At 40.4% G+C, this 60948-nt stretch overlaps 1 protein-coding gene and 1 long non-coding RNA gene across 2 annotated transcripts in view; both read left to right on the top strand.

Annotated features, from left to right (window-relative positions):
* The first annotated feature begins 1546 nt into the window (after positions 1-1546).
* On the top strand, positions 1547-37864 carry LOC119891153. Its single transcript, XR_005442405.1, has 4 exons — positions 1547-1888; positions 16004-16099; positions 34227-34325; positions 37513-37864. It is a non-coding gene; the product is annotated as an uncharacterized LOC119891153 (long non-coding RNA).
* A 14469-nt stretch (positions 37865-52333) lies between these two features.
* tmem161b (transmembrane protein 161B) overlaps positions 52334-60948 on the top strand; it is a 22248-nt gene continuing 13633 nt past the window's right edge. The window contains exons 1-2 of the mRNA XM_038703666.1: positions 52334-52583; positions 59756-59859. Of these exons, the coding sequence (XP_038559594.1) occupies positions 52581-52583; positions 59756-59859 (107 nt within the window). The 5' untranslated portion in view covers positions 52334-52580. The remainder of the gene's footprint in view (positions 52584-59755; positions 59860-60948) is intronic.

Below are 60948 nucleotides of genomic sequence, written 5' to 3'. Positions count from 1 at the left end.
TTACACCTATCTAAACGATAAAGCATGTATAATAAACAATGAGCGATACGTATGTAATGCAAATACATCCACTGAATATGCATCAATATTAAAAATAATACGCACACCAGAGCCAACGGCGTCGGAGAATTGAGAATGGCGGAGCGGGTCGTCTCATTACGCATGGGCGGTTTTCCACGCAGGAGCCACGGTTCTCCTTTTCTTCATGTCTCCCTTCTGTCCCGTTCACATTAACGAAGCCTCTTGGAAAAACAAACAAGGCTATGTTGGCTTTCAAAACGGCAATCAAACACCCAAGACCTGGCTGGGGGGGAATTACTCCGACTGCAGCCGGGCGGACTATGTAGTAAGCGGGATTTGCATATTTTGATGCGCTAATTGCCTTGATGTATTTAAATATGGCTGCACGTAGCTGATATGCTTGTCTACGTCATTGAACGTGCCCTCGCTGTTAAACTAAAACGTGAATCCGGTTGAATCTAATGGATACGCCTGCAATTAGGCAAGGGGGAGGGAAGGGGGGCTGCTTTGCGTTCCCTGTTTGCTGTCTTTTCAGTCACATGATGATTTTCTGACATTTGCTATTCTTTTCTGGGACATTCAGATAAATTACATAAAAAATGTATATCTTGAAAAAAAATGTGACTGGTGAATAGATCTGGGAGTTTGACGCTTTTGCACCAAAGACAGAAAGTGGTATTCATGCAGAATAAAGCGCCCCAAGTCGTTTTGCAGAAACAGTCGAGCATTATAATCTATGCACAAAAACAAAAAAAAAGTATGTCATCACCAAGAGAATTAGCTGAAGACACAGGCTACCGGTAGGCCACTGACAAGTAGGTCACCTCATTCTAACTTTTTTGAGTGAAAGACTTTTCTTATCTTTCTTTCCCCTTCTCTCACTTGGCTGCGTGTTCGTGTGCGTGTGTGTGTGTGTGTGTGTGTGTGTGTGTCCACTTTAGAAGGGGGCACGGCGCGCTGGTGGGTGAGTCTTATAAGACTACCTCTTATCAGGCTACTGGGAGCAAGGTGAATTCATACGTCCAGTATAGGCCTATATTGTAGGCTACACACAGATCCAATCAAAACATTTTGAGTGAAGTTTAAAGTGCCGTGTGTTTTCCCTTTTCTTTTTATTATAGCCCTCATTCTAGACTTCGTTTGGGAATTGCATGTAGCAAATCATTTCCCCTCTGTCTGAAAACCGGTAAATGCGTTCCGTTTGTCAAAGCGTGTTAGCGAAGCGCCTGCAGCAAATTCATTACCACCCAACTGCGAAGCTCACTTCGTAACCTGGTCAGGGAAAAGGAGGGAGAGGTCCACGCCAAAACGCGAACAATGCTGCCTCAGTTCGTGCGTGCAACAAAAGAACCGAGGGAACTTGTTTGAATTTCAGAGCACGTCCTCTCCTCACACAGAAGGATGGACTTTATACCCCCCCCCCCCCCCCCCAACCCCACCCCTCCTCATCATCATCATCATCATCACCCCCTCCCTCCTCATCCCACCACCAACAGGGGGGAGAAAAAACTTGCACACTCTGAGAGCTTAACTGTGCATGCACTTTTCTATTTGGTGCTTGCAGACGTTATGGGAAAGTTGTCTCTCTCCCTCTCCCCATCCCTCCCTCCTTCTCCTTCTCTTCGTCTATCATGTGCTTGGTATATGCTCATGCTTTGCACAGAGCAGCTGAAGCACGCCTAATGCAGGCTACTGAGTGTTAGCGGCAATTTTAAAGTGATGCCCCCCCACCAAATAATACGGCTGGGATATTTGCGGGGAACATATACCACATCACGGTGCACACGGACGCAACTGAACACCGCTGTTCTTCTCCTGCTTGGGACGCTTCCTGATCGACTTCAGTGATTTGACTCAGCTTTAGGAAGTAAGTGCAACTTTTGTGCCTGCTTTAAAAGGCTGCGTAAAGGCAATCGTGTGCGTAAAGGTTTCCCATTTGCGCAAAAGTTAAATGGAAGGCTATGGATAAGAAATACAAAGTATGTGTAGTTATTTTGTTAAGTGTTCATAAGGACCGGCGATTCGCGGTGAGATTCCACATATTTTAAAGGAAATGTGAAGTTTGTGACTGTCAGTGTTTCCTCACACACTTCAGAATTAGGGCGCACAGATAAGACTTTTTTGGCACATTTTAGAAGCAAGTGTAAACTCCATCTGACCGTAACTCAGTAACGTCTTTCTCAGGATATACTTCCTCCTGTAAATAAGTTCACTTTAGAGTTTATTTGGCAGTATTCCTAAAGCTGATAGATGCGTTTCTTGTTATCTGCTTTTGTAAAACGAACATCTTGTAAATATCATTATGAGGCCTATATAAGGCACATTTCAATTCCAGTGAAGACACTGTGTCGCTTGAGTTAGCGTGGACTCGATACAGTGTGAGAAATGTGGTTTCAGGAGCGATGTGCTTGAGCTTTTGTCAGAGAAATTTTAAAAATGGACTGACACGTTTACGTACAAAAAAACGCATCAGCAAATAACATGAAAATTGGGAAATCTTTATTTTCTCCAGAAAATGAGCTGAAATGTACTGAAACAAGAGTAAAACAGTTCGGTTTACATTGAATAAACAACGTCACCAAATCGTCACACAGTGTCTTGAAAACAAAGCGTTCATTGTATTGTTTATCCATGTGTCATTATGCACGAAAGCCTCGTTTGTTCAAACAATAAAGCTAATAATTTGGATAGAATTGCGCCTATCGGATTTTTTTTGACTTCTCAGCACTATTATTAACCTTCACGGAAATACAGTTTATTGTAATTTCAAGAGGATCAGCAGGTTGTAAGTTTAGGTGTGCTGTGATTAAAGCATGGCCTCTGTGTGGGAGGCCTAATCTGAAGCCTCCTTTACCCTAATGAGCTGTGCTTTATAATGTTGATCTTAATTATATCAAGTTGGCCTTACAGTTTACCATTCATTGGATCTACATCAGGGACAGGGCAGAATGACTGTGGATGTGTGAATATTGGCGATGCATTACAAGAAATAAAGACATGAACAATGGATGGGTAAAGTAGTGAATTTTAAATATTATCCACAGTACAAATGACATTTGGACAAATTCAGGCTGCTAGCCCGTGTCCTATGTTGCAGGTGGAATATGCTATTTGTAAAGGGACGCCTGCATAAAAAAAGCTGTGACTGCACATTTAAGGGACAACTTGCTGTATGTAATCCCTTATTGAAATGCACAGGCCTTGTGACTCATATTTGCTAATTAAAACACCTCTGCTTCGCCCCTCCCACCGACGAAACGAGAGCCAGATCTAAAACTGTAGCGAGTGAATAGGACACCCCGGAAGAAGAAAAAAAAAGCTGATGATGCCAATGACTAATAATATGTGTTAATTTGTCACCACCTGATAGCTCACTTCTCCTGTCATGCAAACAAGCACACACACACACACACACACACACACACACACACACCTAAGCTCTCACTCACACACATGACTTGAGTGGATTACTGTCACAGGCGAACTTTTTTTCCTGAATTGGGAGTCTTTTCTGGTCCGACCAGAATCAAAGTTGCGCACAAGGTACCATAAACTGACTCGGTAACCTGCAGCTGCATGCTCCTGCGCATGATCCATCACATGTCCCACTGCCTGTTATTGTTGACTCAGTTATCGAGATCCTATATAATGGCACTTTTGTGGTGAGCTATCGTTTAACTACTTATATTTCTGTGGGAAAGTGAGCGGGTTAACACGCGTACACTGGGAAGCGCTTGGGCTTCATTCTGCCTGAGGCGACTTCGCCAGCCTACCTGAATACCATTGTAGTCTAGCCTTCGGATGCGACGGTGACAAAAAAACACGAGGCTAGTAAGGATTTCGACGCAAAATCGAGCACGTGAGAGCAATTTCACTCCTGCAGTGGTACCTCATATGAGAAGGAGAGCAACGAGCGAGCGAGAAGCGTGTTATTGCGATTTGAAAATACAGCGTACATTGGATAGACAGAAGACGCTGGCGCTAAGGCAGCCCCAGGATGCTCTCTTCAATGAGTTGTTTCAATTGTATTGTATAGGCACTAACTCTGGTCGCATCTTCCATTACAAGCAGTTGAATCGCTCTTAGTCTGTGTAAAAAAACAGAAAACATGTGGTTTCCCTGCCATCCATGTTCATCCCTGTGTGAGTCAGAGAAGGCGTGCAGACTGCTCGGTGCAAGGAGGATTTATTCCAACGCGCTCTGAGTAATGGATGGAGATGCATTGATAGGAGGGTGTATTTGCGATTTTTTCATGACATCACCGCATTTACATTGTCGTGGTCCGAGGCCTTTGACCTCACCAGGGTTGGTCTAAATTTTGGCCACCCCCAGCTCCCCTATCGTTTGGGGATGGCCCTTATTCCCCCACTCTTTTCAGACCGACCGTTTCTGCAGAACGGACCCTTTGGCTCAGAGTCATCGGCTTTATTTCTCCTTAAGTGCATGCTGGATGTGAACGGACAACTTGATACTCTTTGGTCCAAAAACAAGCTCCTGTCTTCATAATCCGAAACATTTGCGTCGTAATTCCCTGTGCCGTTATTGCACTTTCCACAGGAAACCGGATTTCCCCCCCCCCTTCTCTATCGTGTTTCTTCTTCGCCGGCCTCACAGGATATCTATTGCTACTGCCACAACGACTTAATAGAGGCGAAAGAGCCTTTTGTGGGATTGGAGCTATTTGCATTGCAAATTAGGGCCCCTGTGCAAGGATGACTGCACCTTACCCGCGATTTTCAAGGCCTACTTCAACTCAGTAATATTGGGTAATGTCAAGTGAATATGACATTAACATTGGGATTATATATAATTTTTTTCGAAGAATTTTTACACCGGGTGTATAACTGTTCGGGCTGTGCAATAGTGGCCCTCTATGCCGAAAAAGGAATACAAGGAATATAATGCACAGTGTAACTTGAGAAAGGACCTTTTCTTAATATATATTTGAGTTCTGAGAGATGGAAACGTGCAGCCCAGAAGAGGAAATGTGCATAATGGATTATTGCTGAAGATTGGGAAGTGGGTTGTTATCTTTGGTTATCTAGCTGTATGAGTGTTCTGCTCGTCATAAAGCTAGATAACCGAAAGTAAAAACTACTTCCAGACTCGTCGAGGACACGTGGAGGACTCATGACATATTACTCTATTTCCCCATGGACCAGATATTGTAGATGTGATTTATTAACAGACTTTATTTTTTATTATTATTTTGTAATGTTTTTCCTCAATGTACATATAAGTTTATACGTTTGATATTTTCACCAGGAAGGGACAGCTTTGTTTGTGCACTTTCCTTAATTTAATTACTTTTTTTTAGAGAGCATAATGTACATTATTGTTGTACACACGTGTGCTCACCCATCCACGTTTAAACATGTACACACACACTCACACATACACACACTCTGAACTTCAGGCCAGCTATTGCATGCTAATATTTATAAGCTATTTGATCTTATAACAAGGGGTATGAGTTTAAATTTTATTTTATTTGAATGCAATTTCCACCTAGGCTCATCTTGAGCATTTTATGGGAATGAAAGTGTGACATTTAGGGCTTTTGTAGAAACTCACGTGTGCTCCTCCATGCTTCTTATTTCAGCATGATCGAGTCCGGCCAGGAAACGGCGCTGGCATCCCAAACAGTAATAATTAGGACGTATACTGAACTGACAAAAAAATGGAGAGAGAGGGAGAGAGAGAGGTGGGAGAGTGGGGTTAGGAGCAGGAGGGAGGTGGCAGAAGACGGAGGAGAGGAGGGAGGGAGGGAGTGAGGGGATTGGGGGGGGGGGGGGGGGGGGGGGTCGGGCCTGCTTAATTGATTCCGTTAACCGCAGTGCAGGAGATGTGAACGACTGGACGATCCCATTCCCACGCTCGGTGGGGCAAGTGGCAATGCCATGCCCAGGCCCAATATGACAGACAGCGCCGTGAGAGACTGGAGGGGGATGGGGGCCGACAGGGGTCATGAAAAGACGTCAAGTGCACCAGACTCATCTGCATCCCCAAAGAAAGAGGCGACGTTTCCCAGCCCCAGCCGACGCGGCGCTCCTAAACTTGGAGTAGTAACGGTCTTGAATGCGTAATGTCTCGCCAATTGTACTGATAATGAGGACTTTGGGTCATTATCTTAAAACTATGCGGGTTTATGAATTTGAAAGGGATGTGCTGCAACTCTGTAATCCTGTATGGCCCCACTTCAGCGCGCGGATCCAGGCGTTGTACTTCTCCTAATAATTAGTAATAGCGCAGACAATGTGTAAAGAAGACTCGGCTATTCAAATAGGGCATCTAGTTGCATTGTTTGTATTTGAACTTGACCATGAACCTAGCCTATTTTAAATTAAGGATGCTGGAAGAAAATTTGTTTGGAGTATATTATTAGTATAGGCTATAGGCAGCATACAATTGTTTGGGGAAACATGTAAGTGGAATATTGGCAGTTCCCTGAAATGGCAGTTCTCACAATATACAGTATATTTACAATGAATGTATTCATTGGCTACAATTTAGTTAACACTAGTTTTGCACTTATAGCTGAGTTGCACTCAAATAACTCATGAATAATGATAAGTGATGTGTCCCCCCCCCCCCCCCCCCCCCCCCCCCCCTTACACACAGCCCCAGGTGGTTGTTATGATTTCTGGATCTGTCAGATGAGGCTGTTTCCAGCAAAAAACACATGTTTAAAACGGGCCTGATCTTTTTACTGACATGGTTTGACAATTTCAGAATTAATTTTATCTTTATACACTTTACCCTCATTGAAATGTGTAAATGGATTTTCATTTTCAGGTTTCAAAATATCTGATTAGAAGTCATAGTTCAAGTTCAGCACATGTTCAGAAATCTGTGAAGCTGGCTTTTTTTTTGCAATAGAGGATTGTTCAAGTGCTGTGTTAAACAGAGCCACAGTGGCTGAAAAAACACCGCTTTTGCTGAAAAGGTCTCTTGCCGACTTTCTTACACCATCAGACAAAACTAGTGTCTCTTGTTCCCGACCCCTGTCAAAGACAGCATACAATACCAGGTCGTTTACCCGAAAGAAAATTTGAGAACACAATTTGGGCCGAGCAGCGCTGGATAAAACAAGTCTTATTGTCCTCAGTTAAGTCGATTGAATTTGTCGTCTAGCTTTATGAAAGAGAACACTGTTTTCAAGTCTGAGGGCCATGCTACATGTCAACCCACAGTAGGAAAAAATACTTAGGATTTGAAACTAAGCCACCATCTCATATCACTCACTAAATTTCACTAACCAAAACATTCAGTATGCTTCTCTTACACAAACCTGTAAATAATATTGTGTCTTTACTTAAAACATAAAAAGAACAACATTAAAAAACAGCGTTATTTTTTCTTAAAACAGTGGCTGCTTTTGATCTTGTCTATCCATATTTAAACCTGCGATTCAGTATTTTTAGAGGTTATGGGGTTTAAGTCAGCAAATGGCATGCAAGATAAATTATATCACTGGCTTGATTCATCCCTATACAACAGTAACCTGTAGGACCATTCTTTAAAGCCTCAAATAAGAAAAGGACCTGCATTGCAAAGCCGAGGTGTACTGTTACCAGGAGAGAGCAGCATCACATGTCTCAAACAGCTGCACATCACACTTGCATGCGTCTCCCTTCTGAGCCACTTTCAGTACTTCTGGGCTGCATGGAGGAGCGATGCAGTATGGGATTGGAAGCGGTTTGCATGGTATTCACTGCCTGTCTCTGGAGATTGAGTAAATCTCAACAATTTGGTTTACGTTAGTGCTTTTTATGAACACTGACAACCACCGCTGCCCTGACTCTGTAAAAATAATGAACAGTGTTCTCTAGAAGGATGACGTGGGCTGCGTATCTAAATTTCAAATTTACCTGATAGCATAAAGGTACATTTCTGTTCTTCCCTGTGTCTCTACAAATGAGGCTGAATTGTGTCATGTAGTGTGTGTTGGCCAAAAGGATGCTTTTATATAATTTATTAAATGTTCCTGCCATTCAAGCATGTTGAAGAAAAAGAAAGGTGTTGTCATTAATTTCACAGAGCCCCATTTCAATATACAGAAATTACAAAATAGGTGTGTGATTTAACTATGTTTGTAGAAAAGGGTGGTGACAGTCCCCTTTCCATCTCCATAGTAAATGGGGGCTATGTGTTTTGCTGTGCCCTCTTCCACACTCACATATACAGTGCACCGCAGCCATTGTTGTCACGTGATTTGTTGAGTAACAACACCATGGTGACCATGGAAGGTGTTTTCATATTCATTGGATCGGTAATCAGCATATTTCATATGAGCATTTGTATATGGCAGGTGCAGTAGCAAGTTTATAATATTTATCGGCCCAGGGTAATTTGTGTCAGACAAAGGATGTGAAAATAGTTGTCATACGGCTGCCATTTGTTAATATACGTGTTGCACAGCTATATTTTGTGTTACTATTTGTGGTCTACTCCCAGATTATTTTGAAATAACAAAGTGTTAAGGCCTCTTTTTCAGTTGGAAAAGTTGTCATATACAGAGCTACGATGATGTGTCATCTGCAGTGCTATCCAGCTACAGTCAAAACTGTTTTATCCAGGTTAACTGAGCAGATATGCAGGGCTATTTTTATGCTGCTGTGGCTTGTAATGGGGCAAGAGGCTTCATGTGCGTCTATGTATGTATATCTGAGTGTATGGTTTCCTGTGCGTTTGTCTCCACGATTAACTGACCCAGGCGTCTCGGATAGCTAGTGAGGCCACTACATAATGTTGATGAAAGGGAACAATAGCTGTGTCTCAGTCAACGTCTGTCTGTCTGGCTTGGGCCATGTCTCTCTCTTTCTGTGTGTGTGTGTGTGTGTGTCTCCTGGACATGAACTTGAACTTGAGACAGGCAGCCAGACACCATCTGTGCACCAGGGGTAATGAATTCAGTGCATTCATGGCTGTGGAGCAAGCCAGGCCACCGCTACCCATTGATGAGCAGATGACCCCTATAGTCTGAGTTAGCTCTTCATCACTAATAGAATTCAACAATACCAGCTGGGAGTAGGGGAGTTTATTTTGCTGTTTGCCTAAAGAGAAATAAGAGTAGTGGTGTGCCATTAGTGGTGGAGTTTACATGCATGTGTGCAATATGTGTGCTTGCATGTGTCTGTATGCGAGTCAGTGCTTGAGCATATGTGCATGAAGCCCTTCCTTTTTATCTTTGTCTCACCATATAGCTTATGCAAATTAATTGCCATGCACCCTTTCCCCTCCCATATACTGGCTGATGTCCATAATAAAGCGCTGGCCTGCTATTTTAAATACACAGCATGCTGAATTTATATCCTTGATAATTTAAAGGGCCGGTCCAGAATTCCCCCTGATAAAGGGTAGTCAGTGAATGAGGCATAAACCTTAAACAAGCCAGGCACAATGTGAATTCCTACAGGCCTTCCTTCTTCTCCTCCTCCTCCTTCCCTTCCTCCAGCTCAAGCTTCTGTCACAACCACAAGCACACACACGCGCATGCGTACACACAATAAGGCTTTTCCCTCTGGTTGGTGTCGCCACGGCAACGGTAGGTGAGATCACCATGCGCATGGCAGCATCAGCCCTGCCAATGCAGGACAGATTCCTGGTTCCTGTGTGTGTGTGTGTGTGTGTGTGTGTGTGTGTGTGTGTGTGTGTGTGTGTGTGTGTGTGTGTGTGTGTGTGTGTGTGTGTGCATGTGTATGTAGAGAGCTCTGTGCAAGAAACTAGAATGCCACCCACTCTCTCGCTCCATGGCTCAACATAGACACATATAGTGTCGTTCAAATGTGCTTCCTGTCGGTTAATTAGCTGCATGCTTTGGTTAATCGCTTTAGATTAAGTTTCAAGTCATAATGTTAATTTTGTTGCTGAATGAATTGTTAGAGTCTGAGACTGTCTATAATATATAAAGCAAAACAAAGTCTGAGATTGTACATTGGTCTTTTACACACACATACTGACACACACAAACACTCAAAAGGTGACACTGGCTTTAATGGTGTCATTGCCGATTAACTGGGATCTGATCGACCTCTCTTGATAACCAGCCATAACTTGCCAATAATCCACTGAGGAATGTCATGGTTTGGCCCTTTTTAATGACATCATGCATGGCCACTTGAGCGTCTTGTAGGGAGCAGCGGGCATGCTGTGCTCTGCCACGCTGTATGGCCCTCCCCTTCAGCTAACTGCGTGGCCATGCATGGCTGACATGTAAGACAGGCACCTTGCACTCTTACGTACTGTCAAAGATCTATTCCATACATACCCTAATGTGATAGTGTTTGAAGAGTTGTGTTGTCTGTATGGAGCTGGTTTGTTGTTGTCTTGCATGATGAGATTATTCAGTTCTTGTGATATTAAAATGATATCTTATGATATACAGAATAATATAACTAATAGTCCATAGTTTAACATAGTACATAGTCAAACTAATTTCACAGTTTTATCACTAAGTGAAATGTGAGTCCCTGAAAATGTGTCAGTGAAACGGTACTTTCATTACACAGATGCTCCAAGACTAATTTTATGATTGTCTGTAAATACAGTCAGTCTATTTAAATTTGTGAGCTTGTGTTTATTTGCTTAATTGTTCATCCAGCTGACAACAGGTAAGGCCAAAGTGAAGCCAAAATGTGGTTGTCCCAAAATGGATACTACTAACTTCTTAGACTATATTTTGCCCAAACTTAACTTATTAATCTAAAATCAGTCTGCCACAGCAGCACACTATCTTCTATATTAGCACTGACCATAGAACCTGATCACTGTTTGCCAAAGAAAAAAAACATAAAAGGAGATTTTGAGATAAACCATCCAAGAACTCTGCAACTATGTTGTTTGACTGGCCATTTTATTTTTTGAAATACATATATTTATAATCATAAAGACATTATTAAGATAATGTAGTAGTTATCTTGTCTCCATGTTTTATGTTTACATCAATTTGTCAAATCACAATCTTTAATGCAAGCAATGCTGTGTGAGCTGATAATAATGTTTTTAATACCGCAAACATTAAAATAAAAGGGTGTTATTGCTTAAATGATAGACAAATCCAGTGTATAAATATAATGCAAAAGAAGCATACTTTAGGCAGGATATGATGCAAATGCCACATTATACATTTTGTACCTATACTGCCAATGATAATAATGCCAACAACTAGACAATATAGTTTCAGTTATGTACATACATGATATCAATACTGTGGCAGCAGAGCACAATAAGGGTGTGTGCATAAATGCTATTTTTGCAATACAGGTTTAAAGCTGGCTGTAGCCTGTCTTCTAGGATATCTGTGCTCTGCTGGCTTTTGATTATGCAAATACCATGCACTATAAATAAATTAGTATAATTGCATCTGAAATATGCTTTGAATCTTCCTCGAAGATGAAAGGGTGTAAATAATATATTTCATGTCACTGCATTATTCATACTCTATTAATTACAAACATCAGGGTGCTCAGTCTCAACGTACCATATGCTCTACTCCACATTAAAGGGGTTTTCATGTTGCTTTTTGTACATTGTATGTACAGCCACGATCTGTAAAGATCCGGGTATTTGTCTCTAAATTATACTGTTAACTGTGTCTCACTGTATTCACTCTCAATTTCCCATTAGTGAACTCCTAACACTATCAGCATGATTTCAAAATCTTAATTGGCTTTTATTGTTGAAATGATAATTAATAATTGAACAAGCACTGACTCTATAAAGCACAATGCACCTGTATTCTTTGTCTGAACATTCAGATTTTTTCTTTTTTCATATTATGCACAAGTACGGCTGTATTATACACCATTCCATAAATGGGAGGGGCTCCAGAAAACATTAAATAAGCATAAATACTGTAGACGTGCCGCCAGTACAATTAAATATGCCCATCTTGGCATTCTTTGTAAAGCATATGGTGTTGAGGCCTAGATGCAATTTGAATACGGGGAACCATTTGAAAAATATATGCTGTTCGGCAATTAAATTATATGGGCTCTTTGACTAGCGAGCCAGTACCAGTGCGTATAGAATAGTGAGCAGTAGTTGCTACGCTCGCATTAGCATCTGGCCCTTTTATGTAAATTTGATGAGAAAGGACTCATGCATATATGCCAGGGCTGGGGTGTACTCGCCTAATGTCCTTATTAGAGAGGGGTGAATTAAATATTTATTAGGGGGGCTAAGGGTTAGGAAGGGGGGCCTGTCCTGTGTTGTCGTGAGGACCCGAGGTGGAAGAAGGGAAAAGGGAGGAGGAGGTTGGCTTTCTCTATGAGTGTCTCTCTCTGCCTCAAGGTGCCACCATCTTAAGGCGTTTGGCAGTAGTGAGAGTGTGAGGAGGGTAGACCTAAAATGTCCGCTGGCATAGACACGCGCACGCATACACATTAACGCATACAAATTTCTGTGCGGTATGTGGACGGGAACACAGAGCTATGAAAGTCAGTTATTCAATTACTGTCATCGGCAGCAATGCATGCTGAGCATTTCATTTGCATGTATTAATTCCCTCGATTACTGTCACCTATGAGATCGGCTTGCGTTTAGCTCTCTGTTGCATGCCGTTTATTGGGTACAAGCGACAAAATTAGCCATCAGAACTAAACTGGTATTTGCTAATACTTTAAGATTTCAATTTACCATTTCTATGAATTTTCAGCACAAGAAACAAAAACAAGTTCACTTTGACAAAACATTGTAATTGGACACACAAAGCATTTCTATTTGAACACATTTCAAAATTACACATATTTATGTGTTTATTTGCATTGTTAAACGGTTCATTAAATTATTTGATTGCTGTAATTTTCATCCAGAGCTTGCCACTTAAAGTACCACACATGATAGAAATGAAAGTCAAGACATTGTACATATCACAAATATATCAGTGTTCTTACCTGGACCTTGAGGATAAAGGTGCAACATTTTACCTTTTGTGAACAGTCACTGCCAAAACTTGCTCTTTTTGTGAGAGTCTAAATGATACCTTTCTTCGAACTGTTACACCAAAAACAACAATACGAACGCTACAGAGCAGAGGAAGGAAGTAGGTGACAATATTACCAATTTATGTAAATCATATCAATCAATCCCATACTGTTCCCCCTATAATTTTCTACCACCTTCTCTCTTACACTCACTGTCACATACACACACTGTAGCTGACCTCTCCTATCTGTTAATTATCATAAATGTGCTTGGTGAGGCGGCATACACACTTACACGTACACACACACACAGACACACACACACAAACACACGTACAGCACACAAACACACATTGTTCAGTGAGATACAGACAGCATTAGCATTCCCTTTCATCCTGAAGTGCTCCTGAGGCATACCATGAAGAAGAATGTGCAGGAAATTATTCAAGATAAATTATAACACACATAATCCCCATTTTGTGGGCATCGACACACACACACAGACACACACATATGCAGTTCACATGTTGTCGGAGGAATTTGACTATTGTTACAATTAGAGTTTTAGTTTAAATTGGTCATTGACCTGTAATTTTGTTTCTGTAGATGATGATACATGTGGAGTGCTGTGTGTGTATTCATCTGGAAGTCATTATGTTCATGTACTAGTAATGTGTTGTGTGTGTGTGGATAATAAGTCTATGTGAGTTGTCAGTCTGTTGTCCCTTTTTACATGCAAAAAGTATATACATAATATCAGCTGTTCCCTTCCACACTTCCCCTGTTTCTTCTGATGAGTGGTACGCCCCGGCGTGCTGCCAAAAAAGTGAGAATAATTAAGCGTCTGCGTGTTTGAGCCTGGTGTTGGCTAATGGATTGTTACCGGGAGGAAATGAGACAGGCAGCATGGGGGAGCTGGCTGGCAAAGCAGACCTCAACTTTGGATAATGAAACACTGAAAGCCACCAAGGTGAAGAGCAGACACACCTCTCGTAAAGGAAATGCTTTTGTTCTATGACTACTTCTTTTTTTTCATGTAGGTAGGTGCAATTGGTGAGGAGTCACACAATGTGAGAAAGGCACAGTCACTTCTGCATCACTTATATCAAAATGAATATGAAAATAAATTTCCAATTTAAAATGTCTTACACTGCGTTTCAAATCAGTGCAGCTCACTTGAAGATCAATTTTATTTTCCCACTTTATAAAAATAGTCCATGTATATGTTCCCCTTTATGTTATCTTATTTATGTTACCTGTGTGTGTGTGTGTGTGTGACAGTGTATGATATGTATATGCAATTTGCATTAAATTCAGCATCATCTGCATCACCACACTGCTGCTTTAGAGAAAGGTTGATTGTTGGCACTGTGGTCGCCAGTGATCTCCCCGCACCCCCCACCGACCCTACACACACATGTAGGCTAGAAGCAGAGTAGTGGTGGGGAGAGGGGAAGCGGGGGGAGAAGAGAAGAGCGAAGGAGGGAGATAGAGGAGCAGGAGGGAGATGGGATGAGACAAGCCACACAAGCCGCAAAGGGAACAGGGTGAAGGTAGAGGGGGGGCTTCTGTGTAGTTACCCTAAACCCTGCCGTAGGGCTAGAAACACACACACACACACACACACTGGTTTACCACCCAACCGCAAAACACACTCAGGATAGTGCACAACATTGCAATGGGGAGTATGACAATATGCCCTGTATAAAGATAACCTACTTCTTTTTATGGGTTCTTCTTATTACCCCTGAAGTGTTAATTGAATTTAAAAGTTATGGTTTTCTGACGTTCATGTTTTTTTCCCCATGATCCTTGATTTTAATGCAATTTTTGTAGTTTGTATTTGATGAAATAAATACATAAATAAAATTGAGGCCTAAATCATAAGAATCTTTTGTGGTTGTATTATCGATTATTGCCATGTAGCTTCCTGACAGTGTGCCTGTCAGTGCAAGTGTGTGGTTACCTATGTGTGTGTGAGTGTGTGTGCACTTTGATATGGAGCTTTAATAAAATGTGACATCTGTCAGTTTGATACTGACATGCCAGAAGAGCCTCACAATCACATGAGGAAAGAAATCTAGAAGAAAGAAACTACTTACAGTATACACTATATATTCCTCTATATATATTTCTTATGAGTCATAGCTACTACATGAAAATAAAATTTAATCTGTTTTTATCTAAGATTTTAGATAAAAACCAAAGCAAAAATATTTGTAAAACCCCTGTCATTCTTGTTCAACTACAGTATTTTTGACATCTCACCAGTTTTTGACTGGATTCTCCTAAACCTATCTTCACATGAGGAGAATGTCAGCAGTCACATCTATTTACAGGGTTAAAGGACAAAAGTGAAAACAAAACATGAAACAAAAAATGCCCAATTGTTCAAGGATGCATTCAAGTTCATTGGCATGTTGCTGTGCGCAGTCAAAAATTACGTCCCAAACTAACCATGGGATGCTTCAATCTATAATTGTTACCTTTGACCTCAAATGGCCTTGTCCCTTAGCCTTGACATGTGACCTCCTAACTCCAGTGAGAGGAGGCAGAGGTCAATAGAGGTTGGGTTCACCAACATGGCTGCTGAAACAGCGTTGGCATACGCCGAATTAGTCTGGGACTCTTTACTACTTAAGTATCTATATATCAATAATGAAGGGCAAAGTAACAACAACAAGGTGTCACATTCGTATTTTCAAGTATGAAAAAAATAGTCTCCCATGACCTTCAATTGATGTGCAAACCAGCTGCTTATGTGCCATTAAAGTCCCAAGTTTGACTTGCTATTTGTGGCAAAGTGTAAAGGTTGAGAAGATATTTGCACAAAGTTATTGCCAATTTGAATTCCTGTAAGTAAACCTAGCTGTGGTAAATACTACCCATGTTTTGCTTCCTCTACCATATAACTCTGCGTTTGCTTTCCCCTCTTTTCTTTTTAGTGGAAACATGTTAATTGTGATTTGCTCAAGATGAGTTATTCAACATGTAAAGGTTACCTCTTACTAAACTTATGCACTGTCTGACTGTGTGTATGTATTTTATTGCTGCAGTGATGGAAAAATGGAGCTGTGGAGAGCTGCATGCTGCAGGACGTAGAGGTCAACATGAGATCTCTGGGATTTTGCTCTCCACTGGACCCCCATGAGGTGAGCACAAACCAAAATGTTTGTGTGTGTGTGTGCGCATGTGTGTGTGTGTGTGTGTGTGTGTGTGTGTACACAGTATTAACTTATAGGGGCTAAATGTGTAGGCTTGTGCAATACCATGACAACATTAAGTTTTGGAGTATTTTCTGCTATCCATTTTTGTATCCAACAGAAACAACTCAAATTTAGCCTAATCACACCTAAACTGTATTTTTCCGTATTTATGGGATTACTGTGACACCTAGTCATTCAAGGACAAAAAAATAAATGAAACTCACTCTAGGAATGTGTTGCTAGGGTTTTAATCAGTAATGATATTTTTATGTTTTCTAATTCACAAATTACTTGGCTCTGAATTATTTACAGGACACATGCTTTTGATATTTATTTGAAAAAAATGTAATAAAAAGTACTGAACGTTTTGTCAAACACAGCCAAATATCTTTGTTGGCATGGGTTTTGACTGAGTGTTTTTCCCCTCTGTGCCTATCTCTGCTGATATGTGTGTCTGTGTCAGTGTGTGTCTGTTTGCCTGCAGCAAAGTTAGCCCATGTGTGTGTTGGATAAAGGCATAGATGTTAGTAGTGGTCCAGAGGACACAGTAAACAGAATAACAGTGGTTTGAAGGGAGCTCAGGCGATGTGATCGTGGGCAATATCAAATCCCATGACCCATTCTTTGCCCTGTGGTCCATACCAAAGACAAGAAGCACAGGGGAAACAGAGGTTACTGTTCATTGTTCATCATCACAGTAACACAACACACACACCGATAGTAGCTACAACCAGGAAGTGATTTCAAAAATTTCCTCTAGCCATTGAACGCCACGCTGTAACAGTAATTGCCCTCTGCCCTGGCATTGTTTGCATTGCGTGCAGGACATCTTGCTCTATCAGTTAGACCTCCAGCTATTATTACACGACATTTTATGTTATTGAAGGGAGACAAACATTTTAATGAGCTGAACTTGCTCCCATGACGAAGAAATATGTATTATATTAACTGGCAGCAGCTGATTACCATCTATGCTTTCTTTATGTCAACTTTGAACTAGCTGGAATTATTGACATCTGTCACTGTCAGCAGAAAATATAAAGTAGTGCTTGATAGCTGCGCCATGCTCATGCTCTTGATGGTAATAAGTAATACCCCACAGAAGCTACTTTGTTATGAAGAAATTCAAATCCAGTAACTGTTGAGAGAGTCAAACATATATTTCCTGATGATGCTGAAGAGAATTGGTGTTATGTCAGTGCCCATAAGCCTGAGTGTGCGGTGGTGTTGCTCATGCTAATTACTCCTAATACTCACACATATTTGGTGGACTGCTCAGAAGGGCCAATTAGAAGGGCAGGGCAAGTCACTGGGTAGGAAAAGTCAGTGATCAAGTCTGTAACCACCTAGACTATACCACAGAGAGATGGTGTCTTACGGCGAACTCTGAGGTAAATTTCCACAAAAACTTTTTGTATAGAGTGACTGCCTTTGCCACCATAGCAATGCTTCATATGGAATATCTTATAACTTGAACATTGGTGTTTTTCAATGTCTACTGAATGTGCTGTTATTCCAACATAGTTTCAGCTTAGAATATAGGAATACTGCTTCTTTGTGTTAATCAGGCTGACCTAAGATGTTAAACGGTAAAGTGAAAACCATTAGCCCTTTGTGAAAGAGGAAGTTGTTACCTGAGACTTGAGAATTGTGTCACTGCATAGCTGAATTTAAGTGGGTCAGCAGCTTAAAATATCAAACAATTTGTAAAATAGCATTAAAAAGCTGACTTTTGAATAAAAAAAATCTTGCTTTCATCAGTTTCAAGTTTTCACTAGACGATCCAATTAGATGCAGCAAACACGACATCTGTAGACGATCCTAGCAATCCATTTCCTGCACATACAAAACTATCACTTTAGACAGACCTCACTCTCTCTGCTAAAAGCCCTGCCCTTTAACTGTGTCAGGGTCATTAGACCCCTGTATCTGACTTTGCATTATTTAGTTAGAAAGGTAAGCTTTTTTATGAGTAACATCTAATCCACCATCAGCTTTGCCAGCCTGCAGTGTATGGTAGGGTCATGGGTTTGAAGCTGAAACAGGAAACCAGGACAGCTTTTCAAATTTTCAATAACAGATGTACTTTGACAATATCAGGAAATGTTCCCAATTGAAATGAGGACATTTCCCTTTTTTCCTCTGTCTTTCTCTCCCTCTCTGTCATGTTAAAATTGATGGTCGTGATTGATATTTTTTTTGCTATGTAAATTTTGCCTTAGTACCATTTGCAAAATATCAAGATAAGCAACCATGAAAACATGTTTGTTTACTATACAGTATAGTTTATTTACATAGCATCACCTCATTACCAATGCTATACTCATAATCATCTATCAGACATGAATATTTGGAGTACAGCTGCTTACTATTAGGGTGCCAGCGGGGGTGAGTATTTATAATGTGGCGCCCGCATTTGCGAATATAAACCCTCCAGTGTTGTAGGCTGGCTGTATCATCAGTGTTAGCCCATAGCGATTAATGAAGTCATCTGCATGTCCCTGCATGATTAAGGAGTGCTAAAGCGTCTGTATGTGTGCGAGTGTGTGCGTGCATTTTGTCTGCACAGATAAAACAACAACAGAGAACAAAAGATGCCCGCATACAGGAAAGCTTTGCAGCAGGTCTATTCACAAACATCAAAATGAACAATTTGGCACAGTAAAGATGGCATAGTAAATGCAAAGGCTTAATTCTTTATGTTCAGGTAATACAGTGGCAAATATTTTAAATAATAACTAAAACCAGAGATGCAACTGGTACATTATTTATGAAAATACTGTAAAAAAAAAAAAAAATGTTAAAGGTATTTTTTTCTTTGCAGTGATTTAGTTTCCATCCATAATTTTCCTATTTCCTATTTGTCAAGTAATTCCATATTTCATGCTTGGATGCAATCCTTTCCCCGTGCTATATATTGCAGATGCTCATGCCTCTTAGCGATAGCACAACATGTCCTTTCTATGGTTGCTCAAAAATTCCACAAAACTAGAACATGCTCATATTTTTTCCCTCATTCTGATGCACTACATTATCATTGGTGTACCATGGGACGAGTCTGGTATTTGTGGGAATCTCGTCTTACCCATTTACCATTTATAATTAAAACAGATACAGCTTTTTTTTTCCATTTCATATCCAAGTAGCTTTCAGCAGGCTGTGTAATAGCACTGCGTAGGGGGGGTTTCTTCTGCATCATCATACAGTCAGAACAAAGGATATGCACATCGTAAAATCATGCAAATGAATGCAAATCGCTGGCAGCAAGGAACAGCAAGGTGGCAAGAGGGGAGTTTGTATAAGCAGAGGGATGCCAAGGACTTTGTATACAACACTTGCTGGACAATCTTTCTTTAAGTTAAGTAACGCAGATAACTAAAAATATATTAGTTTCAAGTCTGATTCTGAATCTCTTCAGCACAGTGTTTGACATAAAAGCAAGGCTTTGTAGAGTTTCTTCTGCTTATAAATACTAGATAGATCTGTTTACTCACAATTCCTAAACAATATGTAGCTTTGTATATTTTTTTTTTATTTCCTTTTTGCTGGAAATTGTTCTTTATTTTTAATGATGCAACAAAATACATAGTGTTCATTCAAGAGGCTGTTCATAGAGGTGCAAATGGCTGCAAACAGCATTGCAGTACATGTGTGATGAAGCAATATTTTGACGGTACTGGCTCTGAGAAACGCAGAGCAGATATTAGTAACTCCAGCGCTAATGAAAGTCTCCTCTCTTTCTTGCCTCCTCTCAGTAAAAAACTTCAACTTTATCAAACATGCGACATTTTCATGAGTATGTTCAATAACTGGGGGTATTGTTGAACTAGGTCAGCCTCCATTTTCCTTTACCCATTACCCAAGTTTTTAAAAAATGCTTGTATTTATTTTCCTGAATATTTGATTTGGTTCTCACTATGAATATTTAAAACATTAGTAGGGCTACCTATGCAAAATATCACAGGTGCATCACCACAGAAAAGTGACAAAAATATTCATTTGTGTACTTAAATGTTAAAAGTAAGTTTGCTTTCATCCCAAATAATATCCCAAATCATTTAATAATTCAAAACACAGCATTGCAGTGTGTTCAGAGTGTGTGCGGTGTAAAAGATGCCAATGTGTGTTTTATCACAAATAAATTCAAAATCTTTATTCAATCCTAATTTGTAGATAAATCCTAGAATTACGTAATAAAATCCTAACTCAAAAATGTAATGATTTTGCAAAGCGTGTATATTTTCCATGAAATGGAATCCTGCAGCATCACTTCCCCTGATGCTGATATTAATGTAGACATGGTTTAACAATATCACATTCAGAGGTTCTCATAGCCATACAATCAGTAATTTGTTTCAACTTGTATTAAAAAAACCTCATATTTAAATAATGCCGCCCTCTTTCAGACCCCCCCCCCCCCACACACACACACACACACACACACACGTGGACTAACCAGCAGACACAATATGGTAGGGGAGAAAAGGGGGAGGGCACAGACAGACATTCACAATTGTGCATAATGATGTTAACATTCCTGCATGTCTAATGCAGGGGATATTGAGACAGACACTAGCTGGTAGGCGGTCTTGCTGTGTGTTGTGTGTGTGTTCACGGATATAAACTGTAGCAGTGCATAATGATGGATTAATTGTGGCCTGTACTCGCTCGTGGAGTTTGGGCTCCTTGCTGAGGTTACTACGCGGCCTTTGATACAATCGTTAATCTTATCAAACATATGCAAGATCACACTGCACTTTATTTTCTAGTCTGCTCACATGAAATTGGAGGTGCACTGTAATCTGAAAAAAAGGAACGACGGTTGTTATTGCTTTGTACAAAATTGCACAAACATATGTATTGTTTATTTACTTATGTTTAAATATGTCACCTCAGCAAAGCGGTATTAGTGTATCAGTGGGCAGAATTGTAGTGTATGAATGCTAAATTGAAATAAATGGCATGGCAATAAAATTTTAAAACATCCCCATTCGGATTTTTTGGTATTCACAAGGAGTGGCTTAAAGGGTGTGCCTTAATTTCAAACGCATGCACCATCAAGTGATCCTCCAATACTCTTATTTTTTTTAACTTCCACCCAAATAGAAAGAAACAAACTCGAAGGGGCGGAGGGGCAGGGGGGTATGAAAATGGAGTGCAGGCATCATAAAAGATGGAAACAAAGAGAGACAGACAGCATACACTGTGAAGGACAGGCAAAAGATGAAGCTCATTTTTCTGTGAGCACCCAGTGGCGTCTGCATTGCAGATCGCTGAAATCCCCTTCGAATGCGTCCCTGGGCTTATGGGGGGGTGAGGTGGGGAAGGGTGAACAAGGGATGGGTTTATGCTATCTCTGCTTTAGTACACTTTGTTTTTTTTCCCTCCCCCCACCGAAATATATTTTTTCTGTCTGCATCAAATGTCAAGTTAATTTCCTGGGTGCTGTGAGGGATGTGTCCTCCCCTTCGGTATGTGTGGCAGGGCGGTGGATAGTGGCAGGGTGGTGTGCATGCCGGTGTGTTTCTGTGTGTCTGTGTCTCCGTGTGTGTGTGTCTGTGTCTGTATGGGTGAATGGGGAAAGGGAAAGGGGGCATGGCAAGGCAAAGAGAGAGGCGAGAGGTGGTGAGGGGGGTTCAGTACAGTATCTATAAATTGCCTCTCTCTGAAGCGCTAGAGAAGTGTGTTGAAAGTGTGCACTCGTGTGTGTGTGTGTGAGTGAGTGTGTGACTGGTTGTGTAAGAATATGATCCAATTATTAATAGATGCTTTTGTCAGTGTACCTATGCCCATGTGCCTATCCTTATTTGTGCTTTTTGTATGTTCAGTTCTTTTGAAGATTCATCTAAATTGAATACTAATGGAAAAAAACACACACCATGTATTATAAAAGACGCTTGGTAATTAGATGTCGTTGTAAATAAAAGCAGAAAATCTTCCTAGATTTCCAGGTATTTCTCGACGACACGGCTATGCGTGGAGAGAAATTTGCTTCGACTCTCTCATCAGCTGTGTTGCATTTCCTGGTCGCTAACAACAATGTCTAAAGCTCATTACCAGCTGATATCTAGTAGCATATTATGTTAAACACCCATGCCTATCAGTCCTCTTTTAACCTTGTTGCTTGGCAATAGCAGTCTTTGTGTCCTTTTGCCTTCCATGGCTGGGCCATATTTTATTTTATGTTTTATGTATTACAGGTTTCCTCCATTATCACTGAGTAATTGTGTCCCTCTGATATCCTCATGTCTACTACTTTTAGAAACAACTCAAGCTTTCTGTCTGTTATTGTGTAACTTGTACACAGCTTTTTTAAAAATTGCACTGTGATCTAGAGTTTATATTTGCGTTGAAATGCACATATTTCTTGTAGTGCCATGTGCACAGTGTTATTTTCCAGTGTTTTCATTGCATATATGTTCAACTGTGTGTGAATGATTCTGTGCATTTTTGCATGCAGCTGTTAAGTGCATGAAGCCAAACTGTATATTTTGTATTGCAAAGTGTAAAATGCCTTATTGCAGAGAAAGGGATTATGCATTTGTCAGTCGTGCTTACGCTGATGAATGCTCCTGCCCCACAAATGTCACATCCCATAACCCAGAAAAATTACACCAGTCCCACCTAATTACGCATATTCATGATGCTGTTTTGCATAGTGCTGGTAGCATATTTCTGTTACAAGCCACAGAGCTGAGGGATGTGGTTGAGTGAAAAAGCTTTCAATCCACTGATTCAGTGCGTCTCCTCCACAAGCATCAGCTTGATAACGCCACCTCCATGCCAATTTTTTTTATGATCTGAGACCATTATGGAAAGATGGTTTTCTGTTATTTCTTGCAGTCAGTCATATTTCCACTGCCTGCAGCATGTTCAAACCTAGTGGGAAATTTTAATAAAGAAATTAGCTTTGTCCTAGATTATGAAGGTCATTTTGAAAATAGATTCAACTAATGGTTTTTCAATTACTTTATCATTTATACACCATCTTTGCCCTGTTTCTTTTTTCTCTGTGTGTTTATTTCTCTCTCTCACACCCCTGGTAAATGTGATTCTCCTGGTCACTGGTGATGAACAATATGTAAATCAGAGGCCGACAGTGGTAGGAAGTATAAACTTGGACGGGCACATACAGAGGGAGAATATCCAAATAAAGTTATGACTGTAGAAGAAAGAGGAAGAAGTGTTGGAGAAAGAGATGGAGGGAGAGTGAAATGACAGAGGGGAATGGATGAGTCGTAGTGGCTGCCTCGTAGTGGCTGGCTCAGTGGCTTATTGTAGCACTTGCGGAACAGACTTAATCAGACTTGGCCCAGCTGTAATGAAGGAAAGGGTCCAGGCTGTGCCACTGCTTGGGTAAACAGCGATTGTTTCAGTGCAGGGTTCCCAAACACGGGCAACAACGGTACTATTGTCCCGCCAGCTCTTATTAAGAGGCAAACCAGAGATGTGGTGAGGAGCAGAAGCGGGGAAGGGAGGTGGGTGAAAAAGGGGCAAGAGGGGAGAAGGGGGGTAAAAAGAAGAGGTGTGGGGGAGAAGATAGTGAGAGGTGCTTCTCTGATAATCATTTTCACACTTGCATTGTGTCTTCTTTTCCCACCACCTTCCTCTTGTTTCCATATCCTTCTATATTCTCAGACGTCATCCTCTCATCCTTTCATCCATACATCCGTCCTGCATCATCCTACCAGCCACCTACTCGATTCCTTCCATCTGTCCTTTGTTCCTCTTAATTTTTGCATTTGGGATGGTGAGGGATGGTTTGCCTGTCATACCACCTTTGCATCACCTTTCCCATGCAGCATGGGAGAGAGAGAGTGAGGGGCAGAGAGAAAAAGAACGGAGAAAGAAAAAGAGGATTGGGAGGGGGGATGAGAGGAGCAGGAGGGAGAGAAAAGGGGCAGGAGCGAGACAAAAAGAAAAGATCACGCCGCTTCCTGGCTTAATGAACATGTGCAAAGGATGATCACAATAGAATACATTATGCTCTTGTTAGCAGAAGCAATCAATTAGCGGAGAGCACACCACACTGGCACACCATTTTTCCCGCCTGGGCACTGGTTCATTCACAGCCCAAACGAGTGGCCCATGGAACCCAATCGCCCTGCCATTTTTTCCCACCCTCATTGCCCAGCAGCCACAAAGGACTTGATTTCATTCCTCAATGTGAAAGGGGACAGCGTTGAATTTGCATTTCCGCCACATTCACCCCACATTAGTTGAAATATTAGTCAGGTTCCGCTACAGTGAAAGGTCCTGGCTCAATGTAAAATTGTGTGTGTGTGTTTGTGTGTGTGTGTGTGTATACATGAAATAGCATATATATTAACCACAGTTAATGTCCAAACCCTATTTAGTTCCCTCCAGCTACCAATGAAAGCACTGTGATGCTGATTGGAATTCCTCAATGGAGAACTGTCCTCTGACAACACATTGCACCCACTAAAGCTTGGCTCCACAAGATGGGAATCAGACATGACAATGTCTCTGTGACTGACACTGACAATTGCATACCAAATTGTCACTCAGGTCCCATCCACAATTCATACAGCGGTTGGGTGAAATTCCTTCATCCTTCCCCCCCATGTTTTCTTCTTTTTTTGTGTCAGCTAGAGGAATAGCTCCAGATAATGGCAGCAATCTATATTGTGAAAGAGGCAAGGAGTAGTTCTGCCTTAACACAGGCACAAATCACCACTGTCTGGCTGAGGATCAGTAAAAGTGTCGGTGATGAGTAGAACACACTGCTTTCACTGTGGAACTTTGCTGTGGTTCCAGGCAGAGGTTGGAAATGGAGGAAACAAAAGGAAATGAAGGAAAGGGGGAGAAAGGAAAAATTGTATTAAGAGTCAGGATGTAAGACTTGTTTTTTACTGAAGACAGTGCGGGCTGAGAGGAAGATGGCCTTGGGTTTGGGTTCAGGGAATCTGTTGTGGCTGTGTTTGCTAGGGCATTTACACTCTATGACCATCTGGAGATTGTGTGTGTGTATTTTTGTGCGTCGTTCAATCACATTTTCCTTTGTGCTATGGAACATAATACTATGTAGTGTCGAACACCATTTCTTATATAATCTGTGTAAACATTTCCTTCAGAATGATGTTAGATATTGGTCACGATTATTCAATATTTTACTTTTCTCTCCTAAAAGTTGAAATACTGCATTTAAAGTATTAAGTGATTTGATCAGCTCAACTGGCCAACACTCTTGCAGCCTTGAAAAACAATTAATTCCAACTAATGAGCAATGGCTGGCAATTATATTGAATAATGAGGTACATTTATTTTACAGTGCGCCTACCCATGGTGCCACTTCACATTTCCACAATTCACTTTACAACCTGTTGTAATGTGACCATTAAACCTACCTTGCACCTTGCATCTTGTACTTTATTTTAGAATTTTCGCAAGCTGACAAGTCAAGCAGCATGACTATGTATCTCATGCCACGCCGATACATCATCTATTATTTACAAGTTTTGTAGTGCTACTTAGATAGGCACATGACACTCTAGCCCCAGGTCCTTACCAGAACTCTCTATTTCAATTAAATTTGGATAATCATAATATTTAATACATACATGAGCAGCTTACCTCAACAACTTCAGATGATCAGACAGCCAATCAGACCATCACATGCTAGGTGGGAGCAAGGACTTAAAAATGAAGAAAATATTTTTTCACTAATGAATGAATGAATCGAAAATGCATCACAATGTTACATGTGAGTACAATATGTATTAAGGGCATGCGCAGAAGTGTAATGTTGGTCTTCAAAGTGGTGCAATGTTGTGTCCTGACCTTTAAAAGAGAGAAACAAACCTTTAATTTTCCTCAGAATCAGAATCTCAGCACATACATGTGCATACTTGTTTGTTTGTAGCTGTTGGAATAATTAAGTGCAAGTGCAAAATGCTTTTAATGTATTCAGTGTTTTAGGCTGCAGAGGGCATTTTGCTCTCTCTCCACTTTGAAAGTTGTTGTTCAACATGGGCTCAATGTTCAACATCTATTGGAGCAGGAATGGTAACATAAGGCATACGAGGGAGGGGTGCGCAAAGTCTTGCATCTGACTATAAAGTGAGTTTCTGGGAAAATACCATATGTGTTGATGTTGCGAAGAACAGAAGTCAGATTAATTAATAGTCAATCAAATATGTTAACAACAGAAATTATTTCAAAGCTATTGCATGGAAAGAGGTTGCCTTTGTCATGTTCTGACAATTCCTTGTCTATTTGTGAAATCATTTAGAAACCACACAAAACATGAACAATAAAAAGACACAGCTTGTGTTCTGCACTGTGTTACATCTTTCAGTCTTCTTTAAATCCTAAGCTTTTCTCTTTACTTTATGTAGCTCTATTTTTTTGGGCAGTGATGTCTTTTTTTATCTGTTTCTTCTTCTCCTGTGTTCTCCGCTGGGTCTCCATGTACAGGTAGTCATGCTGATGACATTTGTGTCCAAGCAGAGCCCGGTGACATGGCCTTTACCACCCCTCGCTGGGTCTCCCTTAGCCATCCCTACCCCCTGTTGCCATTCTTAACCCACAAAGTCCTCTTCATTAGTGTGCACATGAATGTGTGTCTGTTTGTGTGTGTATCTGTGCTTTGGGACCATCCTGTGTGTACAGTGTATGTGTGTTTAAGCCATGTCCAGATCAGCCACGTCCATGCTTGCTTGTAACCTGTGTGCACAGTAGGGGACATGGTATAGAGCAAGCCTCTTTCTCTGCTGGAAGCAGGGTGAGCAAATATAGTCACTGTGGGCTGGGAGGTAGTGGGGCACACATGCGAAAGTGGATAGCTCTTTCTAATGTGATAAATATGAATTAAAATGTTGTTGTTAAAATGTGTTGCTACAAAATGTCTAAAATGTCCACTTATATAGAGAGCAACACTGAATTTTTCATAAATTCAGTGGCCATGAAATCTCACAGACGTTATTTACTATAAAATAAAATTATAGTAGAAAAATTTGGGCCCTTTTTTGGCCCTTGGAAGAGCTATTACATGCACAGATAAAGTGCAAAACCTCATTGTTCTTCTTTTCAAACACACATGCACAAACGTACAGACATGCTCACCGTCCCTGCAGCCATGGGAATGGAGAGTGCTGAGGTTCAAGGTCATTTAAAGTATTCAGCAGCCTAGGGCTCTCCATTGTCAGTGTGCCGCATCCTTTTGCTCACACGTGCAATCAAATGCACGCACGAACACATGCAAGCAAAACACATTGTTTGTTAGTCATACATTCTACACACCGCATCTCACTAACACTCACATCTGAAACGGCAAAGTGTCTGTCAGGTGAGAACATGACACTTCGTAGGTCCACTCATTTACACAAACAGTCGCAGGTGTGAATCTTCACAGACACAATTATCCTTTTTGTTTCTGTACCATAGGCTGTCTAGACACAAAAGAATGAAAGGTATGACTATTAGACAATTGCTATTTCCTGTCATCATTTAGCTATTCTGGAGCTCTTTTGCTGTGATTATTTATTCTTCATGCTATGCAGTCTACAGATTGTGCTGCATTGTTTAAATGTTGGTCACCAATGTTTGGCACCGACTGATTACTTATATTTGGTTTCTTTTTAGTAAGTAAGTGAGACTTTGTGAAAATAATAAAGATAGAGTTTTTTGAAACAGAGTGAAGGTGAGGGAGAGAGAGAGAGGGAGCAGCAGTGGGTGTGATTAGCTCCTTTGTTGGAGGTCTGTTGAGCTTCATTGGCTCCAGAGAATAGGTTCCTAATGAACCCAGCCAAGCTTGGACCAAACTTTGTGCTGAAGACAAACTAAGTTATGGTGGTCTGGCAGAGTGCTGAGGGCGAGCTGACTGATATACAACGCCTGGACATATGGTCCCCCCATCAGGGCCTCTCCCAGCCACTTTCTCATGTCCCGGCTTCCGTGTGTGTGGGTGGGTGGGGAGGTCTGTGCTTTTGTGCGTATGTGTCAGAGGGGATACACACACAAAAAAGGATATTTATAGTGTGAATTTTTACATTTGTTTGATAATTCATTGGAACAGAGAACTGGAAAAGAAACACAGGGACTAAAGGGGGTGGGGGGGCAGAGGGGGGAGAGAGAGAAAGAGATGCTGGTTGACGCTTACTGAAAGCGACAGAGGAGAGAAGGCTGCAGGCTTTGTCTTTCCAGCTGACCCCAATACAGAATCCTTTCTGACACGTCCTACAAGACGTGGAGTAACTGAGTAAATCAGGCCAACCTGGCTGTGGTGTAGAAGTGACTGCCCATAACAGATGCAATATGGAAGAGAACCACATGGTATCCTGATGAACCCATACTACAGACAAAAATATGAAAGAAAGAAGTTTAAAGACCTTATACACTTTCAAATCTCATGTTGCAAAGGTGCTATTTATTTGCTGAGAAGTGGAGGATTACATGTTAAACAGCCCTTTTTGTGTGCCTGTGTATGCATATGCCCATGCATGTGTGCCAGTATGTAAAGAGGAGGTGCAGGTGAGCCTGAATGTGGTTTGAGGCTAATTGTTTGGGTCAGGGTGGGAGCGTGGGGAAGGCTTCCGTGTCCCACCAACAAGGCTCTCAGTAACTGAGCCAGCGAGGGGGAGAATGGTCCCACTACAGGGCCACACAGCAGGCTCAAACAACACTTATTCTACTGGCCAAACTGTCAGCCAGAACAACTTCATTGTGCCCAAAATTGGAGTTGAAAGCAAGGCAGAGACTTGGGAGGGGAGGGGGCAGTGGGAAGGTAGGGTGAAAGAAGGGGAGGATGCAAAGAGAGAGAGGAAGAGATGAGAGAGGGGGTCTGTGGGAAACTGGGGGACTGGAAAAGGGGGAGTCCCAGAGAAAGTGCAGTCTTGGGGATGAATAGGGTCAGACGGTGTGAGTTCATTTCAGTGAGGAGAATTCCCATAGATCCTACATGAGGGGCAGACGACCAGGAGCAAGGCAGCAGCTTGAATGCAAATTTATTAAAATGCATTCTGGGAAGAAGGGATAAACTGTAGCAGTTTTGTATCCGAGTGTTTGTATTGTCACCACGTTTGTTCACACTATTCAGCCATGATAAACACAGTTGTTAGACAATGGTGAGATAACTTACCTGATAGTGCTACATACAGCATTTTACTAATGTGCATCTAGTGTGCAATCACTCGACTGATGCCCGAATGTTTTTGTTTTGTTTTGTTTTGTGGACCTGAGTACAATTGCAGTCTTTTAATATTGGTTCTCTTCTTGTGTTGCCGTTCTGTGCAGCCCCTCTCCCATTATCCCATGCCAATATTAGATCATATATTTGAGAAATGTCTCAAGCCAATGTGATAAATAACTGTGCCACACACACAGTCTACCCACAAGCATTAGACACTTCCCTGCAGGATTTCATTGCCTTGGACCCCAGGAGGGAGCCCAACCACAGGCTTTGAACTGTGATTTGTATATAGTACAGCAGAAAGCCCCTTTAGACTGACACTAAACCAGTCTAAATCAGTCCAAGACTGATTTACGTCACCCTTCTCTTCTTTGTCTCTTCTCTCTTCTCCTGCTGGCTATTTCAAATTCATCTTCCTGCCCTCGGTAACTACTGCAAAAGGGTGAAGAAGTTTACTTAGTCACACTGAGTATAGGGAGATGAGGAAAGTCTGTGATTCTGGCAAAGGTGTGTGTATTCACTCTCGCATGTCAGTGTGTTTTGCTTTGTGAATGTGTATGTGTGTGCGTGTGCAAAATGCAGAAATGCACACACAGACACACACGCACACACACACACACACACACACACACACACACACACACCCCTGTTTGATCCAGAACCAGCCCTGCAGCTCCCAGAGACTCAACAAAAGGCCTCCTCTATCCATTGTATGAGCTGTGTGTTTCCCAGGAGAGATTGGGCTCAGTGAGAGAAGGGCCCCAGATCGCTTTCTCCTGACATGGATGTTTATTCGCTCCATGGTCCAGCAGAACACCCTCAAAAGGACGGGCCGTAGCATTTTGACGTGCATGACACATAGTTTTGAAAAAGAGAAGAGGGACTAGAGGGTGTGCGAAAGAAAAAGAGAGAGTGAGTGTCTTGACAGATGAACAGACATACAAGACAGACAGGTAGAGAAAGGGCCCAACTATGAAGGTGTTCTTAGTATGAAAAAGAATATTCATGGTGTTCTCTGCCATTTTATTTGCTCCTTGTCTTTACACTAGTCAGCTTTCTTGTCAACCTTGTTCATGAATGTAGATCTTCCCTGTGGGTGGGTTGAGATTTCCCCCTGATCTTGACAAGCTCTCCCATCCCTGACTGCATACTAATTTCTTCAGAACTACTGAACCAATGGAAAACAAATACAAATTGCTTGAGAAGCAGGGTCTAAGGAGGTTAGCAGATAGTAGCTGCCTATTGTGGGTTTGTGATTAATCAGATTGTCTGCTGTGGACAGAGAAGCTTACAGGGATGGATGTTGCAGTTGGCTATATGATCTTTAGAAATCTGTCAACATGTCTGAGTTTAAAATCCTGAACTAATGAAGGGAAGTGTAAAAAAACGGCTCATTCATTCACCAGTCAGTTAAAAGTTCATCAAATGTTCAATGCGATCAGTCGGAACAATAACTGATTTGACAATGGCAGGTTTTCAGGTTTCAAAGATGTCTCTGTGTTTCACTTTATAGACAAACATCTGTCCTCAGCTGCTTTCCCTTCACCACTTGTCATTATCTAAGAGTTGTGAATGTCCTCTATCAGAGTACTTCACTTTCTCCGGCAATATCTAAAAGTTTCCTTGAGATTGAGAGTGCCTGCGGGGTTGACCATAGATCTCAGTGGAGCTGCAGAAGCCGACAGCTGAAAACAAACATGGTAGGCTGATACCATCTAATCTGTTGAACACCATTATCGTCTAAGATATCGCTATACTCCCCTCCATACCCGCATGCACCCACCCTCCAAACCAGACTTACTCTCTCCCTCTACACCCTTTGAGGTAAAAGCTTGTGTGTTGAGGCTGAGAGTGAATGTAAGCCATTGTTATGGTGTAACCGGACTCCACAGCAGGTTGTTTGATCCTGTTTTGGGACTGAAAAGCCCTTTTTTTATTTGAACCACCCCATCAGCTGAGAGGGTCAGACAAGACTCTATTTCTAGAGTCCTCTGTCTGTCTGCTGCTTTTTTCCCCCTCTTTGTCAGTCTAAATCTCTCATCCAGATTCAGGTTTGAGTCCGAAGCTTTAATTACCATAAAGAGGAGCGTGCACTCATTCACATACTGTACTTAGAAACGAATGTATGTTTTTAGGCACACTCTGTCGCTTTCAATTTCTCTCTCACTTTTTCCTTAAATAGGATTGCCTTGTCACTCTGTTTCTGCACAGACACTGGGATTATATTTCTTGCTTGTACCTCTGGTATGGCAATTGCAAGAGAGGATGTTACTGGAAAGTGATTAAATGACAAAAGCTTTAGTAGATTGTTTTGTTCATCCACAATACTTCCTGTGATACATCCGAGATCTTGTTGTGTTCCTGTTTACACACCATCATTCATTATTTACATTACAACATGGAACCATGTTGCCATATTGTTGAATGTTTTGGGCGCTGACTTGCACTTCTAATCCTTTGTTACTGTTTTGGCATTGTATTCTCAATTTATGATCTGTTTGGCGTTCAGTGTGGACAATGTGCATGCAAATATCCTCGTCCCATTATGCCGGCTGTCTTTGTATGTCAGCTTTCTTCCCTAAGAGGTATAGATGAAGACTTGAAGGGGGGATGGAATGGCGCTGTATATTTATGGAGGGAGATTTGTGCGTGCACACACATACGCACACCCATCTGTGCCCTCAACCCATTTCAGACATGAGAAACTGTACCTTAATTTGCATAAGAATAATTGACACTTCAAATTAGCCATCCAATCAAACAGGATTCTTTTTTTCAGCATATGCGCAGGCACTGAGCACTGCCATACTGGATAATATGAAAGGGAGGGCAAAAGGGAGCACAGATGGGAGGGGACACGTCATAAAAGATTAACTCTTTCATTTCCTCATCTCAGAGCAGAGGATTTGATGTGCCTTTTTATTGCAAATATAACTTGATAAACAGTAAAACAGACGTTTGTAGGGAAATAAATTATTGCTTCTCTAAATCAAGGAATCCTATGAAAATATTTTTCTGATTGATAGATATTTACCTTTGAAAGCTTTAGCACTGACTGTGTTATGGGAGCGTTTACACATCTAGGGCCAAGAGAGTGAGTGCTATTAAGTAGAGTGTGCGTGTGTCAGTGTGGATGTGTGCGGATCGAGGGTTTGCCCACATTAAACCATTAAAGCAAGTGCAATGTTGAATTATTGATAATAGCTAATGAAAAGGATCAGTTCAGGATAAACTACAGGCTTAACCACAGCCCTGAGGGCTAACACACACACACACACACACACACACACACACACACACACAGACACAAAACATCATTCATTTTACCTCTTCAACATCTATTTTAGGTTTTCTCAGAAAGATTTAAACTGGTACTGGTGTGGTATTGTCTGTCTATATCTTACTCTTCATTGCTCCATCCATGTTCCAGTTACATTACTACTCATTCTAGTTAAGAGCAATGAAGGCCTCAGCAGTGGGACAAGATAGCTGCTGTGTGCTTCCAGGCCAACCCAGTTGACAGGCAGAGAACCTTTTTGAGGTTGAGCTGGTTTTCGGGAAGAATAAGGAACAGGGATTCAGTTTTGGGGGAAGGGGATAGAGAATGGGGGATGAGGGTTTGGGGGGGGGGGGGGGGGATGAGGGTTTTGGGGGGGGGGGTGGGGGGGGGGGGGGCTCGGCGCCAGCCCTTCTGAAGCGCTCAGCATCCCCCCGCTTATGGGATGGCGGATGTGTCTGGGGGTATCCATGACAACACTGCTGCATGCCAGGGACATACAACGGCAACATGGCCAAGTAGAGCGGGTGTCGCTGTGTGTGTGTGCAGATCCATTAAGGCCCACATATCTTGGTGACATTAATATTCACTCAGTCAGACAGGGAAGCTGCTGCAGTCTCAATCAGTTTGCTGTCAGACAGGCATGTGTCCCAGACACCTTTATTTCAGCCTGAGACGCAGCGGCTCAACATGAATATGTCCATCGTATACATACTCTCTTGTACGTACATGTAAGCCAGTTTCTGTTGTTTTACACAGTTGTCAAGGAAAATGCCTTCTTGCTAATGGTTTGGCATGGCACCGTTTTATGTTTGTACTATATATTTTATATTTCCACAGACACAAAGAGGTGCGCCCTCACATTCACTCAGGTCATGAAGCACAGGTCAGGACTCACTTACTCGGTAACAAACATGCACACACACTAATGCACACTCTCACACACAGCGACTCACACAATCACATTTGTAGCTCATGCACAGATAAAGCTGTGTTATAATAAACCCATCTGGGACGGCCTGGATTCTCACTCAGAAAGAACCCACAAAATGATGCTCTGAATAGTTCCTGTGTGCGTGTGTGTGTGGGAGAGAGAGAGAGAGACAGAGAGAGAGACAGAGAGATAGAGACAGAGAATGGCAGGTGCTTTGTGTGTTATGGGTTATATACTGTTTTATATTTTAAAACCCACATCCCTGCCCACACACATGCACACATATGCACACGCTCACATGCACATACATGAAAACTCAGGTCCTGTGGGAGTGTATTTTTAACCCTGACTGTCTGTGCATTTGCTGAGGGGTTAAAGGCCCAAATGGTGAATCAAGTAAATAATTCACAATAGCTGAAACTCTTTCGATGTAACTAGGGAGACCGAAGAGATTTAGGTGCGTAGCAGCACACAATAGTCCTCTACATTCCCATGTGTTTTGCTTTAATCGACAAAGTATAGAGAAACAAGTAGGTCAATAAGCAAAATCTAATAAGTCATTTAGGACGCATCATCTAATAAAGTCTGATTCTATGCAGCATCTGTAAAATCTGTACAGTGATATGTATGCCTTGCATCTTTGTCTTCAGTATTTGTGCTTGTTTGAGTGTATATGTATAGCACTAACACTATGCCTGTCCTCTGCTTTTAGGTTGGATAGAGACCTCGTAGATGATGACCCAGAAACAAATGGCATAATGAACAGAGTCTCCAGGCTGAAGACGTCAAGGATATTCAGCTGATCTCAGAGGTGACTGCGCTCTCTCCTTTCGAGCATTACCGTTTCTGCCCTCTTGTTATATGGGCAATATTTTACGAATTCCCTGCTATGGATCAGCAGTCTCTGCATCCTTTTTCTCAGAGAATTCCATACGAAAGTGTCTGTAAGACATTTTGAGTGACATTGCTTCTGTCAAACGGCTGATTGAAGGAGACACAGAGAGAAATGCTGTGCTAATGAAATCGTCTGACCCACATCCTTTAGTGCTATCCATTTCTCCAAAGACACAGAAAGGGCATTTATACAGGTAAACCATGACTGCTCCCCCAAGTGAAAGAGGGTTTTCAGAAGGAAGAGAAGCATCCATTATTTACTATACTGGGGTTGCTAGACACTTAGGAGATAATGCAGTGCTTCAAGCATACAAAACATAGCGCCTCCTCGCTGCTGGTGAGGCCATTGTTGTGTGTTTTGAACGTGTCTGTTTCCATCCATACTGACAGATGAAAAAGAATATGTCTCCCTGAGGTTCAGAAGTATGGACAGAGATCGGTAGAGAAAGAAGGAGAGGGAGAGAATGGGATGGTGTAGAGATGTATTTGTGTGTCTTTGTGCATGTTTGGTATTTGTGTCTGTGTATGTGTGTACGTGGCCCCAGTCTGTTTTTGGCATCTGGTTTTCACACTAGTATGTGTCCAAACCTACCCCTAGGTTATAAAATGTAAATGAAGTAGTGTTACAGAGTGCAAGCACATGTTTGTACCTGTAAGCATGCATGTGTAGGCATCATGTGTTTCTCGCTGTCTGTATAAGTAGTCCCGGCTTCCTTCCAGTTCTGATAAGCTTCAGTCAAGTCTGCAGATCAGCAGTAGCATCAGTTGCCTCCTCATGGAGAGTGGAGGCATCTGACTGCAGTCTACTGGGAGTAGTTAGCAGAAGGAGAGCAAGGCATACAACTCCTCCACCCTGTTATCAGACTTAGGGCAACACCAAGCACTACTTTCTGCCTTTGTCAATTTCCCGAGGGACACTTTGACATGTAATCCGTTTGTGAATGAGGGAAGACCACTCCCAAAAATTCCTGTATTTTTCCACATAAATGTGCATTGTGATGGAGAGCATGACAACAATACAGCATCTGGGTCTTCTGGCATCGAATAATCTCCAAAATTAGAATGACAAAACAATGATATAGTTAGTTATATAGTTTTTTTCATTACACTTAATTTCTAGATGTGTTATTTTGGGAGTTACAATATGTGTTAAAAATAATTACATTAAACCACACAATATTCTTTTGTTTCATTTTCCATGTTTTGGCTGTTGTTCCTGGTGGCTTAGACATCAGTATGTTCACCAGTTTCCACCAGTTTGATTCTTAAACTGGGACAACCTGGCAATTATAGTAAATTCATATATAAACAAAACAACTGACGAAAAAATATGATGTTTGCATCTGTGCAGGTGTGGAGCTGGGCAGGCAGGTTTGAGTGTAGGAAGGATGTAAAGGCAAGAAAGAAACTATTCTATATTACTTTTGCATATATTGTTTGTCATGAAGAGTGTTGTTTACAGTAATTTTCCTTCTGTCTCGTCAACATGTCTGTCTATCTAACACCTAGACTGAAATCTTTTTCCTAGCTATCCGTGGCAAACATGCTTAACATTACTGATTGATTGATGAACCAGAAATGTCAAATGCTTAAAAAGTTGATCAACCTATATTAAGAGCATTGTTGCAGCTATTTCAGTGTACCTCATAAACATCAAGCTCTAATCTATCTGTTCAGTTGGTAACCGTCAAATGCTTTGTTTGATGTAACCAAAATGTCAGAGAAACTGAGAAACCTCAGCAAGGCCCTGGACCAAAGTGCATACTGCGGACATCATCCTTATATACAAGCATGAAATCGCAGTGTCAGCAGAGAAGATGAGGAGGATGTAGAGAGAGGCACATGTAGCTTTGACTAAGATCAGCTGCCACAGATAGACAGGCAGAAGTGTGTGCCCTTGAGGTACTGTGAGCAGGCAGGGTGGTGTACTTGAGTTGTCTGAATCCACATTCCTTCATCTTTTGGAGTTGGGCTAAGTTTGGCTGTTGATGGCCCAGGGACCCTCTGCCAACCCCCAAACTGTTCTGTGCTGTCAGCCAAACATCAGAGAAATTTGTTGAAGGAGACAGCCTGGCCAAAACAGTACTTTTGTACATTTTGAATTCCTGGAAAAAACTGAGGGGAGTTGCTGACTTATAGCAACTTGCAAGGGACGTAATCCACTTTCAAGAGATTTCAAGTGTCTGACAAGATAAATCAGCAAATACATTTAGAATAAATCTCTGTTGAAGTCGTGGGATCTTAAAATGATGTGTTGCCCGGCTTTTGTTGTCTGATGCAAACAATGACACCATACATTGAAGATTTAAATGAGTCAGTCAGGCATCCTTACTGTCTTAAATGGCCCCAGCTGTTCTGTACAGCCTATACATTTGTATTGGGCCCCAGAATACCTCCTATGCTTGTCAACAAGCTCTATGGTTTCGAAGAAATGTAATACTATAACATCTTTCTGAAGGAAGGGAGTGTCAGGTATGGCAAGAGTAATGGAGGAAGGGCTGGAAGTGCAGGTAACCCAGGTTAGGCTGGATGTAAAGGGTATCCGATAAGGCGTTCCCCAGACCCTACAGTCTCCCAGTCTCCTCTATAAGAGAATAATAAGCAGCTGTAACCCTGAGACACTCCCAGGACTGTGTCCTCAGCTACAAAAACTTGCACCAGGCATCTTATCAGGTTCTATCTAAGGATATCACGTAAGACAATACATGTGAGAAGTGCAGGGAGAACAATGGGAGGAAAGTGCAGTGTGATATGAGGGGGACTAATGTCAGCAGCTATTGTTGAGGCCTTTGTCACCGTCAAGTACACTGGGAACTCACAGTTCACTGAACTCCTTTTATTCAAGGAGCTTGCTTTGGGATGTGATGAAACTCTGCAACAAGTGCTGTGCCTCATGCTTTAGCAATGGAAAACTGTACACACAGAGGTTATGTGTTTGTTGCGGATAAACTGCGACTAACAGGTTGCTGTAAGAGCCCCTCTGGCAGGGATTGATGATTTTGTCTCACACTTAAAGAGTAGTTTCTAAGTGAAGATTTGCAGGTGAAAATGTTACAGGATGTGGGGAAAATTCACTAAATCACTTTCATTTTTCTCTTTTGTAGGTAAATGAGAGAGGATTTCATCACGACAAGAGCGTCAAGATGTCTGCTCATAAATCTCACAAGCTCCAGGAGCTTCAAATTACGACACCTGGACCTGCACTGTACTCTTTATCTCTGTATTTCTGTCATCTGGTTTTATAAGATTGTTGACCAAACAGACAAATACTGTGACTTTTTTATATTTATATGAGACAATACTTGGGAAATAGGATAAAAATGTTCTACACGTCAAAATTTATTTCATGTAATGGATTGAGTCTAACAAGTATATTTGTTGACAGCTAAATAAAGGCATTTTATTCCTTTTAAGTAATGTTTTAGTGTGCGTTATTTCCTCCTTTCGGTGTAGTGCTTTGGCACTCCAGGTAAAGAACAATGTGCTTGACATAATTGGGTCCTATTTGGTTATGAAAAGAGCATGCGTGCTGATAAAAGCTGGCAGGGTGATCAAAGCACCGTGCATCCTGATCAAAATCGTACAGCTGACACAGGTGTAGTTGATCCAGACAGACTTATGAAATGTGAAGAAACAGATTTCAGACAGTACCAAGAAGCCTCCTTTTTTAAAAGCAGCTCCAATCCGCATTGTGTTCTATTTTTTTGGTGTACTTCTGTATGCCTGTCAAATCAAATGTGCCTGTAAGTGGAAAATTTTAAACAATAATTAAAACCCAGAGTGATTCTATGCATCTTCTCTACATCTACTTTTGTTGCTTTTTCTTCCCCATGCTACTAGTCAGGTTTGTGTTTTTGAAAATTTTTGAAAAATAGAACAATCTGACTTTTGTCTCCCTGTCAGTTTCCCCAAACTTCTATTCACATTCCAACAAGAGGGCTCAAAAGTAGGACCCATAACATTTCTGACAAATCATTGCTATCTTTCATTACTCTCCATTCATCTTTATGTGACTCTCAATTTTCCCTACTCCTTCCTAATCATATTAATTCTCTCTGTCCCTCCTTAATAACATTCATTCTGACTATTTTTCTCACGCTTACCCCATCCTCATTTCCTTCACCAGCATCACTCTTCCCTTCTTTCCTACAACCGTCTTTCAGTTCCGTCTTTCCCCCCACATCTTCCCCCTCCCTCACCCATTCTCTTGCTACCTATCTCCCGCTCCCTCTCCCTTGTCTTTCTCTCCCTCTCAGATGTCAGATCACAGTCTAGTCTTCCGCTTGCCCTGTCATCACATTTTTCACACAACCCCATCCCTTAATTGGGCCTGTATCATCATATCATATCATGTAGAATACCTGATCACAGCAAGAGATGAAAGATGGCCTCCACCTATCCCCTCACAGACAGACAGACACACAAATATACACACACACCCCACACAAATACACACAGCCACGCTCACACAAACACACACGTCAGTGGTCGTGTGGGACAGGAATCCAAGCTGATGGCTGTGTCTGTGTACATTTTTACACCTCATGTTTGCACCAAGTTGTCGATGTGATTGTTACAGTGTGACAGGTGAGATTGTGTGTATTCCAAGAGTGTCCAATGATGTTTGTATCAACTGCTAGTGGCTTTTGTGATGAGACAAAGGATGCCCTGGAGCCAGGAGTGGCACATCTACAGGTAACTAGCAAAAGAAAGGAAACATCAACAAAATGTGTCTCAGGAGTGCTAAAATAGCTCCAACATGTCATGGCATCAACTTGATGCAACACGAAATCTTGTGCAAGATATCCAGTCATTCCTGCTGCTGGCAGAAAAAGCTTAACTTAAAAAAATACACTGGGACAATTAGCCATATAATGAAATAAACTGCTGTGGGTTTGTGGTTTATTTCATTTTCATGTTCTCCAATGGCTAATTGCATCCAGATAGATGCAATGACACAGATAAGCCCAAGGTTGAACCCCTGTTGACAGGCATGTGGTGTGAGTATTTCCTTCAGGTCTTTGATGACTGTCACACAGCTGCACAATCTTAATATATTTTTCCTTAAGTCTCAAATTCCCAACAAATGTACTTTCTAGTTGATAACTTCTAATATTTTGACCTCAGATTCTGGACATGCATGACAAAGTTCATGCAGAAGCAGTTCATATCCATAGTAGCACAGTTTGTAGGCATGTTTTAGCTACAGAAAAGCTTCGCCATAAGATGAAGGTGATCACACAGCTTATGTAATGTGACAAAACAGTGGTTTTCCAACCTTTCGTCTTGCCACCCCTTGACACCAATTGTGTGTTTCTGAGCTGCAAGCAGTTTGACCACAGAGTGATTGTTTCATTTGAATCCTTTTTGGAGGCTTAAAGAGGTCAAACTAACCACCATAGAGAAAAAAAAATCATTTGTGTATTTTTGTTTGTTGGTTTGCTATATTCTTATTTTCTTTGTTGTTGTGTAATTATCTTGTGAGCACTCAGATTTATCTAGCCACAGTTTAGGTACCACCAGTAAAAAGTAGATTCTGATATCATTTTACTTAGTTTATCCCATTTTTGGTGCTCACAGAATCCTGTTTTACCAGTAGAACCTGAAGCCTGCACACATATGTTTATGGAGAAACAATTTTCAATTTAGTTACTAATGTGTACATTCATGTATACTGTGTCAATGCGTGACTGAAGTCTTGACAAAGGTCAAACATCGAAAGTAAAAAATAAATACTGATCAGAGTGTGTGCAAATGTAGCTTGTATGTTATTTCTATATCTAAATCTACACCAAAACAAAACTGCATGGAGCCCTGCTTTGAATTTCTCTGAAGTGCTTAGATGCTTTTTTTCTTTTACTATATATCCACAGGAATAGTGGACTAACAATCTTGCCATTAAAGCACATCTCACTACTGCAAAGCCACTGTTTTCATTGTGTCTCATAATGTCCATACATATGCATATCAAATGAGAGATATTCAATTTCAGTATGTACAGTATTGTACATGCATTATATATCGGTTGACACAAGGTGAAATTCAGCACACAATGTCAGTCACTGGGTTGTTTTCTGTGGGTTTTGTCATTTTAAACAAATACGAACACATTACGAGCTATTAGTGGAGAAAGTTTGTATTGTGATTAATTAATATAATCACTGTATCTCAACTACTTTGGGTTTTAAACAGCTAGAAATTGTTAAAATCATGGTGTGTTTAACTTTTAATCACAGCCCAAAATAAGTTGCAAGCACTGATCTGTTTTCTCCTGACATGACAAGGATACTAATGTGTTTTAAGGAGCCTGGGTTCTTTGAGAATACATTTCTCATTTAGATCCAAAACTGGAAAACATGCAAAAGCATCCATAGAGTGTTATATACATTGTACATACACACGACACCATTGTGTCTTGATGAATACTTCATCAATAACTTGGCTTTATCCATGAAAGAAAATGTTCGCCACAGATGATATTGTATTACACTGACTGGTGGATGAATGAGTCGTGAAATCCAATAGAGACAGATTCAAACATGTGAAGACATGGATCACAGTTTAAACAGGTCTTCCTGGAATCATAATGCAGCTGTCTACATCTCTCAGTACAATTGAATTGAGCCAAGAGCATTTGGGAACCACAAAGATCTCAGATGGCACTTACTTAAGATTGATCTCCTGAAGGCAGTAAAAAATAAATGCAAGAATTCTACTATTGGTGCAGAGCTCTGAAAAAAATAATCTCTTTTTTATATGAAGGTGTTTTTTGGCCCGGGAACATGACCTTGGTAGCTTCTGGAGAGGAAAAGTAAAGAATAAAACTTCTAAACTCCATTATATGATGGAACTTTTTTGCTCCTTTCTTTGTCTCCCTCCTCTTTTTTCCACTAGACGGCACAGTATTTCACTTTTATCTACAGATAGCAGGACTTTGTGTTATCTTATTTTGTTTGGGAGAAGATTCACAAGTGCTATCCACCCAATGATCCCAACAGGGAGACAAGATACAGAACTCCAAGTCTGGAAACTTCACAGTGAGAAAAATGAGGTCTTACTGAAACTACCTTTGGTGTGTGTTTAATTCTCCGGTTATTCCCTTAGAAGATCTGGAAACCAAAGAGGCTGCTGGCTGCATAGTGTTACAACACGACAAAATGCAATACAAGGATGTGTGAAGATTTTATAAAGCAGCTTGTTAAAGATCACAACAGAAATCTGGTGGTAGAGAAACTGGAGTTTGATTGGACTATTCAAGGTTGGTGGGGTTAAAGGACTTTACTAAAAAAGCAGAAGTTTTCAAATGAAAATATAGTCACTCACAACTTAACTGATCCATATCAGATACATAAACTGAAATAACTTGTTCTGTAGATCAGTGGCTCCCCACCTTTTATGTCTGATATACCACAGCTCTGTCAGATGAACTTAAGTACTGTTATCAACTCTATTCACACTACTGTTATAAAAGTGGATTTTGTAACTATATATTTTTTTCTTACAATTTAACTGTCAATGTTTAGCCGTGTTAGGTCAAATTTACATTCATACTACTACCACTTGGAGTGTGAAGTTTCAACCATTTATGCATTACTTTGAGCCTTTTCACTCCTTCTCCATTACTTTCAGTTTTTTATCATATCTATTTTCTGTAATGTCTCTGTTTTTGTAGAATGTTGGTGATCTGATGTCCCCTCCTCTTACTCTGTCATGGAATCACAACAGCCCCACTATCACATGCTGTCTTGTTGAAGCCGGACAAGGAGAGAAGACACTGCCTGTATGTACATATGTTCGCGTGTGTGAGTGTGCACGTGCATGTGAACGCGTGTATCGTTCTCTTTGAGCTCAGTCGAGAGTGATTGATTTTGAAGTGTAGAATCTTGACAGAGTATTCGGCTATCCCAGGAGGAACCATTCCACAGGGCCAAAACAGACAAGCAGTCTTCACTTTCTTCTTGTCTCTCTTTCTCTTTCCATTCTCCCAACTCGGTCCTCTCTCATTCCTCACATCCATCCCCCTTTTCAATCTAACCCCTTTTCCTCCCTGCTATTTCTACCCATCTCTCTGATAGGTTTATTGATATGTAACATTGATATTTATTGCCGGCTAAAATGAGCCCGCCGTCTTGCAGGTGGTGGGTGGAGATTCCTGATGTGGGTCAATAAGAGACAGACATGCCTGGTGATTTGCTTTGAGGGAATTCACAGCTGCTGTCGCTTATACTGCCCGAGTCAAACTCTCATCCATAGGAAGAAAAAAACAACGGAGATGAAAAGTTGAAAGGACTCGTGGAACATTGCAGATTTTTAATATTGTTTAAATAGAATGTTCACAGCCATGTGTATTTACAGTATATAGGTAATGTCTATGGGAGGGACGGATGAAATAAAAACGTTCTGTTATATGTGCAGTAGCAAATGAATCCATATGTGCTCCTTCTGCCCTTATATCATATTGTGGCAGCCTGAAAACTATATCAAAGGTGGAAATATGGAATTCAATTTCCACCGACACCATGGCTACAGGTTGGGCTACAAAGTTAATTACTTTTGGAACCAAATTTCCCTTTATACTGATCTTTAAATGACACTGATGATTGACAATATTTCCACAATGGAAAAACAATAACTCTGGAACCAGCACCCAGGAGAGCCCTGTTTGATCCCATTGAACCATCTCAATATAGCTGTGCAAACTTCAGATTTGAATTCTTGAATTATACTGTGTGGTAGCTTCAACCTGCTGGTTGTCACAAGGACTAAGGGTAACAAAACAGAGGCAGTGTTCCTCTCTGCTCCGCCATTAGTGATGTCGTGTCACCCACTCCTGGGGCTTCGGCTTTGTTTTCCCATCATGCCCTCGCTGCCTGCTGGTTGGTTTAAACAAGCAGTATTCTTCTTCAGCCTTTCAATTATACCATGCCCCGCAGCAGCACCCTGCGCCCTCCACATACACCGAGACGGTAGCTAAGAGAGTAGGAGGGATTGATTTGAATTTGGCGTTTAATGGGTGTTTTGGTGTTTCTGCGTATCGGTGTTGTCATTGGCTGGTTTTATAACTCCTTATAACAAAATATTTTCTGTATTAGCTATTGTTGGGAGTGACGCACTCATACAAACAAACTGGAAAAAATCTAGGAGTTAGACAGACAGAAAGACAAGCCATGTCCGTTTTATGGTTAACCGCAGGCCATGAAACATTTTTCCTTGAGAGTTCAAAAGTTAAAATAAACCTATGGTTAATTTGGTATTTCACTTGATTTTTCTTACCTTAAAATATTTAAAAAGTCAGTCTCTCCACTAATTGCTAAAAACTTACTTCTTGCATTGCATTGTCTCGTCATTTCATCTCTCCCTGTCTCCTTGTCTCTGAGTCCCACGGCAGCTCGACACGGGTCAAGTTCTCCTATTGAAAGGGTGAGACTGAGGCTGAAACCCTGCAACCACAAAGGCAAGCCGTCTAGACAAGGCCCCACAGTCCTGACCCCAGTTAGACCCTGTCCCCCCAGGGGCCAATAATACCTTTGTTTCCATGTTGATAAATTGTATTTCCTGGCGTACTAGCCGCACAACATACACCATGACATCCAAACTTTGAAACTTGGACGACAGGCATGTATATGGTGACTTGGTGACTTTCAGAGAAGGAAAGGATGCTGTGTTTTAAATTTACTTATTTTACTGATATTATGTCAAACAGTAGTGAGAATGTTGTTATTTGTTAAAACAATTTATTCAACAAAATAAACCACACAGTAAATGCTGCATATTAATGTAGAAATAATTTGAAGAGATTTACAACAATATGTATTGATGTTAAATACACTTTCGGTGACTCGGTAGATTTGTCTATCTTTGGGTGAAGTGCGGTGTTCGGTTGGCTTAGGGTCCTTGGTTCCCATAGACGCATGTCTGGATTTTGGGTTTATGGGGTCAATTCTGGTGATTTAGGCATGAATTATCATCTAGTCACACAGCATAAATTAACATACAGCCTTAGACAGAGTACACAAGAACAGGCCACTTCTATTCAATAGCCCACAAGGGAACACGGTCTGCTGGCCTGAGACCCCTCGTAGTGTCTGTGTTAGCGCACGGCCTGCTCATGGCTAGGTGTTATGTTAATTAGCTAGTGTTTGCGCATACATGTGTGCACTCTGCCATCAATATGTTTTATTATTGTCTACATACCAACACTGATTATCTGACAAGGAACAAAGAGTTTTGGAAGACAATATATAAGAGAAAAGATAAAATATCATCAGTAACAGAAAAGGGGAGAAGATTTGGAAAAAGGGGGAGATATTTTGGTAACAACAGTGCATGAATGAATCAGCCACACATCATTCAAAAGCTGAGAAAATATCCTTTTGTTATTATTATATCATAGACTGCATATGTAATAAAGTAGAAAATGAATGAATGAAAACCTAGAAGCATAATGCAGTGGTTTATAACCACAAAGCTGCAATATATGGGCAAACCTGGTGTCCTATAATATATATTTTAGTGTGATTTTTCATTAAACCCTTTAAGTTATATATTGTGTGGTTGTCAATATAATGTGCACATTATAACAGATTGCCATAGCCATGTTTCATTCTTAATCAATAAGTTCCACAAAAGCGTGAATAACCCTACTTCCTGTTCTTTGTCCTCCATTTTCTGTCACCAAGCCAGCCCAGAGATTGGATCTAAAATGTACACAGAGATAATAGCAACACAGGGTCTTGCTAGTTTTCTTCCATTGTTCCATGTCCTCCCCACTCCATCTTCTGCCTCCCCACAGAGAGCCATGAAGTGTCTGAGTCATTCTCGATTACAGTATGTATTTATAGACAGTAGAGTCAGGACCCAGGCCCTGTGTGCATGCCTGTGTGAGAGTGTATGTGTGTGTGTGGGTGTTTCCAACTCACACTGCCTAAAACTACAGGGCCCAGAGTCGGATGACTCACCTCAGCTACTGGACGCAGCCACCAGGAGAGCTGACGTCACCTGTCCTGAGACCAAGAGTTACTGCTCGTATTGACCTCTCTCTGATCCAGGTTAGAGAGGAAAAGTGCCAGAGATTGTCTGTCATGTCGGAACTTCAAGACACTGCTTCATTTCCTCATTTTCTGAGCACAGGTCAAAGTAAATATGTGGCACTGCACTTTGTGAAAACGAAGATGATGAGGCCGCAGTTGTTTCAGGAGCCAGGAGCAGAGCAGCAAAATTGTGCATTACAGTTGTTATCTCTCTCCTATTGTCCTCCCCCTCACCCACAGACACACACTGTCATTCACTAACTGTGTATTTCTGCATGTTTGTGTCCAAATTTACACATGCATGAATAGTCTTTCATGCTCAAGTTTGGAAGAAAGACAGAGGAGAGGCTCACACCAGTGCACAAGCACGCATACAAACACATATGCACACACACAAACACAGGGCTGAGGCCTTCGTGTTGTAGATGTTTGAACATTTCAATGGAGACGGCTATGAGACCTGCAGCTGCCTGTCTCGTCTGGATTGAATAGGGAGGCCTTTTTTGGGCGGGAAAGCGAGAAGGCGGTGAATACTTTCCCGATGAGAGATGAGGCATATTGAAAACTATATTAAATTACCCTGATTAACAATTTAGCCACGATCAGGCTAGTCACAGGGGTGCTCTGTGGGGAGGCCCAGAGTCTATTCATCCCAACAGCTCCAGGGTCGAAAGGTGCCTCAAGTTCACAGGCTCAGGCCTTTTGTTATGCTAACATCCTATCCCAAATCAGCTGCCTGCTCCATGGCCAGACACAAGCACTTCCCTGAGAACTTTCAGGGAGTCGTCATTCCACTTCATCTTAACCCCCCTTCCCAACACACACATACACACACGTTGGCGATCCCCATTGCCAAATTCCATGTGAAAATCAACATTTTTTGTATGTGGAAAAATGTGTGTCTGTGTGTCCTCAAGACAGATATTAAAGATATCTTTTTATCTGTAACATTTTGTCTTATCATGCAAAAATCAAATTAGGATTGTTTATTTTTTGTAATGTCAAGGCTTTTTAAATGATAAAGAAATGGGAAAAATTTGCATTTCTATATCTTTGAAAGTGTTAAAAAAAATATGTTCTCCCATTTTACAAAAATTACTGGAAATACTATGTTTCAGTTTTTTTGTCTCAAGGGAGAGATGATCAATACACATTAACAGGCAAGTTGATAAGACATGTTGTAGAGGTCAAGAGTCAAATGCTGGTCAAACACCCTTGACCTAAGGTCAAAGTCTTTAGCTTGAGCACACTGTTGGAGCACAATCAAATATGTGTTAAATCTTGACTCAGTAATTGCAAAAGTGCATTTATTTGGATTTAAGAGTTTTCACAAACAGATGTACAAAGTGAGACTTTTATTGTATTTTATTATATGAGAATAATCAATTATATCACAATGTTTTTACAATATTTCTTAACCCAAAAATATTTTGATGCACCATTTATTCAACATCATTTTCATGTCATTAAGACATTTTAATTGATGAGGAACTTTAAAAATATATTCCAGTTTTACAAATAAAGCATTCATAATGCACTTCCACACATACACAGCCTTCCTCTCTCTCTCACACACACACACACACACACACTCTTTGTCACTGACATTAACATTGCACTTGAACTACATCAACATCAGCAGCAATGCGCATATTATACCACATGAAATTGAATAAAATATCTCAAAAAGCATGTAAAATAATTATATACCACTGTTTAGAAGACACTGATTGTGTTCAGCCATGGTCCTGAGTTGTAGGCGTGTACAACTGCCCTCGTCTCTCACTCACTACCGCTGAGCCAAAACCTCAAGCAGGAGAGGAAGAAAAAAAAATCCTCATCAATGCAAATTAGAGCCCAGAACCTGGGGAGCCTTGCTTGAGTCACTGGTTCTCCAAAAAGCCAAAATCACAGGCTTTCACTTCCAAATTTTGTTGTCATACACGACTACAGATGCTCCATATTAACACAGGATAGTCAGTCACATCCATGGATTAGTCTGCAGTCACTTAAAAAACCGTCTCCACACTCAGGCTGCCACAAGAGAAAATAAGGACGCTTCTAATTCTGCCAGCATAATTGCCTGATTATAATGAGCTTCTCTCTCTCTCTCTCTCTCTCTCTCTCTCTCTCTCTAGCTCTGCCTTTATTTCTCAGTGTGTCTGTTGCTGTATGTGCACACACATACACACTGTAGCCTAATTCTGATATAAATCAGTCGTCAATTGAAGGGGGGGGAATCTGCATTAATATTTTCTGGTGCTGCAATGGCGCTCTGGAGTGCTTGGTGAAACCCAATGTCTTCCTGTGACTCCAACAGACGATAGAGTTTTTGAGCAGGAAATTAAATATACAGTGAAACAACAAAATACAGCAAAACGAGCCATGGCGACACCCAATGTAACACTAAAACAATTGACTGATTTAGTGGATTTTAGACAGGTGGTAACTCTGCCGTTATGCCAAGCAAATGCCACTGTGCCCTATGTCAATGTTGTGTTAATATAGACCATCACAGTTTCAATGTCACATTTAGAAAAAAATATTATTATTATATCTTAACAAGGCCTGGTAGCTTACTTTGAGCATGAAATATCAAAACCCTGGAACAATTAAGGGGAGACCCAAAAAGAGATAGATAGATTAATAGATTAATCTCATGGTTTACAAAGAGAAAAGTCCAGAACATAATTATGATATCATATTGACATTTTATTATTGAGTCATCATACAGAGCATCAAATTAATTACATTTCCATAACAATTTTATATTCAAATGAATGCATGAAATGGCATTGTTGTGTAAAATTGTCAGTCTGTAAAACTGATTTTATGTTACTTTAATAAAAAGCACCAATGTCAACAATTTTGTTTGTTATTATTATTATTATTAGTAGTAGTATTATGTTGACTCTCACCTTGATCTTGGTGCTGTCACTCTGTTTATTCTGTTTACACAAGTAAAAATATAAAAATATTTCAGAATGTATGGATAACTTAATTTGCACTTTACAGTGTAAAGTAAAACACATCAACAACTGAAAAGATATGCACTTCCCATGACAAAAGAGATACTAAAACAACATGCATACAAAGTTTTGGAGTAGTTGTTATTCTGTCTGCAATTTTTTCACTTTAGCCATAGCATATATTGCCTTGTTCCACCAGGATTTGTTCTTTCATCCCTCTAAAGCTGTCTAAACCTAGACACAGTCTAAATGAGCATGCCCACTCATGAATGCTTTTGCTTAATTACAATCCCTGATGGAAAAACCGCTGAGGGAGAAGCCTGAACACAGCCACGTGTTAAGATAGAAACAGAAGCTTTTTTTCTTCTACACAACCCCCCGCCCCCCCCCCCCAACAAAATGTATGTGTTCAAGTAGATATGAATGCCATTAATTGTAATAGGTGTAATGTTTTACCATCCTCCAAATAAAATGCAAAGACATTCTGTACATGCTTCAAGTTAATTTGCAAAAATTAGATTGATGTATTGAATGAGGGACAGTGAAAGGCCTAGTTGCTGTGTTGGAGGCAAAAGCACTGTATAGTATCTGAGAAGGGGTTCTAGTGTCAACAGAGGTTTTGATTGACAAGTATGCTGGAGGTTTTTATCTGTCGGCTGCAGTGAACATGACAATAAATGAATTTTGGAAAAATAATTAAACTAAGGTTGGCAATAACGTGCAGCAACTTCAAGAAAAAATTTGTTTGATATTGCCGTTTCATCAGGCCAGAGTGGGCCAAATTACACATCAACACCGAAGAGCAATCAGGGATATAAAATGAAATGTATGTTTTAACAAGTAAGACAAAGAAATGTCTGTTTGATGCAACAGAGCTCGACGTTGTCCAACATTTAGCAATGCAGTTAACACACAGTAGAGTACGGCATTTTAGATAATATAATTCAGAAATGGAGATTGTGCATCTTAGATATTTAATCCTTGTATGCAAAGCCTTCACTAAATTGTTAAACTAAATTTTACACAGTGTATTTCTATGGTATATTTCTGTGGTGTGTGCTCCGAATGCCACATTACTCTATTTAAGCAAAAAGCTCCTGGTTTCTGTAAAGGAACGCTACGCTACACATAAATTATTCAGTAGTATTTGCATTTGCATTGTAATTTGCATTCTTGTAGATTACAGAGAATGGAGAAGGAGGCGCTGCACCAAAGAGAATTACATTCTAAACCAATTTCAGTCTTACTGGTGAGGAGTTGACATGGATTTTTGTTCTATTTTCCTCCTCTGCTTCGAGGTATACTGCTGAGATCAGTGACACACATTTCAAACTGTTGTTTGATTAATAAAAGAAGGAAACGATGTATAATGCTCACCAGCACACACACACAAAAAACCCTGCCATTAAAAATGAATTGTGACATTGAACAATGAGTCTATTTGATTGACTAGGCTGAGATTTTTACTGTAATATTCTCATCATCTTTATTTATATTGTAAGGCTTGTGAGTTGAAACTCAAAGGAACCAGTAGGCACGGAGGAGATGTCATATGGATTAAACACTAGGAAGGGGTATGAAACTCTCACAGTACACTGAAGATCCTGGCTATTATGTTTCATCTAAAAATAACAAGCCTGACTAAAAAGAACAGACAACACTGAATAAGAAAAGAAAAAAAAACAAGCTCCAGAGAGAATTGAGTTCAAACAGCAGTAGTAATAGTGCTGAGTGTGATATGGAATACAACGAGGAAAATGTACAGTATGAGACTCCCTTCAATTATAAATTAAAAGGAAATCAGCGTGAAATGTATGGAATAACCCAGATATTGAAATAAAACCTTGTCTGTGTCTCTCTAGAGCTACCATTGTTTATTAAGGTTCCTGTTTTAAAAATCGTAATACCTTCATGTGATGTCATTTTTATTTTGTCATGTGAATTACTGCATCGTTTTAACTTAATTGCATTCATTGCTGACATCACCATTATTAAACAGCAATCTTTAGAGAGACTGCTTAGGTCCTCAGGGCAGAATGTTTTTTTTTAACAGGGGAAATGTGCAAGAGAGTAGATTGAGACAGTATGGAAGCCCACTCCTGCAGTATCTATGCCATGAGGGGCTGGTGAGATGCATCAAGGGGGTGGGGTAAATACCGCTGCAATAAGAGAGGAGGCCTTAGCCAACACATGCGCATGTGCAAATACAGCCTAGCCCTTATGTTGATGTACATGCCACTCCATGTACAGTTGCAACAACAATTGCAAGAACATGTGTTCTCTTGTGTTTGAGTGTCCAGCATTTGATTGTTTCTGAAACCTGCTATAAACAGAATGCAGAGCAACCATCCATCCACCCATCGCCAACCGATTATCCTGTGTACAGGGTCGCGGGGGAATGCAGAGCATGTTATTCTTATTATTTTGTTAATGCTATTACATCTTGCCACTTGATTTACCTTATTTTCTCCTAAATACGTAAGCACGTTAAGAATAACAACTCTCTTCCAAAGCTAAAAGCAGAGGAAAATAAACTCTTAATAAATAAACTTTTACTCAATTCATCAGGAGAGTTACAGTAAATTGTTGATAAACTTTACAGATCCTCCCTCTGGGTTATTCGACTGGGATCGCCACTCATTTCCCATCTCAGTCAATTATGATACAGACCAAATCTAATTTAAAATGGTGGAGAAAATACTCCCCCTCATACTCTCAAGTGTTTACTTGATAGAAAATTCTTCATAGGAAGTACACTCTAAGTACTGCTTTAAAAAGGTCAGGTGATTATATGAAAGTATAAGCAATATGCTAAAGTGTAATTAACAATCAAAAGTATTTTATGGATTCATTTATATAATTTAATTAACAACGTATTCAGTAATTAATTATGTAAATTATGTAGACAGCCCTATGTGTAATTCATAAAACTCCAGATAAATTCCAGACATTTTGCATGCAAATGCAATTGACTGGATTCTGCAAAACCAATATAGTAACTATTTCATTTACAAGTAGGAGCACAATGTAAAACATCACTAGTGGTGGAGATCTATGTAGGAAAAAAGGAAAAACAAACTGCTCTTGTTTTTCTGAATGTCATTGTTCATTAAAACAATGTAACCTATGTGCATTATTAGGATGACGCTTCATGTAAATTGTAAGTAAAGTAAAAAGTCATTGAAAGCTCATGCAATAACTACTCTGCACTATGATCATGGATGTTAAAATACTTACTAAAAGCAACATCTTTGTCGTTTCTGTTGATTTTCTATGACCACGTGTATTAAGATAAGATGCATTTGAGTCTCTCTGAAGGGTTTCAGTTAGTTACTTGGGCCTGCTGCATGTTTAATTATCTATAGCGTCTCTGTCTTCCCATACCGTAGTTTATATTTCTAAACAATGTCACAAAAAAAGGCCCTGTGGGCCATGCATCTCGCGGTCACTTTAACTAAGGTAGAGGCAGCCTACTAGTACTACAATGCTTGATTCGCTTGATACAGCCAGAAAGTACAGTGAATGCGCTCAGTAATCATCACATTCCCGAGAAGCAGATCAACAAAAGCAGAAACTGAGAAAGTGTAATTTGTGTCACTCTACTTCAACGACTCTATGTCCACAGTACCAGACATCTGATGCAGGTACCGATCTGTCATGTGTGGTGGTGACTGTTTACTCTCTTCCGGTTGTCGCTGTCATAATACATGCTTATAGTGGTCTTGCCTAATCCTGTACAAAATGACAAAGTATATGTAATTTTTAAGTCAAATATTTAAATTAAATAGCATACATTCCTGTTTACGGTATTATATCCATAGTTTGTTTTTTTATTTGTGGGAGTGAGAATAATTAAATCATCGTAATTTACTCTCCGTGTACAGGCATATTTGAGGACACCTTCCTACCCAGAGTTTTAGCGTGACCTCTACTGCAGCCATAGGCTGCATTAAACTGCAGTTGAAAATACTTGGGATCGGAGGTTGAATCCATTGATTTTTGACGATGTAACTCCTCTCTGCAAGGTTACGGCGACAGTTGAATAAAAAACCCCTTCATTTTGTGTATAACCACCGCAAAAAGGGCATATGTGCTCCTCGCCGCTTGATTTCCGACTCGCGGTGCTCAGTGTTGTCGGGGTAATAGAGTCCGTTTCAGCTGCACTGCATCAACATGGTGAGTGTAACAGCGAGCACCTGAACTCAACGCTTTCTCTTATTTGCCGCACTTCATTGATAAAACAATCATTGATGACACACACTGTCATGTGAATGTCTACTGCGACGTTGCTGACCCATTTATGTTTTCAGCCAATTTGTTCTGGTGATTGCACTGTACCATTAGCTTAGCTTGCTAGCTAGCGCAGGTACTTGTAGCCGGTCAGTGTAGCTATTTAGCCAGCGGTAGCTAACAGTGAACGCTGTATGCAGTTTTGTGATGTTAATAGTATATAACGGTGACTGTTTTAAGTGGTGTTCACTCACATAGTGTTTGGGAGTACTGGCATTAACTAGTGTAGGGCAGATGCTGAAGGTAAGTTAAATGTACAAGTATGAATCATACCGACAAACAGTTAGCATGTCATTCAGCTGGCAGCAAGATACCTTTAGGTAGAAGTCAAGGTGTGTTTACCTACCTGGCCTGCTCAGTTTGACCTCAGGATGCCCTCAGAGGAACGGAGTTAATCATTTAGTGGTAATGCTCATTTGGTGTAGTTTATTCGTAATGTCACAAGCATTTGCTCAACACTCCGATAGTAACATCTAAGTTCACATAATCATATAAGGGTTTTATAACCTGTCAGGATAAATGTTTGCCTCGTGAATTTACTGAAGGAAATTCATAGACGTTTACTGCAAGCTGCCCTGTGTGCATGTGCCATTACATTTGTGTGTGTGTGTGTGTATACATTCAAAGAATGGACAGTTCTGACTGTGACCATCATAGTCAATTTGTTATAGCACCAAGTAATCCCCAAATAACGCTCTAAAACACAGTTGGTGTCTTGAATCTCTATACAACTGGCAAGTACATCTGACAAAATCAACAGAAAGATGGGATGTAATGTATCAGTTTGGGGTAGCTCCAACATAATCGGGGTGTATTTATTTTTGGGATTTGTTTTGTGAATATTTAGGTGATTTGTCTTATTCTTCACATAATACAACCAAGATGTCCACAATCGGCTTAATATTATCCTCTATTAAAGCAGCTGGGACAGGAGAATAGTGACAACATTTAGAAACTAGCCTGATTACCAGGCAGGAACAGTCTTCAAATCCAACAGGTAGGACATTCAGAGAAGGTATTGGGTGTATGGACATTTCCAGCGCATTGTAGGACCCCCATGGTATACTGTAATATTAGGGGAGGGGATAAATAATAAATGTAGGCTACTGTACAATATATATCACATAAATGACAAACATCCAGGATCTAGTCTCTTATTATCAATATTAGTATCAGGCCCATTTCAATATATACTGTGGCCCATCTCTAACCACAGTTGCATTTTTTTTCTATTAGACATTGTAATTTTAGATGTCCAACACACAATAGTTTTATATAGTAGATTGAAATGCACCTAAGAGTAGTCAAGATGATTGCCAATTCAGGCTTTCAGTGCTTTAGGGTTAGTTTTATGGGCAAAATAGTGAGGTGTTTGAGCTCTTATGGATGGTGGTTATCATTGTAGCTCCCACTCCCCACCCCATACAGATTTCATTTGGTTGTTGTGTGGAGGGGGTCAAGCAGACTGGGCAAGATAAGAGGGTCCATGCTGGCTCAATTTCCCCCAGGCTTGAGATGCTTGCAGGGCCCCCACAGAGGATGGTCAGCATCCACCAAACGAAGGCTGTGTGCTTTTGACCTATATAGCATGACCGTTACTCACACGGAGAATGTCTCGAGTCAGAGAGGTTATGTTTGGTCACGCGTCACAACTTGGTGAGTATAATTGCAAAATTAATGGCACCCACTCTCCCCTCTGTGACTTCAGAAGAGGTATTGACTTTAGCTTTTGGAGCTTACCACATGCTGGGTGACACTGGGGATACCCATAACCAATCCACAATCTAGGTCTAGTGTATAGGTCTGGCCTCATCATTTCCTCTCCTGTCTAGGTGTCAGTCACTTCCACCTCCTACACCTACTGCAGTCTGACATAGGTTTAACCATCACCCGAAATACATATACTATAGTGTTATGCGCAGGGTTGTTATTAGGTTAACCTGTTCAACTATCCTCAGTATGGCCCAAATTCCAATTTCTTGTAAAATATGTGAATAAAGGAGCGTCGCTGCAGAAATGTAGAGTACAATTTTAGGCCAATTTTGAATAAGGCCAATAAAGAAATGACCACTAACTTAAAGGCATTGGATATAGTTTACCCTACAGTTTACGACCTTACCCTACAGTGACTGGATAAAAAGGCAACATGATGGCAATGATTCTGGTCTCTTAAGCCTAAGTGAATATTGATCCAACTGTGCTGTGTTGATATTGAGCTCCTTATGTTGCTAAATCTTTGGGTAACTACCACAGGAGTGCTGGCTGTTCATTTTCCTGGGCACATTTTTAAAAATAGTTACCATTGCATTTGAGATATATATAATTTCAAATTGCATCATCCAACAAGAAACTGTTGATAGATAAAATAACCAAACATTGTAGCATGTGTGTAAATTTGACCGGCACAGAATGGGATATGTAAGACTAATTGGCCCTGGTCACGGTCATGGTGCATCTCTTGTAGTAATGGTATAGACGCATCTCTTCTGGTTGCCAAATCTTGATCACCTCAAGTTGTAGATTGTCTTGTCACGTTCAGTAGAGTAGGGGCGAGTCCCAGTAGGGTTAGGTATGATTTCAGTTTTAACGATTTCCGATTCTACTGATCACAAATCTTGTCACCGGAGGTTGACATTCATCCACTTTCTCTTTGCTCATCTTCCCCTTCATGGCTAAAGTGAAAGGACTTTCTGTATTAGAGGGATGTCTCTGGGGACTTGTATCTAAGAAAAATATATATTGGAATAATTTCTAGACATTCGTTTACCTTAAATATGCAAGGTGAATGTCAGCTAACCTGTATTCTGTACCTGAGTGTGAGATGTTGCTACTGTTAGCGTTAGCTGCATCTGGGGCATCATTGTAGGTGGGAGGCCGCAACACATGAACACAGTGCATTCCTTCAGATTCACACCATGTTGAAGTAAATACTTCGTCATATTGGAGGTGCGTCCTCCCTTGCATAAAATATTCTTACTGCCAGTGTTGCATTTTGCTGTTATCTGTTTTTTTTTGTTTTTTTTTTTTGTGTGAAGCTAAGCCAAACCTTTGAGCGGTCCTCCATGTTCCAGGGATGTAAACAGAAGTACTCTCTTCTCGCATGCTTGATGATGTGACGTTAGGTCCGTGTGGCAGGTCCTGGCAGAGAAGTGAAAATTTTTTGGACTGTGAAATGTTCACTGCAGTTCAACCGGGAGCGCGACTGAAAAAAGTTAGGAACCGATAAGCAGAATTGAAATGCACTTGTCTTAAAAAATCTACGGTTCTTGGAAATTTGGTTCTTGATAACCAATTCAAAGTCCCAGACACTTCAAGATACCATGTTGTTTACCATGATGCCACATGAGTTATTCGGGACATTGGATATGGTCATGTAGTTCATGGTCATGTAGAGTATTTAAACAGGGTGTCCGCGGGGTCTTAAAAAGTCTTAAAAGGTAATAAATCAATTTTGCGAAAATTAAGGCCATTAAAAAGTATTAAAGTCTTGATCGCCATTTAAAAGGGTATTCAATTTTAAAGATATTTTTGTCAATGTGAACATCCTTTTTGTCCAAAGAGTTTGTCTGGTAAAAGTGTGGGTGAACATATTTATTTATATTGCATACCCAAAATTACTAGACAGGCAGAATGTAGCGAGTTGTTATTCTGTGTAACGTTAGGCGCAGGGATCTAGGATCTACCGTGCGAGCCTTTCACTCTCATACGCCCCTAAAAATAGATCCATGCGAACCGGAAAACTGATCTACGAGCACAACCGACCATAACCTTCCACCACGCCGAATCCCCAATGCTAATTGTTCAAAACATGGTCGGACTGATGCCGCGTTCCATTTACCTTGGAAGTGAGAGGTCGGAGCTGGGAATGACGACACACCCGAGTTGACGGCGTTCCAGTTAACAAGTCGGAAAACCTCGCTCGGCCAGCTGTTGTTTACAACTAGCCAGGTTAGCTATTGATACGACGGTTGATTAAAAAAACACATTGTGCGGTATTTATTCACACTAAACACTGTAGCAACACGTCCACAGACAGCTGTTGGACAGCACTTTGTGTACGAACATTTATGAGTCACAAGTACACAGAAGTGCTAATAAACAGTATAAACTACAGCTTTCACCAACTGTTGATACCCCGACAGCCATCTTGGATCACGAAGTCGGGGTAGTGCGGTTCTCCCGACTTCCCGAGTCGGAAATCCTACTTCTGGGGGCGTTCCAGTTGGAAGTTCCAACTGGGAACTCGGAAATTCCGACTTCCCATGTCAAATGGAACGCACCATGAGCTCTGTGGCCACGCGAACAGCCCCGTTACTCAAAAACAAGAGCAAGATGCGCTGTCAGCAGGTGAAGCGATAAGACAGCAGACAACAGGGAAAATATAAGCAGCATATTGGTTTGGCTAACGTTAGGTGGCTATTTAGCTACATCTGTGCCTCTTTATTGAAACACTTTCAACTTTTCAGAAAGCCGTTGCGCTCGTCACTTTTGTGAACAGATTAATCACAGCCTAGATGGAGCAGGATTTTTAAAAAAACATTTGATGTGCTACAGCAAACTTTCCAAATGTTGAACTAATCGTTCTGCCTAAATTGTTGTTGTTGTTATTGTTGTTGTTGTTATTATTATTATTATTGATGAGTTAGTAGCCTACTTAAAATTAAAGTTAGAGACTAACTAACTGTAGAATATTTTTCTTGCACAAAGTTAATGAATAAAAAACAACCCCAAAATGAAACGGCTGTAACTGGAATTAATATTATAATAGTGGTAAGCTATATACTATACTATTATAGACTATAGATTATAATGAATAAAGTAACAACATATAATTAACATATTAATATAAAACTAAAAGTTTACTATTATATTGTACTTTTAATATAATGTTATAATATTATACTAATACACTCATTTGTACTAGATCCTCCTCCAGGTTGTGGATCGAGCCACTGTAGTGGAAAGATTTAGCCAGAGCCAGGATGCCATTGTGCCAATATGTGCTGCTTCTAGCCGCCTCCTCCTCCTGAGAGCAACATGTTCCCCTTGTTCTATTTTACATCTGTTTTACTAAAGTTTACACAAATCAGCTTTAGGATGCAGACAGCAGCTGTTGATCACAAATGTCTGTGCTACACTGTCTACACTACCAACATTATCCATCACTCAGTTTATTCTCTGCACCTTCTGGCCTATTTGAATTATGTTGTATTGATACAATGGTTGATGAAAGTTATCACAAAAAGAGTGTTTAGTTTTACAGTCTCAAAATCTATTTATAGAAAATGTAAGTTAAAGGTGGGCTGTGTGGTTTTTAGTGGCTTCTAGCAGTAAGGTTTCAGATTGCAACAAACAGCATACACTTTACATATTTGTTACTGAAAATAAGTTACAACTATGTCAGGTAGTTATCAACTGGACGGCGTTTGCAGGCAAGCTAACGTTATCTAGTTTGAACCAACTAAAACACAAAATCACAATGTTTCACATGTTTTGCAGTAATGTTGCACACATAAACATCACAGCCTGTGTAAGACAATGGATTTTCACAGGAAATCCTACAAGTCCTTCACATAGAAAGCAGTACGCCTAAACAGACTGTTTTAGGCAACTGAGAAAGTTGGTGAATGTCTGAATTTTTAGGTGAGGTTACAACCTGGTCACGTATAGGCAATAAAATGTTATAAATATGTTTAAATTCCTTTTAAAAACTCCACAATTCCTCTTTTTAAGGTATGAGGCTGACTTAGCCGGTTACAGCTCAAAGTGGCACGGCAGTCTTAAGTTATGTTGAAAAGGTATTGAATTTCACTTCCGGATTTCTGTATATACCCTGTTAAAGTCACGCAAATCAAGGCATGAATGATGATGTTAAGACCTTTGGGAAGGTAATATAAGTATGTTGGTAGCCTAAAAGATTGCCACAGTGTTATTGGGAGGGGTGTACAACTCTGAAGTCTCAAGTTGCAAATTTGTCATATATAAATAGTGGCTTTAAGTAAAATAGAAAAAGAATAATTTCATTGAGGACTCTATTTGCCTAATTTATGTTTTGAAGGTGGCATTTCATGTAGAATGGTTGAATCCATCTAACTTATGCTTTTGTTATTGGCTGCATTATCAATCAGACACCTCACCTAGAGGAAAGAGCCATGTAGTCTTGCATCAGAAATATTCATCCTTATTAACGAGCTTAGCACATTTAGCACAGCTATAGGAAAGGCAGTAGGATATCCATTTCTGGGGACAATGAATATTCATTCCAAATTTCATGACAAGATTTTTGACATCACATCTTGCTTACAGCGGTAGTGTTTTGCTTTTGTCAGTTAAGAGCTAACTCACTGATTATACTGCCAAGGAATTATCCTCAGAAAACCCATAGGCCAGTGTTTCTCAAAGGTGGGTTCGGGGACCCCAGTGGTCCTTGAGAGGGTTCCAGGGGCTCCCCAGCGAAAAGGGGAATCATTTATTTTCACTATAAATCCAAAATTTGGTCATGGGTTTTATACTCTCTGTAATAAAACATCTAAAAGTAAAAATTCTATAAGATGGGGGATCTGATGCTTTACCAGCATTTATGCTTTTGGCTTATGCTAAATTCCACATATGGACATGTTTATGCTGCTAGATGGTATATCATAAATATTCAAAGCCTGTCATAACAAGTTGGCCTATTCACTAGCCCTCTGCACTGCAATCTTGAAAGGTTTGTTGGGACAACATCTTCTGTTTATGTACATGTTTTCATTTCACACTTGCTTTGGCAATATAAGCATCTGTTTCCTGCGCCATTGAAGCCCCATTGAATTTAATCTGTGGTCCCTATTGGAAAAACATGAAGGAGTTTGTCTGTAGAGGGCACATTTAAATAATTGTATTGATCATTTGCAGTAATATGATTTTGGACTTCATTCATTTGAAACACTTATATAGTTGGGAGATATGCTTCAGCCTTTATCAGTCTATATAAACCTATATTTCATATGTGTAACTGTTTTATGGCATGTATAATTGCTATTTAAATGTGATTTTAAATCCCCGTCCTATTTCCACAGGGTGTGATCGGTGTGCAGCTGGTGGTTACCATGGTAATGGCCAGTGTAATTCAGAAAATCATACCTCATTATTCCTTCGCAAGATGGCTACTCTGCAGTGGCAGGTAATGTAGTCCTGTACATGCTGTTTCAGATTGTTTCTCTAAATGTGTCATTTCTTCAGTGTGCTTGCCTTCTGAGAAGTTTATTTCATAAAGAGTCCACAACAATGGGGATCAAAATGTTTACTCAGACAGCAGAGGGTTTGGATAGAAGAAGAAAAAGAATCATTAAATCATATAGCAAAGACAAAAGGGTATTCAAATATTGGGATGACCCGAGAGGACGATGCACAAAAACAAAGTGCCCGCCTCATTTTCTTTAATTAGTGCCACATATGTTTTTCAGTAAACAGCTTCTTGGAACATATTTAATAATTAATTATTTTTTCTTTTCAGGCCACAGTTGAAGCATTTTATTTATTTATTTATTTTTGCTTTTGCCCTAAGCAGAATGCCTGGAGTGTCCCTCCAGAATATTTTGTAATTCATTTTCCATAATAAATAAATGTACAAGGGAAAAACAAGCTGTGCTACATCTATCCTCCTCTACCACTCAGTGCTGCTCAAGATGCTCTGACAAGAAGGTTTCTAAAGTTAAGGAATATGTCTGAAATCTTCAAAAGAATGCTCTATTTCAAGCTCAGTCCTTAAGGAGAGATAACCTTGCTGTTTTAAAGCCTCTCACAAATGCTTTCTAGATGTGTATCAGAGTCACTGATGTAAAGTAAAGCTTTGAGAATTGTCTGTTTTGTTGTTTGGGAATTAATCATAAAGCTCAGTTGTTTCAAATTTAGGCTTTTGTTTGTCCTGTTCATAGAATCAAGTCTTAATGTCACTGCTTTGAAGAGCATTTTTCAATCTGATTTTTTTTAATGTTTTTTAAGGAGTGATGCAAATGCATTTTAAGCTTTTAACAGGAAGTGAGTTATGATTTATGATCTGTTTACACCAAACACGAAGCAGTTTTTAGACGCCATGTTTACATGCAAAGTCAATGCAAAAAGAGTAGATGCGAATTCTCTTAATGTGGTATGAACACTGCGATGCGAATTTCCGTTGCAAGTAAGTATAATAACTACATCATGATGCCAATTTGTAAAAAGTCTGAATTCATGCTTGTAGGTCTGTCCACAAGACAACAAGCAAACAACT

Source organism: Micropterus salmoides, unplaced genomic scaffold, assembly GCF_014851395.1.
Source record: "Micropterus salmoides isolate LMB-PRFRI ecotype aquatic unplaced genomic scaffold, ASM1485139v1 Ms_hic_scaffold_7, whole genome shotgun sequence".
Taxonomy (NCBI): Eukaryota; Metazoa; Chordata; class Actinopteri; order Centrarchiformes; family Centrarchidae; genus Micropterus; species Micropterus salmoides.
The sequence above is the reverse complement of the archived record's forward strand: the minus strand, read 5'-3'. Positions and strand labels throughout refer to the sequence as shown.